This window comes from Oncorhynchus kisutch, linkage group LG3 (genome assembly GCF_002021735.2).
Source record: "Oncorhynchus kisutch isolate 150728-3 linkage group LG3, Okis_V2, whole genome shotgun sequence".
Taxonomy (NCBI): Eukaryota; Metazoa; Chordata; class Actinopteri; order Salmoniformes; family Salmonidae; genus Oncorhynchus; species Oncorhynchus kisutch.
In genome coordinates this window covers 67307317-67376205 of record NC_034176.2, presented here as the reverse complement: position 1 = coordinate 67376205, position 68889 = coordinate 67307317, and the positions used below count along the sequence as shown (strand labels likewise).

At 44.7% G+C, this 68889-nt stretch overlaps 2 protein-coding genes, 1 long non-coding RNA gene and 1 pseudogene across 3 annotated transcripts in view; all 4 read right to left on the bottom strand.

Annotated features, from left to right (window-relative positions):
* LOC109888368 (aspartate aminotransferase, mitochondrial-like) overlaps positions 1-5067 on the bottom strand; it is a 10170-nt gene extending 5103 nt beyond the window's left edge. The window contains exons 1-2 of the mRNA XM_020479535.2: positions 4876-5067; positions 947-1103 (exon numbers count right to left, since the gene is read on the bottom strand). Coding sequence (XP_020335124.1) covers positions 947-1103; positions 4876-4958 — 240 coding nt within the window. The 5' untranslated portion in view covers positions 4959-5067. The remainder of the gene's footprint in view (positions 1-946; positions 1104-4875) is intronic.
* A 19566-nt stretch (positions 5068-24633) lies between these two features.
* LOC109873050 (calretinin) lies at positions 24634-43326 on the bottom strand. Its single transcript, XM_031812101.1, has 11 exons — positions 43131-43326; positions 39054-39130; positions 38082-38171; positions 37366-37446; positions 36524-36580; positions 36290-36367; positions 36136-36191; positions 35991-36030; positions 30162-30215; positions 28052-28123; positions 24634-25330 (listed from the first exon to the last, which is right to left on the bottom strand). Exons 1-11 carry the CDS (start codon positions 43222-43224, stop codon positions 25214-25216), a joined length of 816 nt encoding a protein of 271 aa, XP_031667961.1. The 5' UTR covers positions 43225-43326; the 3' UTR covers positions 24634-25213.
* Positions 43327-46406: 3080 nt separating this feature from the next.
* LOC109873048 (uncharacterized) lies at positions 46407-52430 on the bottom strand. The gene is made up of 3 exons (XR_002252548.2): positions 52283-52430; positions 49196-49365; positions 46407-46787 (listed from the first exon to the last, which is right to left on the bottom strand). It is a non-coding gene; the product is annotated as an uncharacterized LOC109873048 (long non-coding RNA).
* A 13773-nt stretch (positions 52431-66203) lies between these two features.
* LOC109874688 (cap-specific mRNA (nucleoside-2'-O-)-methyltransferase 2-like) overlaps positions 66204-68889 on the bottom strand; it is a 5553-nt pseudogene continuing 2867 nt past the window's right edge.

Below are 68889 nucleotides of genomic sequence, written 5' to 3'. Positions count from 1 at the left end.
GCAATGAGCCAGGCGGCCCAAACTGTTGCATATACCCTGACTCTGCGTGCAATAAACGCAAGAGAAGTGACACAATTTCACCTGGTTAATATTGCCTGCTAACCTGGATTTCCTTTAGCTAAATATGCAGGTTTAAAAATATATACTTCTGTGTATTGATTTTAAGAAAGGCATTGGTGTTTATGGTTAGGTACACGTTGGAGCAACAACAGTCCTTTTTCGCAAATACGCACTGCATCGATTATATGCAACGCAGGACACGCTAGATAAACTAGTAATATCATCAACCATGTGTAGTTATAACTAGTGATTATGATTGATTAAGTTTAATGCTAGCTAGCAACTTACCTTGGCTTCTTACTGCATTCGCGTAACAGGCGGGCTCCTCGTGAGGCAGATGGTTAGAGCATTGGACTAGTTAACCGTAAGGTTGCAAGATTGTATCCCCGAGCTGACAAGGTAAAAATCTGTCGTTCTGCCCCTGAACAAGGCAGTTAAACCCACCGTTCCTAGGCCGTCATTGAAAATAAGAATGTGTTCTTAACTGACTTGCCTAGTTAAATAAAGATGAAATAAAGGTGTAAAAAACATAATAATAATATTAAATAAAATAATGTAAAAATAGGCAAATCGGCATCCAAAATTACCGATTTCCAATTGTTGTGAAAACTTGAAAAATCGGCCCTAATTAAATCGGCCATTCCGATTAATCGGTCAACCTCTATTCCATATGGTTATACATTATACGAGTTAAACTCAGGATGACAGTGCAGAAATGCACCAATCAGAAACACATAAGCCTGCAACTCCATAAAAGCTTGTATAGTGAGAATCAGCTCAAAATATGCTTGTAGAGTGAACCTCAAAATATGAATGGCTGGGTGAAACTAGGGATAGTTATCTAGTCCCTGTCTGTGTGTTACACTGGTTGTCATGGTATTCCTACCTTGCGGACACAATCGAGCACAAAGGGTTTGCCGTGGTCGTCCCTGTAGGCTCCCACCCCCAGGTTCATCTTCTTCGGGCTGGTGTCCCTCTTGAAGGCCTCCGACACCCCCAGGATGGGGTCAGGGGGACCCATCTGCACTCCACCCCACCATGAGCTACAACACAGGGGAGAGGGAGAAACAAACAGAAGCAGCTTAATTTAACATCATTTTGCAGACTTGTGTGTTTACGGACATATTCAATCAATCCTTCTCAGTCTGCTGTTCCCACATGCTTCAAGAGGGCCACCATTGTTCCTGTTCCCAAGAAAGTAAGGTAACTGAGCTAAACGACTACCGCCCCGTAACACTCACTTCCGTCATCATGAAGTGCTTTGAGAGACTAGTCAAGGACCATATCACCTCCACCCTACCTGACACCCTAGACCCACTCCAATTTGCTTACCGCCCCAATAGGTCCACAGACGACGCAATCCTCAACACTGGGGCCCCACAAGGGTGTACTCTGAGCCCTCTCCTATACTCCCTGTTCACCCATGACTGCGTGGCCATGCACGCCTCCAACTCAAATCATCAAGTTTGCGGACGACACTACAGTGGTAGGCTTGATTACCAACAATGACGAGACGGCCTACAGGGAGGAGGTGAGGGCCCTCGGAGTGTGGTGTCAGGAAAATAACCTCACACTCAACGTCAACAAAACAAAGGAGATATTGTGGACTTCAGGAAACAGCAGAGGGAGCACCCTCCTATCCACATCGACAGGACAGTAGTGGAGAGGGTAGTAAGTTTTAAGTTCCTCGGCATACATATGACAGACAAACAGAATTGGTCCACCCACACAGACAGCGTTGTGAAGAAGGTGCAGCAGCGCCTCTTCAACCTCAGGAGGCTGAAGAAATTTGGCTTGTCACCAAAAGCACACAAACTTCTACAGATGCACAATTGAGAGCATCCTGTCGGGTTGTATCACCACCTGGTACGGCAACTGCTCCGCCCACAACCGCAAGGCTCTCCAGAGGGTAGTGAGGTCTGCACAACGCATCACCGGGGGCAAACTACCTGCCCTCCAGGACACCTACACCACCCGATGTCACAGGAAGGCCATAAAGATCATCAAGGACAACAGCCACCCGAGCCACTGGCTGTTCACCCCGCTATCATCCAGAAGGCGAGGTCAGTACAGTTGCATCAAAGCAGGGACCGAGAGACTGAAAAACAGCTTCTATCTCAAGGCCATCAGACTGTTAAACAGCCACCACTAACATTGAGTGGCTGCTGCCAACACACTGACTCAACTCCAGCCACTTTAATAATGGAAATTGATGTAAAAATGTATCACTAGCCACTTTAAACAATGCCACTTAATATAATGTTTACATACCCTACATTACTCATCTCATGTATATAGTGTACTCATTTAAACTGATGCATGTGTAGGCTTATATTTCTCCAGGAAACTGATTTAAAATTTAAAAAACTCAACGGTAAACAGTACTATGCTCTGCTCAAGAAACGGTTGCCCTCACCCAACCAGAGGAGAGTAGCACCAACCACCCACAGTAGACCAACACTCTGGACTATGACCTGGTGAATGCCTGGTCATCCCCCAGTTCCTGCACAGCAAAAAGCCACACACACACACACATTACAAAATCACCACGACACACATTTAAAGTCTGTCGAGGTGAAGGGCCAGGGTTGGATGGCATTAGGGGGAGTCACTAAAAGGAAGGAGATGTACTGCACTAAATACATCTCTCTCCATCGCCACTACACTACCAGAATGACGGATCTAAGGGGCAGGGAGAGAGTGGTTGAAACAAAGGCAACGATTGGTTCTTTGAAATTCATTCATCATATATTTGGATCTGGTCATTACAGCCTGGTCTTTTTTTCCACACTGACCCCACCAAGCTGATTATCCATCCAATACTTCACACTTCCCTTTCCACAGCCACACACGCACAGATTAACAGCTCATGGAAAAGTCAGGCACTGCAAACATATGCTCTCACACATACAAATGCTCTCACACACAAAACGATTCCATCCCCCTGTATGGAATGTGTCTTAAAATTAGCAGAAAATTAGCAGGGGCCCAGTTCAGGAACTAATAGAATTACACACACGACCTTGCCCCTGACCTCTTCCACATGACCTCTGAATGAGGGGAAAGCAGGGCCTCTAATCTTACATATTCCTCTCACTGCTGTACTGGAAACTATATGCCTGCCGAGGCTGAACTAGAGATATGTTTAAAACATTGCATGGACATTTTTTTAAGTTGACAGCAAGACTCCCAACAGAGAATCGCATCTGTTTTAGACAGCCTACATTTCTATTGGAACCTTCTGTAATATTGCACTCTCTAAAACCGTGATGCTACTCACCAGTGTGTACTGGTACAGTAGTATGTTTTGATATGTCAAATGTAGGGGTGAGCCACTATGACTTGAGCAGTGATACTCCGCAGCTCATTGAGATTCAGGTTCAACGGTTGTGTTCAAACACCCTGGAACTCACAGCGATACTTCGAGCTGAAGGCTTCGCAAAGGGCAGCAAAGCCAAGACCGCAACACAAGACTATAGACAAGAATGATGACACGACACCCACCTTGAGTTTTAGGGAACACACTTAACAGTCACCGATCATAGAGCCTGTTTATGTAGCATTATAGAACATCCTTACAGAACGTCCATTGTCCAATAATAAAAAGATCTCAGGCAACAAAATTTGAACACTCTGGGACTGCACATTAAAATCAGATCCTCAATCAGTAAAACTGATCACAAATATGAATACTTGTTATCTGATTCTGACAAATCTGTTATCAGAGTGAGAAGAACCTGAGTATATTATCAGCCTACCCACTGGTTCATATTGCTACTACTATCAGCAGTTTGTGCGATCTACATACACACAGAAACTTTGTACATTTTAACTTGTGAGATGTCGAGCAAACATAAATATGCTTGGTATACAGTTCATAGGCCCAGGGAGTACACTGACTGAGTCCTATTTATGCCAGCACCAATGAGGGTCCATCCAATGTGGAGTCACAGACTTGAATATACCCTGCTAATGGACTAAAATGCACTTGAATGTAGACCGAAATTATTTTTGAATGAGAATGTAACACTCGGCGCACGGTGTTCTAACAAAAACCGACAGTGACGCAGAGTGTATTTGCAGATGCTTTTCGAATACATAGCCTGTTTTCCAGATATGTGGAGCGGTATCTTATAAGCGAGCAGAGTTTGTCCTCCAAAAGAAAAGAGAAAGGACACCGGTTAGTGTCGTCACAGAAACCGGGACATCCCTTGGCCAATCAGCGACCAGGGGCCTGCACACGATAACCAATGATCACGCTAGAATTAGGGAGCTACGGTATGCGAGGGAGATCAAAGCGAGAAAATACGTCGAATCTCAAAGGCTAAATGTCTCTGCGACCCTAAAATATAAAAATGTTTGAATAATTGACCTTTCACAGGATGAACTGAATGATCACTATGACAACATACCACTGACATCTGAATAATATTTTTACAGAGCCACCAAATAACAGTATCAGTATCCATAGCTGGAAAATAACCTTGCCAAGTCAGATTGTAAGTGAACTGGTTGAGCCTTGAAGTCTACAAGTATGACTTGACTAAAGCCAAAGATACGAACGGGAAATTTCAGTCACGACGGGCGGCGGATGGATGAATGCGAGTTTCAATCAGCTAGCAAATCAAATGTAATTTAAATATTAGGTAGGTAGATAGCTAGCTAAACAGCAATGAGAGACGTAAATGCATGACCACTTCGGACCCCCACTCAGTAAACTTGAAGTTAGGCAACTTGAGTCATTGCGGACATGGCTAGCTAGCTATTAATTCAAAGTCAAATATGACAGTGCAGAGATTGCATGTCTGGTATTACCTGTTACGGGTAGACAAAACTCCCAGGGATGGGGAGAAAGTCCCAATACTGGAGATGACCTTGCTGGACTTCAACAGAGCCATGGTCGAGCAGGTGGCCGAGGCGCAGAATGACAAAAAATGCAAAGGGTGAGGATATAAATCCGTGGGACAACAGATGCACTCAAGCTTCTTTCTTCTTTGATGAGGTTTAACGGTGGTTGGCATCTAATAAATGTTGAATTACCGCCACCTACTAGACTGGAGTATAACTCCCGTATACTTGCTTAAAAATAAATACAAATATTCAACAAATACCTTACCATCTAACACTACACTCACAAAAAGTATAAATAAATACCACACTCCACTATTTAAATATATTTAGTCCTACTTCAGGCCAACAGCCTGAAAGGATGGGACACCACCACTTAACACACCCTGTAATTCTTCTGATGTCATATTCTTCTGATGTCAAATACCTCTCTACAGCTGCCACCACACCCTCTATTTTTTGCGACGTACGTTCTATCTCTGCAGTACAGTTGATAACCATTACTATAAATGCCAAAAATCCAATCTTACTGAAACATATATCATTGATGGTTTATCCCCCTGTACTGGTACACATCTACTACTCACACCACTCCCCTCAGGATCCCTCCCCCTTGACCCATCTTCATCTACTTTCTTTACTGCCTCAGCATATGACAACTTCTGCACTACTCTAACCCTGGAAACCTCAACCTGCCTCTCTCACATGGGACAATTTTGATCCACAGCCCCATGGGCACCCTACCAACTAACACATAGCACTACTTTCCCCAATGCTACACATTCCTTTGTCTCATGCCCTTCTGTACTATTCTCACACCTAGAACCTCCCTCCTACACACTGCTGCACATGCCCATAAGTTTGACACCTGTAACAACGTAATGTAGTCGGCACAAAAGCTCGTACAGGATAACTTATATATCCTAACATCACTTTGTTGGGCAAAGACTCAATATCAATACTCAAAAGTACAGACAATGACTCACTCGCGCCACCCTGTTTGTGTCACACCAAACAACAAGCATCACATACACTGGGAATCTTCCCCTTCAGTTGGTCAGCTTTCACATTTACCGCTACCCAATTAATCACTCCTTTCAATGTCACCCTTTTCTTGAGAGAAAAACAATTCACATATCTTCCCCCAATTCGTTTAACATGGAGCGCCTGCTCCCTCTGACCAGCAGAAACACATACAATTATTAAAATACTACTTCTGGTTACCCTCACCGATTCCACAGCACCCAACTCTGCATTCAACTACCCTGAAACCTCAAATGGATCAGCCATAAAGCAAGGGTCCACTTTTTCCCAAAACTTCACTCCTACTGTCACAGACTAATCTTTATCCTGACCCCCGGGCTCCAAGAACTTCACCACACCTACCACCTCCAATACTTCACCTTCATTCACTTCCATTTCTCCTCCTGTCTTCAACCCACTCTGCTTACACTTTCTACCATTCTTATTTGACAAACCATCTCCCTTTTGTCCGCCCTTCCTCCTCTGTATTCCAGGTACAACTCTCCTTATGATAATACTGCACTTCTCCTGACATACATCTCGTTACTGCCTTGTCAAGTGATGCCATTTAACCGGCTGTCACAATCTCCATACAATCAGCACGTACTCCTCAGGATGTAACAGTGCATCCCATTCGTAAAGCCGGGTGAGGGGCAAGCGCTCAGGTCTTCTTCTTCTATGGTATTATGGTGGTCCGCAAACAATCGTTAGAGTTGTATGCCCCCACCAACTGGGAGGGGGTAAAAAATATAAATCGCCACTGTAGAAGAGTAGTGTGTTTGAAGTGGATGGAGTACATGGCTTAGTATGTCTCTTGAGGAGGCTAAAAATAGATTTTGGCTTGAAAAAGTTTAATATTTTCAGAAGGAGTTGGGTAATTGGTTAAGGGAGGAGGATTGGAGGTAAAGAGAGAGGAGGTATAAAAGACTGAGGTTGGAGCAGAGGATGGGCTTGAATCTGTTGAGGCTAGCAATAACAAGGGATGGTATGTAGAGGAAGATTGGTGAAAAGTTCAAACAGAGTGAGCCGGATGCCAGTTCTAGCTCTGGAGGTGAAATGGTAGGGGTAGAAGGTCTTGTGAGAAGCTCGGCGGCCTGCATTAATGGTTATGCTAAAGATACGTTTCGTCCAGTGGGAGTGAGATTTTTGAAGAGGGTGGAACCAGGCCTTTTGGCTGATCCATGGGTGGTTTCAGGTTGGGTGGAAAAGGTGATGGGTGCTGTTGAGCCGGTGAAGGTAACCCAAAGTTGACTTGTGATGTTTGTTTGTGTTTCATCAGAGGGAACAAGCGCTCCGTGCGAGGCAACTTGGGTAAATACCTGTTTTTTGCTTTGCTCTTAGAAACAGGGCATCATTGACAGGAGTGATTTCTGGGGTAGCGTTAAGTGTGGAGGTGGAGCAATTGAAGTTGAAGATTCCTGGTATTTGTGATGCCCGCCGTTTGGTGCGATGCAGACCCCGTGGTAAGCGTGGCAAAATAGAGAAGTTTATGCAAAAAGGTCAGGAAATATCAGTTATCCTGTTAGAGTGTTTGTGCAGAAACCACTACGCTGTTTCAGGGGCAACATTTATGGTCATGTCACAGTAGTGTGTAGAAGGGAGAGTCCAAGATGTGGGAAGTGTGCAGGAGGGCATGGAAAATAGGATTGTGTAGTTTCGGTGGATAAAGTTGTGTGGGTCAACTGTAGGGGTGTACATGTTGCTGGGGATCAGAAGTGTGCGGTTCGAGAGAGGCAGGATGAGGTGGCTAGTGTCAGAGTAGTGCAGAAGGTGTCTTATGCTGAGGCAGTGAAGAAAGTAGAGGACGATGGGTCAAGACTGAGGGATTCTGAGAGGATTCCTGTGAATTGTAGATCTGTACAAGTATAGAGGAATAGACCAATGAGTGATACAGTGCCTTTGGAAAGTATTCAGACCCCTTGACTTTTTCCACACTTTGTCACGTTACAGCCTTACTCTAAAATGGATTACTTCGTTTTTTTCCCATCACCAATCTACACACAATACCCCATAATGACAAAGAAAAAACTGGTTTGTAGAGTTGTTTTTGGCAAATGTATTACAAATAAAAAAACTGAAATATCACATTTACATAAGTATTCAGACCTGTAGGCTAGGGTCTATTTTTCTCCACTTCCTGTCTGACTAATGTGCCCAAAATAAACTGCCTGTTACTCAGGCCCAGAAGCCAGGATATGCATATAATTGGTACCATTGGACAGAGAACACTTTGAAGTTTGTAGAAATGTTAAAATAATGTATGAGACTTTAACACAATTGATATGGTAGTAGAAAATCCAAAGAAAAACCATCCGGGATCTCTTTTTTTTTGAGAGCCCATGCTCTTTCAATGGAAAGCTATGGGTCCTATGCAATTCCAGCTCCCAGATTGCAATTCCTATGGCTTCCACTAGATGTCAACAGTCTTTTTCAAGGTTTCAGGCTTGTTTCTTCCCAAACGAGGAAGAATGTTGAGTTTTGGTACTGGGAGTCAGTGTTGGAAATCAGTCTGTGCTCGTGTGACGAAGACGACGCGCACTTGCTACTTTTACTTTTCTATTGAACATACTTCTTTCCATATGAAATATTATAGTTTAATTACATTTTAGGGTACCTGAGGATTAAATAGAAATGTAATTTGACTTGTTTTAACAAAGTTTAGCTGTAGCTTTTTGGATTCCTTTCTCGGCATGTGGATTACTCAAATCGATGACGCCAACTAAACTGACTTTTTGGGATATAAAGAAGGATTTTATCTAACAAAACGACCATGCATGTTGTAGCTGGGACCCTTGGGATTGCAAATCAGAGGAATATTTTCAAAAAGTAAGTGAATATTTAATTGCTAATTGTGATTTTATGAAGCCTGTGCTGGTTGAAAAATATTTTGATGTGGGGCGCCATCCTCAAACAATCGCATGACATGCTATTGTTGTAAAGACTATTGTAAATTGGACAATGCAGTTAGATTAACAAGAATTGAAGCTTTTAACCGATATAAGGCACTTGTATGTACCTAGATGTTTAATATCCATAATGTTAAATAAATTATTTATTTGAATTGCGCGCCCTCCAATTTCACCGGAAGTTCCAAGAAGTTTTCAGAACATTGTTGAAGCACCGTTAGCAGTAATTATAGCCTCGAGTCTTCTTGAGTATGACGCTATAAGCTTGGCACACCTGTATTTGGGAAATTTCTGGGCCACTCAAGGACATTGAGACCTGTCCCGAAGCCATTCCTGCATTGTCTTGGCTGTGTGCTTAGGGTCGTTGTCCTGTTGGAAGGTGAACCTTCGCCCCAGTCTGAGGTCCTGAGCGCTCTGTAGCAGGTTTTCATCAAGAATCCCTCTGTACTTTGCTTCGTTCATCTTTCTCTCATTCCTGAATAGTCTCTCAGTCCCTGTCACTGAAAAACATTCCCAATCATGATTCTGCCACCACCATGCTTCACTGTAGGGATGGTGCCAGATTTCCTCCAGATGTGACGCTTGACATTCAGGCCAAAAAGTTCAATCTTGGTTTCATCAGACCAGATAATCTTGTTTGTCATGGTCCGAGAGTCTGTTCGGTGCCTTTGGCAAACTCCAAGCAGGGTGTCATGTGTCTTTTACTGAGGAGTGACTTCCGTCTGGCCGATCTACCATAAAGGCCTGATTGGTGGAGTGCTGCAGAGATGGTTGTCTTCTGGAAGGTTCTCCATTCATCACAGAGGAACTCTGGAGCTCTAGCAGACTAACCATCGAGTTCTTGGTCACCTCTCTGACCAAGGCCCTTCTACCCCGATATCTTAATTTTACCAGGCAGAAGAGTCTTGGTGATTCCAAACTTCTTCCATTTAAGAATGAAGGAGGCCACTTTGTTCTTGGGGACCTTCCCCCGATCTGTGCCTCAACACAATCCTGTCTCGGAGCTCTACGGACAATTCCTTCGACCTCATGGCTTGGTTTTTGCTCTGACATGCACTGTCAACTGTGGAATCTTATATAGACAGCTGTGTGCCTTTCCAAATCATGTCCAATCAATTGAATTTACCACAGGTGGACTCCAATCAAGTTGTAGAAACATCTCAAGGACGATCAATGGAAAAGGGATGCACTTTCAATTTCAAGTCTCATAGCAAAGGGTCAGAAAATAAGGTTTTTTAGTTTTTTATTTGTAATACATTTGAAAACATTTCTAAAAACCTGTTTTCAATTGTCATTGTGTGTAGATTGATGAGGAAAAATATGTACAGTGGGGCAAAAAAGTATTTAGTCAGCCACCAATTGTGCAAATTCTCCCACTTAAAAAGATGAGAGAGGCCTGTAATTTTCATCATAGGTACACTTCAACTATGACAGACAAAATGAGAAAAAAAAATCCAGAAAATCACATTGTAGGATTTTTAATGAATTTATTTGCAAATTATGGTGGAAAATAAGTATTTGGTCACCTACAAACAAGCAAGATTTCTGTCTCTCACAGACCTGTAACTTCTTCTTTAAGAGGCTCCTCTGTCCTCCACTCATTACCTGTATTAATGGCACCCGTTTGAACTTGTTATCAGTATAAAAGACACCTGTCCACAACCTCAAACAGTCACACTCCAAACTCCACTATGGCCAAGACCAAAGAGCTGTCAAAGGACACCAGAAACATGAAAGCAGGTTCACACTGAGCACGTGACAGACGTGACAGTCTGGAGACGCAGTGGAGAACGTTCTGCTGCCTGCAACATCCTCCAGCATGACTGGTTTGGCGGTGCGTCAGTCATGGTGTGGGGTGGCATTTCTTTGGGGGGCCGCACAGCCCTCCATGTGCTCGCCAGAGGTAGCCTGACTGCCATTAGGTACCGAGATGAGATCCTCAGGCCCCTTGTGAGACCATATAATGGTGCGGTTGGCCCTGGGTTCCTCCTAATGCAAGACAATGCTAGACCTCATGTGGCTGGAGTGTGTCAGCAGTTCCTGCAAGAGGAAGGCATTGATGCTATGGACTGGCCCGCCTGTTCCCCAGACCTGAATCCAATTGAGCACATCTGGGACATCATGTCTCGCTCCATCCACCAACGCCACGTTGCACCACAGACTGTCCAGGAGTTGGCGGATGCTTTAGTGCAGGTCTGGGAGGAGATCCCTCAGGAGACCATCCGCCACCTCATCAGGAGCATGCCCAGGCGTTGTAGGGAGGTCATACAGGCATGTGGAGGCCACACACACTACTGAGCCTCATTTTGACTTGTTTTAAGGACATTACATCAAAGTTGGATCAGCCTGTAGTGTGGTTTTCCACTTTAATTTTGAGTGTGACTCCAAATCCAGACCTCCATGGGTTGATAAATTTGATTTCCATTGATCATTTTTGTGATTTTGTTGTCCGCACATTCAACTATGTAAAGAAAAAAGTATTTAATATGAATATTTCATTCATTCAGATCTAGGATGTGTTATTTTAGTGTTCCCTTTATTTTTTTGAGCAGTGTATATGATATTTTTACATTAGATTTTTTCCGGTTCCCCTTTCCCACTTTGGATCACAAAGTATAATGGATCTATATTATAGTTCAGTTTGGGGTGACAATGGAACATATTGGATGCCAACCGCCGTTAAACCTCACTGAATAAGAATTCACAAAAGAAAAGTAAATTCCATTACTGGAAGGGAAAAAGTAACATAAATCCACAAAAACTACAACAAATATACAGTTGAAGTTGGAAGTTTACATACACTTGTTGGAGTCATTAAAACTCGTTTTTCAACCACTCCACAAATTTGTTGTTAACAACTATAGTTTTGGCAAGTCAGTTAGGACATCTACTTTGTGCATGACACAAGGAATTTTTCCAACAATTGTTTACAGACAGATTCTTTCACTTGTAATTCACTGTATTACAATTCCAGTGGGTCCGAAGTTTACATACTGTACACAAAGTTCACTGTGCCTTTAAACAGCTTGGAAAATTCCAGAAAATGACATCATGGCTTTAGAAGCTTCTCATTGACTAATTGACATAATTTGAGCCAATTGGAGGAGTACCTGCGGATGTATTTCAAGGCCTACCTTCAAACTCAGTGCCTCTTTGCTTGACATCATAGGAAAATCAAAGGAAATCAGCCAAGACCTCAGAAAACCAATTGTACACCTCCACAAGTCTGGTTCATCCTTGGGAGCAATTTCCAAATGTCTGAAGGTACCACGTTAATCTGTACAAACAAAAGTATGCAAGTATAAACACCATGGGACCACTCAGCCGTCATACCCCTCAGGAAGGAGACGCGTTCTGTGTCCTAGAGGTGAACGTACTTTGGTGCAAAAACTGCAAATCAATCCCAGAACAACAGCAAAGGACCATGTGAAGATGCTGGAGGAAACAGGTACAAAAGTATCTATATCCACAGTAAAACGAGTCCCATATCGACATAACCTGAAAGGACGCTCAGCAAGGAAGAAGCCACTGCTCCAAAACTGCCATAAAAAAGCCAGACTACGGTTTGCAACTGCACATGGGGACAAAGATCATACCTTTTGGAGAAATGTTCTATGGTCTGATGAAACAAAAACAAAACTGTTTGGCCATAATGTCCATTGTTATGTTTGGAGGAAAAAAGGGGAGGCTTGCAAGTCGAAGAACACCATCCCAATCGTGAAGCACCGGGGTGGCAGCATCATGTTGTGGGGGTGCTTTGCTGCAGGAGGGACTGGTGCACTTCACAAAATAGATGGTTTCATGAGAAGGAAAATTATGTGGATATATTGAAGCAACATCTCAAGACATCAGTCAGGAAGTTAAAGCTTGGTCGCAAATGGGTCTTCCAAATGGACAATGACCCCAAGCATACTTCCACAGTTGTGGCAAAATGGCTTAAGGACAACAAAGTCAAGGTATTGGAGTGGCCATCACAAAGCCCTGAACTCAATACTATGGAAAATGTGTGGGCAGAACTGGAAAAGTGTGTGTGAGCAAGAAGGCCTACAAACCTGATTCAGTTACACCAGCTCTGTCAGGAGGAATGGGCCAAAATTCACCCAACTTATTGTGGGAAGCTTGTGGAAGTCTACCCAAAACGTTTGACCCAAGTTAAACATTTTATTATAGGCAATGCTACCAAATACTAATTGAGTGTATGCAAACTTCTGACCCACTGGGAATGTGATGAAAGAAATAAAAGCTGAAATTAATCATTCTCTCTACTGTTATTCTGACATTTCACATTCTTAAAACAAAGTGGAGATCCGAACTGATCGAAAACAGGGATTTTGTACGAGGATCAAATGTCAGGAAATGTGAAAAACTTGGTTTAAATGTATTTGGCTAAGGTGCATGTAAACTTCCGACTTCAACTGTAATTATCAACAGAAATGTTCCCACACCTTCAGTAATTTGCAGGCTCTGGGGCCTGAGAGGCAGGGAACGCTCCAGATTGTAGGCGTACTACATGTAGCTCTTCGGATGTGAAATATTTTAATCCCAGATATTGTTCAGCTGCAGAAACAATAATGTTTCTTTCGTGACTTATTTTCAACTTGAGAAGTGCCGTTTATCACCATTGTTTATAAAAAAGACTAAAACCACCTTCACATGAACCATTTCTGGATCCTGTTGATTTCAGGCTGCAGTGTAGGCCTACAGGTATTCACTACCATGGGAAAGCGCTCATGTCAAACGAGATCTCGTGCTTTGAGTGTGTGCAGTAATATATATAACCACTAGGGGGTGCAGTTGTCCTACCAGTGTTAAACAGTTGCTCGCATGATCCTGCAGGGTCTGTGCAATCTGGGTTCCTTGGGACATCCCTACCTTAAACTCTAATCTTAACACCTACCCTTACCCAAACCATTTTACATTTTCAACCTCAAAGGGGTAGGGACATCCAAAGTCGGTAGCTCTGCCGTTCCTGCAGTGTATTTGATCTGCGCATTAGCTATCTCGAGAAGCGCAGACTCCCTCGTTGGCGTAACTGAGAGTTTTCAAATGTATATTCTCTTTGGCTAGAGTAGACCAAACATATTGGCTAAACCTCCAACTTCAAGTCACTTTTTTGCATCTTTGACAAAATTCCAGGTAAAAAGATATAGGACGAGTATACAAAATGTACATGCGTTTATTATGGTCTCTTAGTGTTGGCTTCCAGCCTGCGGCAGAGGCACACTCTCTCCATATAGTCCCTATTCCTCTTTCTTCTTCTTTGGCATTTATTTAATCTAGCTATTTAGCCCTATTCCCCTTTCCTCTTCCATGCTTGTAAACTACAACGGGAGAGAGGGTGTAGATGGATATTCCTCCATTTAATTATTTGCTTAGTCCCAGTTGCTTCTTTACCCCAAGTAGCAGAAATTGGATCTTGTTGTTGTGTTGTTTTGTAGGTTGTGGAGAGAATGGTTCTGTATCAATTCCTGAAAGAGAGTAGGCCTAACTGGAGCAGCCCTCACAATGAGTGACCTCTGATCCATTCACAGTCCGACATAAATTTAATTCATGTCATTGATATATTAGTAGATAAACTGTAGCCTATTTACTCAATGTGTTTTCTGTAAGTCTCTGTACACATTGACGCATTCTGCATTTCTTTTCTGCATGTTCTGATTATACTTTCATCCTATTCCCCAAGGACCAGCTGAGGAACCTCCACAGACAGAACTTGGAAGTCCATGAAACATCCTCCTTCTGGCAGATGACAACAGCTTCCACTGGCACAAGAATAGAGTGTGTGTGTGTGTTTGTGGGTGTGTAGTGTGTGTAACAGTATAGCTTTCGTCCATCCCTCGCCCCGACCCGGGCTCCTCTGCACACATCAACAACAGTAACCCACGAAGCATCGTTACCCATCGCTCCACAAAAGCCACGACCCTTGCAGAGCAAGGGGAACAACTACTTCAGGTCTCAGAGCGAGTGACGTCAACGATTGAAACACTATTAGCGCACACCACCGCTAACTAGCTAGACATTTCACATCGGTTACATTTGTACATGCATGTGGTCATGTGTACGTGCATGATTCATATTTATGCACAATTTTACTGTCCTGTTTACATTACATATGTCTCGGCTCAGACATGAGAAGTATGTGTCAGGGACTCCAGACAATCACAGATTATAAAGAGAAAACCAGCCACGTCGCCGACGCCTTGCTCCCAGACAAGCTAAACACCTTCTTCGCCCACTTTGAGGACGACACAAGGACTGTGAACTCACGTACCAGGCAAGCAGGGCATTAATCAGAGAGGCAACAAAGAGACTTACGATAACCCTGAAGGAGCTGCAAAGCTCCACAGAGGAGATTGGAGTATCTGTCCATAGGACCACTAAGCTATACACTCCACAGAGCTGGGCTTTACGGAAGAGTGGCCAGAAAAAGAAAAAGAAGAAAAGAAAAAAATAATCAAGAATTGAAGGAATGATGGATGGTGCTAAATACAAGGACATTCTTGAGGGAAACCTGTTTCAGTCTTCCAGAGATTTGAGACTGGGACGGAGGATCAGCATCCACCAGGACAATGACCCTAAGTATACTGCTAAAGCAACACTTGAGTGGTTTACGGGGAGACATTTAAATGTCTTGGAATGGCCGAGTCAAAGCCCAGACCTCGATCTAATTGAGAATCTGTGGTATGACTTAAAGATTGCTGTAAACCAGCGGAACCCATCAAACTTGAAGGAGCTGGAGCAGTTTTAACTTGAAGAATGGGCAAAAATCCCAGTGGCAAGATGTGCCAAGCTTATAGAGACATACACCAAGAAACTTGCAGCTGCAATTGCTGCAAAAGGTGGCTCTACAAAGTTTTGGCTTTGGGGGGTGAATAGTTATGCACGCTCAAGTTTTCCGTTATTTTTTCACCCCAAAAATATTTTGCATCTTCAAAGTGGTAGGCATGTTGTGTAAATCAAATGATACAACCCCCCCCCCAAAAAAATCAATTTTAATTCTAGGTTGTAAGGCAACAAAATAGGAAAAATGTGAAGGGAGGTGAATACTTTTGCAAGCCACTGTATATCCAGGCCATCAGACTGTTAAACTAGCCGGCATCCGCCCAGTACCCTGCCTTGAACTTTAGTCACTGTTACTAGCCGGCTACCACCCGGTACTCAACCCTGCACCTTACAGACTGCTGCCTTACGTATTTAGTCATGGAACACTGGTCACTTTAATAATGTTCACATACTGTTTTACCCACTTCATATGTACAGTACATATTGTATTCTAGTCAAGCCTCATCCTATTTAACTACTGCTGTAAACAGATTTTTTATTGATATACTTTCCATAATGTATACTGTATACTTACCATCATATACATATATACAGTATTTATAATCCGGACTCTGGCATTGCTCGTTCTAATTTATTTAAAACATTTTGATTTGCATATATTGTTTTGTATTGTTAGGTATTACTGTACTGTTGGAACTAGGAACATAAGCATTTCGCTACACCCCCAATAACATCTACTAACTATGTTTACACAACCAATACAATTTGATTTGATTTAAGCTCATTTTTGCATAGTGTATTTATGCATGTAACATCAATGACTTAGAAGCAGTGGTGGAAAGTACCCAATTGTCATACTTGAGTAAATGTAAAGATACGTTAATAGAAAATGACTCAAGTAAAAGTGAAAGTCACCCTGTGTAATGTAGTCTGTGTGCAGCTGGTGTAGAGGAGTCAGGCGCAGGAAAGCAGATATGAGTAAATAAACGTATTTTACTCAAAATAGACAAATACGATACAAAATAAGCGAGCCCACATAAACGGACCGTATTACATAAAAACAATCACTCACAAACAAACATGGGGGAGCAGAGGGTTAAATAATGAACAAGTAATTGGGGAATTGAAACCAGGTGTGTAAGACAAAGACAAAACAAATGGAAAATGAAAAGTGGATCGGCGATGGCTAGAAGGCCGGGGATGTCGACCGCCGAACGCCACCTGAACAAGGAGAGGGACCGACTTCGGCAGAAGTCGTGACAGTCCACCCCCCCTTGATGCGCGGCTCCAGCAGCGCGCCGACACCGACCTCGGGGACGACCCGGAGGACGAGGCGCAGGGCGATCTGGATGGAGACGGCGGAACTCCCGGCAGCAACAAAGGGTCCAAGACGTCCTCCACCGGCACCCAGCATCTCTCCACCGGACCGTACCCCTCCCACTCCACGAGATACTGAAGGCCCCTCGCCGATGCCTCGAGTCCAGGATGCACATGGGCGGCGTCCCAGGTCTCCTCTGAGCGCTTAAACCCTTCGTCCACCGCAGGAGCTTCGATCTGGCTCTGATGCCAAGGTGCCAGAAACAGCTGATACCCCAGTAAGCACTGGAAAGGAGAGAGGTTAGTGGAGGAGTGGCGGAGTGAGTTTTGGGCCAACTCTGCCCAGGGGATGAACGCCGCCCACTCCCCCGGCCGGTCCTGGCAATATGACCGCAGAAACCTGCCCACATCCTGGTTTATTCTCTCCACCTACCTGTTACTCTCGGGGTGAAAACCTGAGGTGAGGCTGCCTGAGACCCCCAGACGTTCCATGAACGCTCTCCAGACCCTGGACGTGAACTGGGGACCCCGATCAGAGACTATATCCTCAGGCACCCCGTAGTGCCGGAAGATGTGAGTGAACAGGGCCTCCGCAGTCTGTAGGGCTGTAGGGAGGAGACGGCAGGACTTAGAAAACCAATCCACAACGACCGGGATCGTGGTGTTGCCCTGTGAGGGAGGAAGATCTGTCAGGAAGTCCACCGACAGGTGCGACCACGGCCGTTGTGGAACGGGTAGGGGTTGTAACTTCCCTCTGGGTAGGTGCCTGGGAGCCTTGCACTGGGTGGAAACATAAACACTCACGTCCTTGGCCAAGGTGGACCACTAGTACTTCCCACTAAGGCAACGCACCGTCCGACCAATGCCAGGGTGAACAGAGTGTGACGTGTGGGCCCAATAGATCAAACGGTTGTGGACAGCAGACGGAACATACAGGGGCCCAGCTGGACACTGGGGGGAGTGGGCTCTGTGCGTAAAGCCCGCTCTATGTCCGCGTCCAGCTCCCACACCACAGGTGCCACCAGGCAAGAGGCTGAAAGTATGGGAGTGTGATCCATGGACCGCTCCTCTGTGTCATACATCCGGGACAGTGCATCTGCCTTAGCGTTCTGGGAACCTGGTCTGTATAGGACAGAGTGAAAACAAAACGGGTAAAGAACATGGCCCACCTTGCCTGGCGAGGGTTCGGTCTCCTCGCCGCCCGGATGTACTCCAGATTGCGGTTGTCAGTCCAGATGAGGAAAGGGTGTTTAGCCCCCTCAAGCCAATGTCTCCACGCCTTCAGAGTCTTGACAACAGCCAACAGCTCCCGGTCCCCCACGTCATAGTGGCGTGCCCCAGCGCTGAGAGAGCACGGCTCCTATCCCAGCCTCGGATGCGTCCACCTCCACAATGAATGCCAAAGAGGGATCCGGATGAGCCAGCACAGGAGCCAATGTAAACAGAGCCTTCAGGTGACCAAAAGCCCTTTCTGCCTCAGCTGACCACTGCAGCCGCACCGGTCCCCCATCAGCAGTGAGGTAATGGGAGCTGCTATCTGACCAAAACCCCGGATAAACCTCCAAGAGTAGTTGGCAAACCCTAGAAACCACTGCACTTCCTTTACCGTGGTGGGAGTCGGCCAATTATGCACGGCTGAAATGCGGTCACTCTCCATCTCCACCACTGAAGTGGAAATGCAGTACCCTAGGAAGGAGACGATCAAGCACCCTTCGCACCAGGGACACATGCTCGGTGCGTGTAGCGGAGTATATCAGAATGTCATCGATATACACCACTACACCCTGCCCGTGCAGGTCCCATAAAATCTCGTCAACAAAGGCCTGGAAGATTCATCAACCCGTACAGCATGACGAGGTACTCATAGTGCCCTGAGGTGGTACTAAATGCCGTCTTCCACTCATCCCCCCTCCTGGATACGCACCAGGTTGTAAGCGCTCCTGAGATCCAATTTTGTGAAGAAGTGCGCCCCATGCATTGACTCGATCGCACTGGCGATGAGAGGCAGCGGGTAGATGTATCTCACAGTGATCTGATTGATACCCTGATAGTCAATACACGGGCGCAGACCCCCATCCTTCTTCTTCACAAAAAGAATTTGAGGAGGCAGGTGGAGGGCCGAATGTATCCCTGCCCCAGGGATTCGGAGACATATGTTTCCATAGCCACCGTCTCCTCCTGTGACAGAGGATACACGTGACTCCTGGGAAGTGCTGCGTCTACCAGGAGATTTATCACACAATCCCCCCGTCGATGAGGTGGTAATGTATTCGCCCTCTTCTTACAGAAGGCAAGAACCAAATTGGCATATTCTGAGGGGATGAGCACGGTGGAGACCTGGTCTGGACATTCCACCATAGTCGCACCAATGGAAACGCCCACACACCTCCCTGAGCACTCTCGTGACCACCCCTTGAGAGCCCTCTGTTGCCACGAAATAGTGGGGTCATGACAGGCCAACCAGGGTAGGCCCAGCACCACGGGAAACACAAGAGAATCAATAAGGAAGAGACTGATTCTCTCCTTATGACCCTCCTGCATAACCATGTCTAGTGGAGTGGTGGCCTCCCTAATCAGCCCTGACCCTAATGGTCGTCTATATAGGGCGTGCACACGGAAGGGCATATCCACAGGAACAAAGGGGATCCCTAAACTATGGGTAAATGAACGATCAATACAATTCCCAGCTGCACCTGAAGGCGGGGAAAACTCAGGAAATGAAATAAACACATACATGTGAGCAACAGGGGGCTCTGGGTGAGTCTGGTGCCGACTCACCTGGGGTGACACGATAGTGCCCTGCCTGCTGCCTCGACTCCCTGAAGAACCCCCCAGCACTGACCAGCAGTGTGCCCTCTGCAGCCACAGATGGTGCAGGGAATGGCCCCTCCTCCGGTCGCCCTAAGTGCAGCACCTCCCAGCTCCATGGGCGTCGGAGCGGAGGTGCTGGGGGATGGAACTGACAGGCCCCAATCCGGACGTCCGCGGGCAGCAGGTTGTCCAGCCGGATGGACAGGTCCACCAGCTGGTCCAATGTGAAGGTGGTGTCTTGGCAGGCCAACTCCCGACAGACGTCCTCGCTCAGACTGCACCGGTAGTGATCGATCAGGGCACTGTTGTTCCGTCCCGCGTTGGGGGACAGGGTCTGGAAGTCCAATGCAAAATCCTGCGCACTCCTCGGGCTTTGCCTGAGAGGCAGGAGAAGAGGGTGGACACGCTCTCACGTCCCGAAGGAGCCGGGTGGACGGTCGCCAGGTAGAGCTCAAGCTGGAGTAGGAACCCCTGGCATCCGGCAGCCGTCCCATCATACTCCCTCGGGAGCGCGAGCCGAATCCCGCTGGAAACGGGTGAAGGAGGGGTGGACAGTGGGACCTGCTGTTTTGGGCCTGGTGGAAGCGTTGCACGACCTCCTCCTCTCTCCGAACGATCCATCTTCTGCAGCATGCGATCTATGGCGGTGCCCAGATGTTGCAATATGGTCGCGTGCTGCTGAACGCACTCCTCTATCTCCACAGGGAGGGCGTCTGCTCCTGCTGACTCCATTCTAAAGGTGAGTGATTCTGTGATGTAGGCTGTGTGTAGCTGGTGTAGAGGAGTCAGGAGCAGGACAGCAGATATGAGTAAATAAACATATTTTACTCAAAATAGACAAATACGATACAAAATAAGCGAGCCCACATAAACGGACCGTATTACATAAAAACAATCACTCACAAACAAACATGGGGGAACAGAGGGTTAAATAATTAACAAGCAATTGAGGGATTGAAACCAGGTGTGTAAGACAAAGACATAACAAATGGAAAATGAAAAGTGGATGGCTAGAAGGCCGGTGATGCCGACCGCCAAACGCCGCCCGAGAGGGACCGACATCGGCGGAAGTCGTGACACCATGTAAAATTCTACTTGAGTAAAAGTCCAAAAGTATTTGGTTGTAAATATACTTTAGTATCAAAAGTAAAAGTATACATCTTTTCAAATTCCTTATATTAAGCAAACCAGACGGCACCATTTTCTTGTGTTTTTTAAATGTACGGATAGCCAGGGGCATGCTCCAACACTCAGGCATTATTTACAAACTAAGCATGTGAGTCCGACCAGATTAGAGGCAGTAGGAATGACCAGGGATGTTCTGTTGATAATTGCAGGAATTGGACCATTTTCCAGTCCTGCTAAGCATTCAAATTGTAACGAGTACTTTTGGGTGTCTGGGAAAATGTATGGAGTAAAAAGTACATTATTTTCTTTAGGAATGTAGTGAAGTAAAAGTAAAAGTAGTCAAAAATATAAATAGTAAAGTAAAATACAGATACCCCCAAAAAACGACTTAAGTAGTACTTTAAAGTATGTTTACTTAAGTACTCTACACCACTGCTTAGAAGCATGTTGTGGCTGTGTGTATTTGCTCTGGGATTAAAGACACAGTCTTTACAGGAATGGAGGTCTGCTGTAGCAGTTCCTCAGGGGAGAAGCTGATGACAGGACAGGGCGGAGAGAGGGAGAAGAAAGAAGAATTGAAGAGGGAGGGACAGAGAGTGACAGAGAAATAGAAGGAGGAAATGAGAGGAAGAGAGGAAGAAACAATAAATGAAGAGACAGTGGAGGAGGAGTGACAGAGACAGAGAGAGGGGATAGAAGCAGGAGGAAATGTTTAGAGAGAGGTGTTACTGACTGTAATGCTGAGTGACATTTGAAAGCCTCCCCGCTTTCATAAAACCCACAGTATGTGTGTGTGTGTGTGTGTGTGTGTGTATGTATGTGTGTGTGTGTGTGTCTCTCTCTCTGTGTGTGTGTGCGTGTGTGCGTGTAACTCTCTATGTGTATGTAGCTGTGCATGTATATTTGGGGGGATAAAGAGAAGGAGAGATGAAGATGAAGAGATTGTGTATGTCACTGTCTCACCCTCTATCTGCGTGTCTTCATTCCTCTCTCTTTCTCTGTGATGATGACCCTTGCTGTTTTGTAGAATAGTAGTGAGATAACATGGTGCAGAATGAATTCTAGAGCTCTATAATAGATTGTGACACTCACTTATGGGGAGTTAAACATATTTTATAACATCGTTGAATGTCAGTCATTGATGACTGAGTAAACAACAATGTAAAGCCAATTGCTTTCAGGGAATGCAGCTGTAAAAAAGGGGAAAGGTAATTATAGGGAACAATAACAGATCATGTTTTGCCCCCATCCGACACACCCACACACAGACAAACAGTTCCCCAATGTTCCTCCACAGCCACAGGTTGTTTCCCAGGGAGAGATTCAGGCCAGTTTAATTACACTGTAATAAGTTGCTGTGGAAATACGTTACCGCGGGAAATAAGAAGTTGTTGCATCGCAATTAACGCTCAAAGGACAGCCATATGTAAGCACACAAACACAGAAATGGGCCAGGGAGAGTGGGACACTCTTTTGCAGGAAGTCTTGTGTGTGACAAAGAGTTAATTGAGAGACTGTGGCTACAGTATATACATTTTTATGGGTGTGTTTCTGTCAGTGTATCCTTGCTAGTGGGGGATTTAAACACATACATGTATATTCAAAGAGGAAGCACAGCCAATGACAAGCATTTAAGACTCCAAAGAATAATTGATTAGCAAAGCAACAAAAGAAGACAACGTATTACTACTACTGGTACTGACAGTTGTGATAATTCATGCATCCGTGTGTGTGTGTGTGTGTGTGTGTGTGTGTGTGTTAGTATCTTTGACTCTCTTCGTCTCACTCATTTTCAGAAATGGAGATGAATTTCTCTGCTGAATAAATGGATTAGAGACAGAAACAATGGAGGGAAAATCCAACGAGTGTTTTTTCTTTTGCCACCATTTCAGAAATCAGGGATTAGTGGCACATTGGGACTGTGCTGAGCAGGAGAGGCCGGTGTTCCAAAACCCATCAGGGATTTGACAGCATCTGTTCCCCTCTCTGCTCCGGCCATGTCCATGACTCACCGAGAAGATTCCTGAAAAGCTTTACAACTGTTTGCCTTATCCAGCCAGCGCAGAGCTGTACAACAACACTCAGTGATGTGTGTGTGTGTGTGTGTGTGTGTGTGTATGCATGCGTGGCTGTGTCTGTGTCTGTACTGGACCAAAAAGACAGCAGACTTTATAAACCCAAACTAATTTCTAAAAAGACCCAACTTTTCTACTCGGTGTGCCGATAACTCTTAAATGTGTTTGTGCACCGAGGCTGCAACCTTGCCTCATCCTCTGACTCAGCTGAAGCTGTTTTGTGTGTTTGAGACAGAGGAGCATTGGACGTTTTCTGTTATTAACATCTGTTTGTTTGTGCCTAATATTGTTTCTAGCTGCATGCACCTCTCCACGTGTGTGTGTGTGTGTGTGTGTGTGTGTGTGTGTGTGTGTGTGTGTGTGTGTGTGTGTGTGTGTGCACCTGTCCTTTTTGTTTGAAGCTATAGCAAATCTTCTCAGGGGAGAATAGCTAAATATGGAGCCCAATCTTAGCAGCTTGTCTTTTTCCCCATCTCTCGCTTCCCTCTCTTCCCTTTTTCTTTCTGAGTGAGGAACCATTGTGGGGGAGGGAATCAGAGCAGACTCTATTCCTCCTGTACTGTTGTCAGCAGTTGGCTGCTTTGGGATCAAAGTAGTGTGTGTGTGTGTGTGTGTGTGTGTGTGTGTGTGTGTGTGTGTGTGTGTGTGTGTGTGTGTGTGTGTGTGTGTGTGTGTGTGTGTGTGTGTGTGGTTTGGTGTGTTTTTGTGCTTAAAAAAAACTAGAGTGAGTTTAATTAAATATGAAAGTGCGGATGATTAATTGATGGAAGTCAGACTATTCCATTTGGTACTAAACCAGGGGTGTCCAGACTTCTCCATACAGTGAAAAATGTGGACAGCTCCAAAACATTATACATAAAATGAGATGTATTACCCAAGAAACTGAAGGCTTTCACAAAAATATATATTTAAAATAAATGTGTAACAATGTAATGATTACTGTGTTGTGTGGTGTTGTCCTTTTAAACCTTTAAAGACTAAAAACAAGCCTGGTGCATATTTGTCATTGTCTTTTAGGACTCTGGACATTCCCAAATATATATATATGCCCTAAATTGCTCTGTCTGCAAATTCGGGACGTGTGTGTAAATAGTGAGGCTCAAAGGCTCAGATGGAGCTGCTGAGGCAAAAAAACATCAAGAGTTTTTCTTGTAGTGATACAGTAAGTAAACTTTCAATTAATTTGTGATCTCAAAGGTGTGTTAGGCTGTTATGGTAGGACTAGTCTACTAGCATGAGGTGCTGGAGAATGGCTGTTTAACTCCACTCATATCCCTCCCCTCGGTCACTCATCTCACTCATTGACCCACTCAGTGTTCCTAGTGTGCCATAGAGACAGATGAGTACCTCTGAAAGTTCTCATCTATGAAAAATGGAGTGTGCAGGCTCCATCAAGCTGCCTTTCAACGGGAGATTAGAATAGCGAGAGTGGAGTGCTCAGGGAGATAACGCGCCTGCTCACAACATCTGTATTGAAACCGTTATCTTCATAGGAAACACATTATGCTGGCAAAGAAAAATAGCCCTCCCTTGCATGGCCAAGATAAAGTCTTCATAGAAACATATTTAACTAGGCGTTTATAGAGATCTATAGGCTAATATAGAAGTTAAGCAGACTGAGATCCCATGGTTTGGATAGAGACAGTTTGGCCCTGTGGTTGTGAGTAAGGCAAAGACACAAGTGATCATCAACTATATTTACTGATGCTCTCAATAATTTCTCCATTAAAACAGTATGAGCCTAAACCCAATTCAGAAACAAGGCAACAGACTGAAACGAATAGTGCGGGAGGGGGCATTGAGATTGGAGGTAAATAGAAAAAGAGACAGAGATTTACAGGCAAACTGTAAAAAAACAAAGAGTAGGCTAAGGGAGTACAGTATAAAGGACATTCAGGCAAAATGTATATGCATTCAAATAAATAGTCATATCATATATTCCTTCTATTATTTCCATACGTAATGGTTAACTCACTATAGAATTGCATGTAAAAAAAAATTTAAAAAAAAAGCTGCAAACGCTGATGACATCATCAGGTAGCGCCACGCTGCGATAAGGGGTGGAGGGGAGGTTTGGTGGGGCAAAGTAATGGACAGGTAGTTAAACAGAGTCGGGCAGTTGGGCTGAGGGTCTTGCTTATGCCTTCAAGTGGACATTCACTTCCACTCTACAGATATTGGAGTGGAGGAGGGGGTCATACATGCACCTGGTTATGCCAGGAGGGGGACAGTGGGGGGTTGTCAGGGGTCATAGGTGAAAGATCACAGTGTGGAGTCGCGGCAGAGGACGATCTCCAGCTCGGTGCGGTAGAGCTTCCCCGCGTCGGACAGAGCCATGATGCTCTTCTTATAGCCCACCAGACCGGTCGAGTCCAACTCCTACAGCAAACAGGGAGAGAAACAGACGTGAGTGCTAGTGCCTCAGCCAATGATGTCATTAACTATGGTGTCTACCCTGTAAACAATCATGAGTCGTTAGGACGTCCCCAGGACTTCACAAAATGGTCGCCTGAAGTCATCAGGACTTTGTGTCATGGTACCCTGGTAGGTTTTGTCTAGTTCCCAGTTGGTCTTGGGGAACGTCCGAAGGACTTTTTTTTAGGACTTTCTTGGGATGTTGGGTCATGGTCCCATGAAGATTTTTGCCTAGTTACCAGTCGCAAAGAAACATTTCCTCCCCCCAAAAAAAATCTACCTTGGGCACACACACCCTAGTTTCATTACACATCACCTCTTGTTACTGTTGCCAAGACTATCAAGGTGTCACGCCATGACCGTAGTTATCTTTGCTTTCTTTATTATTTTGGTTAGTTCAGGGTGTGACGGGGTGGTATGTTTGTTTTTGTCTTTTCTAGGGTTTTTGTATATCTATGGGGTTTTGGTAAGTCTAGGTAAATGTAGGTCTATGGTGGCCTGAACTGGTTCCCAATCAGAGGCAGCTGTTTATCGTTGTCTCTGATTGGGGATCCTATTTAGGTTGCCATTTTCCATTTTGGTTTTGTGGGTTGTTGTCTAGTGCCTGTCAGCACTCGGTTTATATAGCGTCTCGTTCGTTTTGTTATTTTGTTAGTTTGTTTAGTGTTCTTTCTTTATTAAAAGAAGTATGTATTCATATCACGCTGCGCCTTGGTCTCATCGTTATGACGAACGTGACAGAATAACCCACCAAACCAGGACCAAGCAGCGTGAAAGGGAGGAACGGCGCTTTGTGGAAAAATGGACCTGGCATGAAATACTGGATGGTAAAGGATCCTGGACGTGGGAGGAGATTTTGGCAGGAGAGGATCGCCTACCATGGAGGCAGGTGGAAACTGCGCAGGAGGAACGGCGAAGTAAGAGAGGACAGCAACGACGTCGGGGAGGTAGGCCACAGAAACCCCAATATTTTTTGGGGGGTGGGCACATGGAGCAGTCAGCGAAGTTGAAGGGGTGAGTCTGAGATTGTCGAGGAGTTTTTGGACAGATTGGAGGAGAGTGAACGGAGGGGAGATTATGAGACATTCAAGGAGTTGTTGATGAAATTGGAGGAGAGTGAAGAGAGAGAGAGCTGTTGGGTTGGCGTAGTATGCACGGCATTCGCCCTGAGGAGCGTGTTAGCTGTCCGATGCCACCTGTGTCAGTTCCTCGTACTCATCCTGAAACATGTTAAAGTTCAGGAACAATTGATGCCGGCTATACACACCAGGTCTCCAGTGTACCTTCACAACCCGGTGTGTCCTGTTCCTACTCCTCGCACTCTTCCTCCAGTACGCCTCCAGGGTCCAGTACGCCCTTTTCCTCCTCCTTGCACTTGCCCTGAGGTGCGAGTCCCCAGCCCGGTACCACCAGTGCCGGCACCACACACCAGGCCTACAGTGCGCCTCAGCAGTCCAGTACGCCCTGTTCCTCCTCCCCAGCGATGATCCACGCAGTGAGGGTCCCCAGCCCGGGGCCTACGGCGAGGATCCGCAGTCCAGAGCCTCCGACGATGATCCACGGGTCAATGCTACAAGAGGAGATTCAGTGTAAAGAAGGGGGGCGGCGTCCAGAACCAGAGCCGCCACCGAGGTTAGATGCCCACCCAGACCATCCCATATAGGTTTAGGTTTGCGGCCGGGAGTCCGCACCTTTGGGGGGGTACTGTCACGCCCTGACCTTAGTTATCTTTGTTTTCTTTATTATTTTGGTTAGTTCAGGGTGTGACGGGGTGGTATGTGTGTTTTTGCCTTGTCTAGGGTTTTTGTATATCTATGGGGTTTTGGTATGTCTAGGTAAATGTAGGTCTATGGTGGCCTGAATTGGTTCCCAATCAGAGGCAGCTGTTTATCGTTGTCTCTGATTGGGGACCTTATTTAGGTTGCCATTTTCCATTTTGGTTTTGTGGGTTATTGTCTATGTGTAGTTGCCTGTCAGCACTCAGTTGATATAGCGTCACGGTCATTTTGTTAGTTTGTTTAGTGTTCTTTCTTTATTAAAAGAAGTATGTATTCATATCACGCTGCGCCTTGGTCTCATCAATATGACGAACGTGACACAAGGCCCTGATTGGTGAACCACTGATCCAGGCACAGCTGTTTATATTTTGGCAATGCTAGGGATTTACTTATTTCCTGACACAATGTCCCAAGAACATGTTAAAAACATCCTTGGGGACATCCCCAGAACAAACCTGGAACTAGACAAAACTTCCAGGGGGCCATGACACGACGTCCCAAGAACGTTCAGGTGACCTTCAGGGGACCATGACACAACGTGCCAAGAACATCCTAAGGACTAGCAAAATGAAAGTCCTGAAAATGTACTAAAAGGGTCCTGACATGGTCCTCAGTGACATTCAGGAAACTATAACATTCTCAGAACGTCAGTGGGATAACCTCACGCAAAAACCTTTAAGGGGCCTAATGGGAAAGTCACCAAATATCCTCAGGACGTCCCGTTTGCTGGGTATGGCCCTAACAGTCAATGCAACACCACATCCTGATCCAACAAAAACTCAAAAGACCATAAATGTTCTGCCAATCGTTCTGATCTTGTAAACACTCCAGGTGCAGTACGGCATAATAAACCAATCAACTAATCAAAAGATGAGTCAGTAAATAAGTGAAGTCTATTGTTCTTTACTATTTTGTTCTTGTCATGTAGGTCCTTCAGCAGTGCGTCCAGCTCCTGCTCATCGATGTAACCGTTTCCATCCTAGTGAAACAGTGAAAAACAGTGAAACAGCAGACAGGGGCCGGGCATCTTATATCATATTCTCATTAAAAGAACAATCAAACACTCAGATATCCTCCCACTCAGAGTATACACAGGTAAGCTCAATCATTCACAGACCAACTGCCAATTCAGTCATTACAAAGGCATTAGTATGAGACTCCTGTACTGTACACCTGTCTTTCCTACTGTACTGTTTTCTTTGTGGAAGGTTCAGTGGCGTGTATTCATGGATGCCAAGGGAAGCCAGGCTTCCCTCCCAAAATTATATTTTGTCATTCTATGTTTCATAAATTTCCTTCAATCGCAAGAGGCTGAAAAGAATGTATCTCAACGGAGAAAGCATCTGACCAAACAAAACAGCTCCCCTCTGTCTCAATATGTGTAGCGTATCTATCTGATGCTCTCTGGTCAGAAAGAGTATGACATTATTGCCGCCCATAGCATTGAATTCAAGGGAAGCCAGCGAGCATTTGACCTCCCTTAATAAAAAATTAATAAAATAAAAGTCAATCAGCTAAACTGAGTGAGCTCAGCAGTGAATGGTCCTGGCGCACCAAAAATAAAAGTGTCAATGGAAGCCAGTTTGAATTTGGCTTCAGACCAATCACATCACAAGGTAAATGTCATTATTGACAGAATAAACTTTAATTTTTGCATCTTGTGGTGTTCGGCCATTTCATAAATTAGGGATTTGGACTCGTGGTTTTACTTAATTCTCTGTACTGGCCAATGACTATAACAGCGATTCTGATCCAAACATAAATTCATACATTGTGCCCCTGGCCTGATAGGATGGCATTTAAACACACAGCTAGATGTGCGCTCTTAGAAAAAAGGGTTCCAGAAGGGTTCTTCGGCTGTCCCCACAGGAGAACCCTTTTTGGTTCCAGGTAGAACCCTTTTGGGTTCTATATAGAACCCTCAGTGGAAAGGGTTCTACATGAAACCCAAAAGGGTTCTACCTGGAACCAAATAAGTTCTTACCTGGAACCAAAAATGGTTCTTCAAAGGGTTCTCCTATGGGGATAGCCGAAGAACCCTTTTAGGTTCTAGATAGCACCTTTTTTTCAAAGAGTGTAGTATGCTAATGTTAACTAGCTGGCCTGGTGTATCGTTGCGTATGAAAGGAAGCTAGCGAGCAAGTATTTTACCAAGATAGCCTAGGACAACAAAAAATAAAAGTATGTACTGTATGACAGAGTCATAGACCGTTTAGGCAAAATGAAAGAGGATGGCATTGGCGTTTCTCTACAAGTAGGTTGAGTCAACATGTTTTTTCTACTTACACACACACACAAACAAACAAACAAACAAACAAACAAACAAAAACACACGCGCGTGCACACAAATCAGTGACATAAATCAGTAGCCACATATTTAGCTTACGTTGATTGGACTAAATCGTTTTTAGTATCTTTTAGTTGTCACTGTATTAGACTAAGAATAGGTTATTAGATGATGTATAAGTTGAAATGGTGCTAGAGGAGTGGAGGCAGCTCCTGTTTTTTTTGTAACTTGCATTAACTCTCTGTGGTTCTAAATCAATAGTTGTTTAGTAGTACGAAAATGTCGGAAACATTACCTTGTAACTGTTACATGCAATATGTTTCTGGACTTCACTGGACAGATGTTGCTCTCCGGTTTTGTAATGAAACAAATGTGTGGTTGAATTTATTCTGCCACTGTGTCTTCTTATTGTCTCGGCATTAGGCCTATATATCACGGTGTCAAGGCATATGAACAAACAGGTTATAGAGCAAACAGAGGTTGTAATATGGCATTTTTCTGGATTGGCTTCCCCCCTGATTTTACCCACGCACCGCTACTGGGAAGGTTACCAAGGTAACACTAACAAAATAATTGATACAGGCGCAGGTGTGTCTCTGGAGTACTTACCTGTGCAAGAGACCATTTGCATGGAGCTAGTAGCTTGAGTGACAAGGATACAAGCAATCTCTCTCACACACTCTTCCACCTATACACCCTCCCTACAAATATGTATATTGTGCTCATTTACCTTGTCATAGAAGGTGAAGATTACATTGAACTGCTCTGCTGAAAGCTTGCATCCCTGGAGAGATGGAAAAGACAGGGAAGGGAAAGGAAATATCTAATATATATTGTATATGATATACAGTTGAAGTTGGAAGTTTACATGCACCTTAGCCAAATACATTTAAACACAGTTTTTCACAATTCCTGACATTTAAAAATAAAAAATTCCCTGTCTTAGGTCAGTTAGGATCACCACTTTATTGTAAGAATGTGAAATGTCAGAATAATAATAGAGAGAATGATTTATTTCAGCTTTAATTTCTTTCATCACATTCCCAGTGGGTCAGAAGTTTACATACACTCAAATAGTTTTTGGTAGCATTGCCTTGAAATTGTTTAGCTTGGGTCAAATGTTTCGGGTAGCCTTCCACAATAAGTTGGCTGAATTTTGGCCCATTCCTCCTGACAGAGCTGGTGTAACTGAGTCAGGTTTGTAGGCCTCCTTGCTCGCACACACTTTTTCAGTTCTGCCCACAAATTTTCCATGGGATTGAGGTCAGGGCTTTGAGATGGCCACTGCAATACCTTGACTTTGTTGTCCTTAAGCCATTTTGCCACAATATTGTCCATTTGGAACACCCATTTGCGACCAAGCTTTAACTTCCTGACTGATGTCTTGAGATGTTGCTTCAATATATCCACATAATTTTCCTACCTCATGATGCCATCTATTTTGTGAAGTGCACCAGTCTCTCCTGCAGCAAAGCACCCCCACAACATGATGCTGCCACCCCCGTGCTTCACGGTTGGGATGGTGTTCTTTGGCTTGCAGGCCTCCCCCTTTTTCCTCCAAACACAATGATGGTCATTATGGCCAAACAGTTCGACTTTTGTTTCATCAGACCAGAGGACATTTCTTCAAAAAGTACTATCTTTGTCCCCATGTGCAGTTGCAAACCGTAGTCTGGATCTTTTAATGATGGTTTTGGAGCAGTGGCTTCTTCCTTGCTGAGTGGCCTTTCAGGTTATGTCGATATAGGACTCGTTTTACTGTGGATATAGATACTTTTGTACCTGTTTCCTTCAGCATCTTCCCAAGGTCCTTTGCTGTTGTTCTGGGATTGATTTGCACTTTTCGCACCAAAGTACGTTCAACTCTAGGAAACAGAAGGTGTCTCATTCCTGATCAGTATGACAGCTGTGTTGTCCCATGGTGTTTATACTTGCATGCTATTGTTTGTACAGATCAACGTGGTACTTTCAGGCGTTTGGAAATTACTCCCAAAGATGAACCAGACTTGTGGAGGTCTACAATTTCTTTCTGAGGTCTTGGCTGATTTCTTTTGATTTGTCCATGATGTCAAGCAAAGAGGCACTGAGTTTGAAGGTAGGCCTTGAAATACATCCAGAGGTACACCTCCAATTTCCTCAAATGATGTCAATTAGCCTATCAGAAACTTCTAAAGCCATGACATAATTTTCTGGACTTTTCCAAGCCCTTTAAAAGGCATAGTAAACTCATCACAAAGCCCTGACCACAATCCCATCGAACATTCGTGGGCAGAACTGAAAAAGTGTGTGCGAGTAAGGAGGGCTACAAACCTGACTCAGTTACACCAGCTCTGTCAGGAGGAATGGGCCAAAATTCACCCAATTTATTGTGGGAAGCTTGTGGAAGGCTACCCGAAACGTTTGATCCAAGTTAAACAATTTAAAGGCAATGCTACCAAATACTAATTGATTGTATGTAAACTTCTGACCCACTGGGAATGTGATGAAAGAAATAAAAGCTGAAATAAATCATTCTCTCTACTATTATCCTGACATTTCACATTCTTAAAATAAAGTGGTGATCCTAACTGACCTAAGACAGGGAATTTAGACTACGATTAAATGTCAGGAATGGTGAAAAACTGAGTTTAAAATGTATTTGGCTAAGGTGTATGTAAACGTCCGACTTCAACTGTATACACTGAGTATACCAAACATTAGGAACACCTTCCCAATATTGACTTGCAGCACCATGGGAATGCCTGCATCTGTTCCTCACAAACTGGAGTCTAACTGATTTAATTAATGAGCCTGCAGGACTGACTGACAGACAGACGTGTGTGTGTGTGTGTGTGTGTGTGTGTGTGTGTGTGTGTGTGTGTGTGTGTGTGAACATGCGTGCTTGAGTGCGTGTGCAAGAATGTTGCAAGGACTTTTAAGTGTCACGCCCTGGTCAAAGTATTTTGTGTTTATCTTTATGTATTTGGTCAGGCCAGGGTGTGGCATGGGGTTTTTGTTATTGTGGTGTGTTTGTCTTGGGGTTTTGGTGGTGGTATTGGGATTGTTGCTTAGTGGGTTATCTAGCAAAGTCTATGGCTGTCTGGAGTGGTTCTCAATCAGAGGCAGGTGCTTATCGTTGTCTCTGATTGGGAACCATATTTAGGCAGCCATATTCTTTGAGTTTGTCGTGGGTGATTGTCCTTAGTGTCCTATGTGTACTCTCGGTTAGTTTGCACCAGATAGGCTGTTTCGGTTTCGTTTATTGTTTTTGTAGTGTTCGTGTTTCTTTGTTTCATTAAATATGAATCTCAATCAACACGCTGCGTTTTGGTCCGATCCTTGTTCTACCTCTTCGTCAGAGGAGGATATAGAAGAAAACCGTAACAGAATCACCCACCACCAACGGACCAAGCGGCGTGTCAACAGGCAGGAGCAGCCGAAAAAGGAGATGCTCAACAAGGATTTCTGGTCATGGGAGGAGATCTTCGACGGGAGAGGACCCTGGGCTAAACCAGGGGAGTGTAGCCGCCCAAAGGAGCAGCAGGAACAGAGGCAACAGAGGCAACAGAGGCAACAGCAGCAGGAGCAGCAGCTGCAGTGGGAGAGGCTGCACTACCTGGAGAAATGGACATGGGAGGACGAACTGGACGGTAAAGGACCCTGGGATCAGCCTGGAGATTATTGTCTCCCCAAAGCCGAGCTGGAGGCAGCAAAAGCAGAGAGGCGGCATTATGAGGAGCTAGCACGGCAGAGCGGATGGAAGCCCGAGAGTCAGCCCCAAAAATGTATTGGGGGGGGGGCTTACAGGGAGTATGGCTATGCCAGGTTGGAGACCTGCGCAAGCTCCCTGTGCTTACCGGGGGGCTGGAGAGACCGGGCAGGCACCGTGTTATGCTGTGGAGCGCACGGTGTCTCCAGTGCGGGTACACAGCCCGGTTCGGTATATTCCAGCTCCGCGTATCGGCCGGGCTAGATTGAGCGTCGAGCCAAATGCCATGAAGCCAGCTCTACGCATCTGGTCCCCAGTGCGTCTCCTTGGGCCGGCTTACATGGCACCAGCCTTGCGCTCGGTGTCTCCGGTTCGCCTGCATAGCCCAGTGCGGGCTATTCCACCTCGCCGCACTGGCAAGGCAACCGAGAGCATTCAACCAGGTAAGGTTGGGCAGGCTCGGTGCTCAAGAGCTCCAGTGTGCCTGCACGGCCCGGTCTATCCGTCACCACCTCCACGCACCAGTCCTCCGGTGGCAGCCCCCCGCACTAGGCTGTCTCTCCGGCCCATCCTTACGGGGGCTCCTTCTTCTCCAGCGCTGCCAGAGCCTTTCTCCTCTCCTGCGCTGCTGGATTCTCCCGCCTGTTTAGCGCAGTCAGAGCCTTCCTCCTCTCCTGTGCTGCCGGAGTCTCCCTCCTCTCCAGCGCTGTCAGAGCCTTTCTCCTCTACAGCACTGCTGGAGTCTCCTGCCTGTTCAGCGCAGCCAGAGCTGTCAGTCTGCATGGAGCAGCCAGAGCTTTCAGTCTGCATGGAGCAGCCAGAGCTGTCAGTCTACATGAAGCAGCCCGAGCTGTCAGTCTGCATGAAGCAGTCAGTCTGCATGGAGCAGCCAGAGCTGTCAGTCTACATGAAGCAGCCAGAGCTGCCAGTTTGCATGAAGCAGCCAGTCTACATGGAGCAGACAGAGCTGTCAGTCTGCATGAAGCAGTCAGGGCTGTCAGTCTGCAAGGAGCTGTCAGCCTGCACGGAGCTGTCAGTCTGCAAGGAGCTGTCAGTCTGCACGGAGCTGTCAGTCTGCACGGAGCTGTCAGTCTGCAAGGAGCTTTCAGTCTGCAAGGAGCTGTCAGTCTGTAAGGAGCTGCCAGTCTGCAAGGAGCTGCCAGTCAGCACGGAGCCGCCAGAGCTGTCAGTCTGTAAGAAGCCGCCAGAGCTGTCAGCCTATATGGAGCAGCTAGTGCCGCCAGTCTGCCCAGCGCCGCCAGTGCCCCCAGTCTGCCCAGCGTCGCCAGTCTGCCCAGCGCCGCCAGTCTGCCCAGCATCGCCAGTCTGCCCAGCATCGCCAGTCTGCCCAGCGCCGTCAGTCTGCCCAGCGCCGCCAGTCTGCCCAGCGCCGCCAGTCTGCCCAGCGCCGCCAGTCTGCCCAGCGCCGCCAGTCTGCCCAGCGCCGCCAGATCTGCCAGTCAGCCAGACTCTTCCAGATCTGCCAGTCAACCAGACTCTTCCAGATCTGCCAGTCAACCAGACTCTTCCAGATCTGCCAGTCAACCAGACTCTGCCAGTCAACCAGACTCTTCCAGATCTGCCAGTCAACCAGACTCTTCCAGATCTGCCAGTCAACCAGACTCTTCCAGATCTGCCAGTCAACCAGACTCTTCCAGATCTGCCAGTCAACCAGACTCTTCCAGATCTGCCAGTCAGCCAGGATCTTCCAGATCTGCCAGTCAGCCAGGATCTGCCAGTCAGCCAGGATCTGCCAGTCAGCCAGGATCTGCTGAAACCACCAGCCAGCCAGGATCTGGTAGATCTATCTACCTGCCTGAGCTTCCTCTCACTCCTGAGCTTTCTCTCACTCCCGAGCTTCCCCTCAGTCCCGAGCTGCCTCAGTCCCGAGCTGTCCTTCAGTCCCGAGCTGTCCTTCAGTCCCGATCTGCTCCTCAGTCCAGTGGGGTTCTGGGTGAGGACTACTAGGCCATGGTCGGCGGCGAGGGTGGACTATCCAGGGACGAAAGGAGAGGGGACTAGGACATTAACTGAGTGGGGTCCACGTCCCGCGCCGGAGCCGCCACCATGGACAGACGCCCACCCGGACCCTCCCTATTGTTTTGAGGTGCGTTCGGGAGTCCGCACCTTAGGGGGGGGGGGTTCTGTCACGCCCTGGTCAAAGTATTTTGTGTTTATCTTTATGTATTTGGTCAGGCCAGGGTGTGGCATGGGGTTTTTGTAATTGTGGTGTGTTTGTCTTGGGGTTTTGGTGGTGGTATTGGGATTGTTGCTTAGTGGGTTATCTAGCAAAGTCTATGGCTGTCTGGAGTGGTTCTCAATCAGAGGCAGGTGCTTATCGTTGTCTCTGATTGGGAACCATATTTAGGCAGCCATATTCTTTGAGTTTGTCGTGGGTGATTGTCCTTAGTGTCCTATGTGTACTCTCGGTTAGTTTGCACCAGATAGGCTGTTTCGGTTTCGTTTATTGTTTTTGTAGTGTTCGTGTAAGTTCGTGTTTCTTTGTTTCATTAAATATGAATCTCAATCAACACGCTGCGTTTTGGTCCGATCCTTGTTCTACCTCTTCGTCAGAGGAGGATATAGAAGAAAACCGTAACATTAAGGGTGTCGATGTGATAGTCTAGACAGGTGCAGACTCAGTAAACTTATCCTGTGATAAACAGTTTAATCCTCTTAAAGTGAATACAATAAAGCTGAATTGTACCATAGATCTGCCGACATACATATTGTATGACCTTTACCTTAAGGTTATAGTCAAGACTGCTTTAATTCACATAGTGACCGACTCTTTCACAAATGAATAAGTTGCCCCAATTCCTAAAGGATTTTGTGTGTGAGGTGGGGTGGGGTGTGTGGGTCAGGTCTCACCTCAAACTTGAGCAAGAAATTTTCCTGAACTGGCAGCAGCCTTAAATGAGAAAAGAACATCTTTCACATTCAGATTCTTTACTTCAAAATGGATTCAAGTATAACACAGAGAGTCTCTCAGTGAACAAGACACACATACACTCACCTGGCCATTTCAGACAGGCCCAGTTTCCCATCACCATTCAGATCAAACATCCTCAGCTGGAGAGTGAAATGCAACAGTGAGTGGCGTAACATTACTACACGGTGTTAAACCTGTGTGTTTGTGTACACATGTACAGTATGTGTGTCACACTCACGATTGTCTGTGTGTATTCGTTGAGTTTCTTGTCATCGTAGTGTCTGTTGGCCTTCTTCAGAAGATCTGACAGGAAACCCTGAGGAAGACAGATCCTCGTTACCCCACTAACTGGCTCAATGACCCAACATTAAAGTTGAAGGATGAGTGCTCAGGGGTCCTCCTCTGACAACAAGTCCTTGGAAATTGACTAATGAAGGTTGTGAATGTTTAGCAGCTTGACACATTTGTTTACCTTCAGTTCATTGGCTTCGATGTATCCACTGCGATCAGTGTCATACCTTCTCCATGCCTGTAGACAGAGCATTTTTAACATTTCATTACAACACAGTACACATGCATTTAAACACAGAGATTAAGAACTCTAAAGCCTTAAAACCCGCTTTACTTTAACAACAAGTGGAAAAGTCATAATGCTATAATCGGTAGAGAGAATGTAGCCAGACGGAGATAGAAGAGGATGAGTGTGAGACAGAAAAGTATATAATTTGTGTTTTAATCTACCAGCTGTCCCATGTCTAGAGCAGAACCTTATCAAAGATGTATGCCAAACCACATCACCCCTCCCCCCACCCCCCACTCTCCTGCAGTAAGCCTGCAACCCATCCATAATGTATGGCAGTCTGAGAATAGCTCCTGTGTGTCCCCCCCCCCCCCCCCCCTCCACTTTTAACACGGGGTAGCCAGCACACTGGACCACTGCAAAACTCCTTCCTTCTGTCTAGCCTCCCTTCTCCTGACTTTGTGTGTCTCCACCAACAGAGAACAGTTAAAAGGAACCCCCTCCCTATCTCTCTTTCTCTCTCTAGTTATTTCTAGATATAAAATGCTTTAGGCAAGGGGATGCCTGTTTCCCTGATATTTCTAAGCTCTCTGTGTATGTGGATGGATGTGTTTTTGTGTTGGCTTTTGTGTATGGGACGAAGTGATCAGACTTAGCAAAACACCAAAAATGTTATCTGTATCAGAGAGCAATGATAGCAGGAGCCATCTTTAGTGATTGATATACTGTACAGTGCAGTGGGTTTACACAGACAGACACACAGACAGACAGACACACACGCAGACACAACTTACCGCCATGAATTCTGCACTGGATCCCACAAATGTTCTGAAACAAAGCAGGAAATTCTCCTCTGTGGGCAGAATCTGAGCTAACTGGAGAGAAAGAGGGAGAGAGAGAGAAAATATATAGAGAGAGGATTAGTACACTTGGCTACTAACTCAATATTAAAGCAGATTTCAACCACAACACTGTGTACGAACATATAGAACATATATGCAGATATACAGTTGAAGTCAGAAGTTTACATACACTTAGGATGGAGTCATTAAAACTTGTTTTTCAACCACTCCACAAATGTCTTGTTAACAAACTATAGTTTTGGCAAGTTGGTTATGACATCTACTTTGTGCATGACACAAGTCATTTTTTTAAACAATTGTTTACAGACAGATTGTTTCACTTATAATTCACCGCATCACAATTATTGAGTGTATGTAAACTTCTGACCCACTGGGAATGCGATGAAAGAAATAAAAGCTGAAATAAATCATTCTCTCTACTATTATTCTGACATTTCACATTCTTAAAATAAAGTGGTGATCCTAACTGACCTAAGACAGGGAATCTTTACTCTGATTAAATGTCCGAAATTGTGAAAAACTGAGTTTAAATGTATTTGGCTAAGGTGTATTCCGACTTCATATGTAGCATCAGAGGAAAACATAAAAAGTAATCAGACATTTCAACAGAGGAGTTTGAATGTGCTTGTGTACAGTATGAGTCTTACTTCTGACATCTCGATTCTTCCGTCTGCATTCTTGTCAAATTTCATCATAAACTCCTTCATTTTCTCTCTAAACGCAGCATGTGTGGGATCCTTGAATAGACAAATACACACACACACACACACAAACACACAGAATAAATCAAAAACAGATAAAACAGAGACTTCCTAACTAACGACTCTCTATGATGATGAGTTGTTACAGCATATTATATGAAATTGTCATTATCAGCAGGTGTGTCTCACTGATCATCCCTAAAGCCAACACCTCATTTGGCCGCCTTTCGTTCCAGTTCTCTGCTGCCTGTGACTGGAACGAATTGCAAAAATCGCTGAAGTTGGGGACTTTTATCTCCCTCACCAACTTCAAACATCTGCTATCTGAGCAGCTAACCGATCGCTGCAGCTGTACATAGTCTATCGGTAAATAGCCCACCCATTTTTACCTACCTCATCCCCATACTGTTTTTATTTATTTACTTTTCTGCTCTTTTGCACACCAATATCTCTACCTGTACATGACCATCTGATCATTTATCACTCCAGTGTTAATCTGCAAAATTTGTATTATTCGCCTACCTCCTCATGCCTTTTGCACACAATGTATATAGTATATATTCTTTTTTTTCTACTGTGTTATTGACTTGTTAATTGTTTACTCCATGTGTAACTCTGTGTTGTCTGTTCACACTGCTATGCTTATCTTGGCCAGGTCGCAGTTGCAAATGAGAACTTGTTCTCAACTAGCCTACTTGATTAAATAAAGGTGAAATAAAATTTAAAAAAATAAAAATCCAGTCTATCAGCCTATCTAGAAGTCTGAATACACTGTGGAGGATAACAGTCAAGTAAAGTGGACAATTTTATCATTTAAATACAATGTTTAAGGTTGCCTCGACTAGGATGGAGTCAGTCACTCACTTTAAGGCAGGAAGGAAGGAAGGGTGCATTTTCAAAGTATTCAAACCCACTCACCACGCCTGTTCCTCTCCGCGCGGTCTCTAGCTCCCGGAAGAAGTTCTCCAGCTCCTTTCCCTCGATGTAGCCATTTCCTGTAGAACATACCCAAGGGTTAAAGGTAATTCCTGGGATCAGTGAGATTGGGATTACATTGACCTTTGAACCTGTGGAAAACATAATAGTTAATTATGTCTTAATGAATCTTTCCTTGATTCCTCGCATCCTTTCTCCTCACCTCCTTCACCAAATCCCATTGGAGAAAAAAGTCAGGGGAGGGACCTTGGACCTTCTTCTCCAATACAGTTGTGAAGGAGGTGAGGGGATAAGATGCTCTGTATATCACCAAATGTGAATTGAAATAGAACCCTGGTATGTAGTGTGTGTTCCATTACTGTAAAAAAAACAGGGTTCAATATAGAGGCATTTTTTTAAAGCCCTTTGCTCAACAAGTAGCTCATTGAAAGTCCAGAACAACGAGTCCACAAGGAATCCAGAGAGTATGACTGTTTGCATACTCTAAACCATATGGAAACCTGCTGACAAAAACACTCATTATCTAGCCTAATGCTACAGTCACACGATATTGTCCATCTGGCCAACACGACTCCCACAGGAGTACAGTAACATAACATTGAGTCACATATATACAGTATATCTAACACACACACTGCTGAGCTTCCTGGCCCTTACTAGGATTAGTCTGATATCCCAGCAAAACCATCAGGCCCAGTATCTGATGAGGATGAGATAGAGGAAGGAGGAGAGAAAGGGAGGGTAGGTCAGAGGGAGGGATTTGAAAGGGCAGGGGCTTAATGTGACTTATTGTGTCATAGCACCATAGGAATAAAATGATAACTGACCCACACGGGGAAGAAAATCATTGAAAGGGGAAAGAGAGAACTTGATAAGTGTGTGTGTGTGTGTGTGTGTGTGCACTGTGGGGGCAATCCACATGCTGTAGATATTTAAGACTGATTGAGAATATAACAAGTTCCTAATTCTCTTGGCTGATCAGATCTCTAACGGTCTGTGCTCTCTGTGTTCCCCAAGGTCTGTGCTGTGTGAGTTCCCCCAGGTCTGTGCTCTCTCTCTATATATATACTGTGTGAGAGAGAGAGAGAGAGAGAGAGAGAGAGAGAGAGAGTAGAAGAAAGGACCAGCTCTAACATCCTTGTAGTTTAGCTCAGTGTTGGGAGAAGGTGAAAATGTGTAGAATTACAGGAAATTAACTTTAAAAAATAAATAAATATCTCCGTGGTCAAGCGGGGAGCAACTCAAATATGTTGCTAGATAGGTGGCAGGCCCCCCAACCAAATCTCGTATAGGGCCCCAAAAGGCTTGGCCTGTTACATTCATTGATGAAAGGATTGGACCAAGGTGCAACGTGGTAGGCGTACATTTTAATTTATTAAATGAACACTGAAAAAATAACAAATAAAAAACTAAATGTAAAGTCTAGTAGGGCTAAACAGCACAGTACCAAAAAACAAGATCCCACAAACTACAGATGGAAAAAGGCTGCCTAAGTATGATCCCCAATCAGAGACAACAATAGACAGTTGCCTCTGATTGGGAACCATACACGGCCAACAAAGAAATAGAAAACATAGATTGCCCACCCTAGTCACACCCTGACATAATCAAATAGAGAATTAAAAGGATCTCTACATTCAGGGAGTGACATGGCCCTGTTCATACATTTTCCAGTTATGTTAGACATAGATCTTGTTTCCTTGCATGGAATAATATTTGGTGTGAAGAGTGGAATAATGCATGCGCTTCCCAAATATCATAGGCCTATTGTCCAGTCCACACACAGACACATTCTGCACAAACCATAACACACACACACACCATACAAGTCCTGTCTTAAGAGTGAAACATCTAAGGTTTTAAGTCTGAAACGCATCATTGACATTGACCCAAAAATCAAATCTATGATTCTTGAAAAGCATGCTCCACTACCCCAGCTCTAGTCCCACTTTATCATGTATGAGACTAAGGACACAGATTGGCACACGGATTCGACTTGACAGACCGACACAAACCCACTTGGCGCCTAATATGTTTCTGTTAACCACCTCTGCCTCTCACAGATGGATCACTGGCATGACATCTCTGAAAAGCCTTAAATGCATTAATGTATTCACAGCGAACAGTGAGACCTATTTTTACATTCCACAAACTATAATTTGTGGAATGAGAGAGTGTGTGTGTGTGTGTGTGTGTGTGTGTGTGTGTGTGTGTGTGTGTGTGTGTGTGTGTGTGTGTGTGTGTGTGTGTGTGTGTGTGTGTGTGTGTGTGTGTGTGTGTGTGTGTGTAATTGCACTCCATCCTCATACCTGGCTCTACTACTTCTAGGTCCAGTGCACGCCAGGGATGCGTATGGCTTAGTTGACCCGGTGGGTGGATTTAACCCTCGGCTGGGGCAGTAGAGTGCTTGAGGGGCTCGGAGAATCCCTGCGCTTGCTCAGGTGTGACCGTTTACATGCTCTAGGTGAGAGGCTGCAGAGCTCAGAGTGAGCGCTATGGGGCGGAAACATGTCAAGTCTGCACAATGTCACAGACTTTTTGGCACATCTTTACACACTTCAACAGGGCGTGTTTAGTAGAGCCCTCAGTAAGTCTAAGCGTTTTGCTGCCAAGCAGAACGTCCCCAACGGCCCTAAGGGACCACCATGGGATGGGCGAGAAGGATTCAACATGCTTTGCGCAGTGCAGAAATGAATGCATGGGTAGATTAAAGAAAGAGAACGCAGTGCTATATATACCATGCAATATATTTAAATCCAAAGACGTAAAGAAGAGGTACTGGGGGTCATGGGATTTAGCAATTCGTATAGCTGTTATAATCACTGTTAATAACCTTTCATGATCACCTTTGAGTGCTGTGTAGCGGAGACCAGCTCTAGCGCACAGTGACGCACACCATACCCGCGACTGGGCCTTCGAGCCCCCCATCCTTCCCCCAATGACTGTAAAGGCTATATGGCTATTCCCTATATTCATTCCATCGCTCTCCTTTTCCCCACTTCCCCGTTTCCCTCCTCTGTCCTCTCTCCTCATCTTCTTCACACACTGCTCCCCCTTCTCCTATCCCCCTTTCCCCCTACGCTCTCTCCATCTCCACTCCCCCCCCATTCCCCGACAGGACACGGCAAACTGCCTGTCAATACACGCGCGCCTGGCAGAAGCCCCGGTGATGACATAGGCTACTGTAAATTCATTGATAGGAGACGCGCGGATCCGGTTGCCTCGTGTGGGTCGCTACAAGCCAGAAACATATATAATTCACAGCGAACAAACAGTGTTAAAAACAGCCACTCCGTAATACACCCACGTCACCACATAATATGATCACGCAAGAACGCATGTTCAATCTCAAAGAATGGAAATGTTTTATTAGACTTTTGTGTTTTACGCACAAATGTGGTCCAAAGCAGCGCTCTTCTGTTCCATAGCTTTGCGTGGTTCTTACTGAGGCGTAATTGAGGAACAAAAAAAAAATGATTAACATGGTTATAGGGGATTATATGTAGCCTACGTGTCGACTGAAATGTCATATAATGCTCGTGTGGGAAAAATGCACAAACTGAACTATTTGAAAATGCTTTTCTACTTTGCTACTTTCCTTACCTGACAGTTCTGCAACAAATATCTACAAACCCCACAAATGCCCCTTTATACAACTTCAATATGCTAATTTTGCAATTCAAGTTAATAAACAAGTGTAAAGTTACAAATCTTTCCAGAAGTGCATGATCACGGAACAGGGCACAGGACACACTGACTGACAATCACTGCCAAGAGTCCCAAGACTCTGTCCAAATAACAACCCATATGAGTCCCGCAGCACAACACACATAACTTCCTGCCCTCATCTATCACATCTTCTCACTTCCTCTGTCCCGCAGTACCACACATGACTTTCTACCCTCATCTATCACATCTGCTCACTTCCTCTGTTCCACCAAGCACTAGTCTATCAATTTAACAACTATCCAACCATTCTGAATTTACAACCAGCCTACTCCTATGATATGCCCATAGTACAGTCCTGCCCAAGTTTAACCCCCTGGCCGCAGTACTGACCGTCTGCATCGAAATGTTTCCAGATGTCAAGAAACTGCGTTGCAGTGAGCTCTGCCAGGTGTAGATGAGGTGGCTGCTGTGCTTGAGTCGCCATCGTTCAGTCGCTACTGCTTTTTCCCTTCTTCCTGGAGCACGTGGAAATCCCGAGTTAATTTTGTCCCAGTCGGATCTAAAGCCTCTCTAAACTGTCAGCAGCTCGCGCTCAACCAGGGCTTTTAAACCCACCCGCGGCGCATGCACTTCTCACGCTGACAGAACGGGGGCGCAGCGGCTCTGAGCCTGCATGGAGTGTGAGACAGGCTGATCGGTTCTCAGTCACTCCTCTCAGAGGGATGAGAGATGCTCAATGGCACTGTCCATGCATGCTCCTCGCCCTGGAGGCAGTTCTCTGTGTTGATTGGAATTATGGAAATATAATCATTTAGAGAAAGGCCCCATATTCTTGCACTCATGAGACGAAAATTACATCAAAGCATTCCATCACATAGTCTGATCCATCAAACAGGCCAACACCTCAGGAAGACAGTAGGAATCCAACTAAGTGTGTGTGTGTGTGTGTGTGTGTGTGTGTGTGTGCATGCTCCAGTAAGGAGTATTTTGGGTATCAGAGTCAATCCAGCATCTATCTCTCTGCTCTACCAAATGCCTGCCTCACTATTGATCTTACTGTAGGTCTAAAGTATCACTTTGAAAAAAGACTGTACTATCCCCATTCTCACCTTCTTAATTTACTCCTATTTTCTCCCCCCATCCATCCATGCATCCCTCTTTCACTGCTTCATCTCCCTCGCAGTAAGCCCAGCTCTTCTATAGGGTCTGTTTAGATTTAAGTTTCTCCTTAGACTCCTTGGCCATTCAATCCCATAGCTGGCATAAATCATATCACCCAGTAGGACAACTATATTGTACTGCCACTAAAGTATGATAAAGCCTCTTTAGGCTCTGGTATGGGGGATATCCCCACTCCTCCTTTATCTATTTTCTTCTCACTTTTCTCCCATTCTTTCTATTTGGGGCTCCAGCAGCTTTGATAAAGCTTGAAGGTGTGTGTGTGTGTGTGTGTGTGTGTGTGTGTGTGTGTGTGTGTGTGTGTGTGTGTGTGTGTGTGTGTGTGTGTGTGTGTGTGTGTGTGTGTGTGTGTGTGTGTGTGTGAAAGAAAGAGAGAGAGAGAGAGAAAGAGCGAGAGAGAAAGAGAGAGCAATTTGAAGGGGGAAAGGGAGACAGAAAAGCATTTAATCTCCACATAGCAGTGATGTGTGTTGATTATGTGTGTTGATTAGATAGAAATTAAGTAAGCAATGGGAGTGGGGAATGTGTGTGTGTGTGCGTGTGTGTGTGTGTGTGTGTGTGTGTGTGTGCTGTGTGTGTGTGTGCATGTACGTGTGTTTGTATGTTTAAGAACGATTGGGTTAGGCAGTGCTCTCCCTAATGTAGAAAGAGAGTTTTTCCAAGCTAGGGGGATGAGAGAGAGAGAGAGAGAGACAGACAGAGAGAGAGTGTGTGTGTGTGCGGACCCCTGTTGTGAAATCTATACTGTATGAATAATAATTACAGACAGTGTATATAGGAGTGTTTCCCTCTGCTCTGATCTCTCTGGGGAAAGGACAGAGAGGGGGGAGAGGAGAGAGGGGGAGAGGAGAGAAAGGGGGAGAGGAGAGATAGAGAGATTAGAAGAGAGAGTAGGGTGTAGTAATTAGAGTAGATGGACCACTGATCAGCTCTCACATGAATATACATCTGAACATAAAATGTCCCCACACACATGTACAGTGGGGAGAACAAGTATTTGATACACTGCCGATTTTGCAGGTTTTCCTACTTACAAAGCATGTAGAGGTCTGTAATTTTTATCATAGGTACACTTCAACTGTGAGAGACGGAATCTAAAACAAAAATCCAGAAAATCACATTGTATGATTTTTAAGTAATTAATTTGCATTTTATTGCGTGACATAAGTATTTGATCACCTACCAACCAGTACGAATTCTGGCTCTCACAGACCTGTTCGTTTTTCTTTAAGAAGCCCTCCTGTTCTCCACTCATTACCTGTATTAACTGCACCTGTTTGAACTCGTTACCTGTATAAAAGACACCTGTCCACACACTCAATCAAACAGACTCCAACCTCTCCACAATGGCCAAGACCAGAGAGCACATGCTTTGTGAGTAGGAAAACACACACAGTGACCCAAACACACATACTGTACAGTGACCCTCAGACCTACTCCCTTTATTTAACCATCCGGTCTTCAGAAAGGCCATTACATTGAAAAGAGGACATCTGCTGATAAGAATGTGAGGGTATTATTTTAGCATGCCACTCTCACTGCACCCCCCATGGATCATTTGAAAGTAATTTTTCAATCTGGGAAATGTCATAAAAAAAAACGTAATCTGTATATTTAGCATTTAAATGCAAATTAGAGTGAGGATGAAATGGCTAGAATGTGATAGATATTAATAAAAGATCATGTGCACATTTTAACACAATAGGGGACATGGGGTAGGGAGGGGGCATAAAATATGTTGGCAGGTGTTTAAGAGGCTTTTCAGACCATTTTAATTTCATTTCTGAAATGGATAAACAAACAAAAAACACCGTAGTTAAGGTAGAGCTATGTGGGATGAGAGTATGCATAACGTGTGTGTGTCCATTAGGCATGTGTGTGTTTAGGGTGGGTGTTCAGGGAGTTCATTCTAAACCAAGAGGTTAATTTTGCTTACTGTAGATCCTGCCCCAGTCATCTCCTCTATGCAGCTGAAAAACTCTCCTTTTCTCCCTTCATCATTTCTCTCTAATCCCTTACTATCCTTCTAATTCCCTCCCTCTCTCCATTTGGTTATTGATCCCTGTTATTGAGGATGACACCTTTCTTATCTTCTGTAGTTTCACCACAACATCCAACACGTGTTTGGATTAATGAGACTTATTCTAGCATCTCTCCATCTCCCCATTCCCACTCTTCCTCCATTCCCTCTCTTTCGATGTAGCATGATCAGAGAAGCAATATTGGTTTAACTTACCAAACAAACGCACCGGGTACATCACCTGCACAACACACAGAATATACAGTATATATAAACACACACGACTTCAGCAGTCAGAGTGGCCTAAATCATTACAGTGTCTTAGAGTGACAGAGAGCATCATCACATGAATCAGCTTTACTTAGGACTCAACTATAATGTCATCTGCCAGCCCTGTGGTCAGAGTAGTCTAGGTGTAGTGAGGTGCGTACTGGCGGCAGAGAAGTCAGGCGCAGGACAGCGAAAACTGATTTACAACAGTGTTGTTTAATGAACATAAACCACCATCAACAGAACAATACAATAAATGGGTCAAACAAGGGGGAATACACAACATGTCATTGATGGAATTGGAACCAGGTGTGATGGAAGACAAGACAAAACCAATGGAAAATGAAAAGTGGATCAGCGATGGCTAGAAGGCCGGTGACTTCGACTGCTGAACGCCCTCGACCGGAACCCAGCGCCTCTCCTCCGGACCATAGCCCTCCCACTCCACGAGATACTGAAGGCCCCTCACCCGATGCCTCAAATCCAGTATGGAGCGAACGGAGTACGCCGGGGCCCCCCCGATGTCTAGAAGAACCTCCCGCACCTCAGACTCCTGGAGCAGGCCAGCCACCACCGGCCTGAGGAGAGACACATGGAACGAGGGGTTAATACGGTAATCGGGTGGAAGCTGTAACATATAACAAACCTCGTTCACTCTCCTCAGGACTTTAAATGGCCCCACAAACCGCAGACCCAGCTTCCGGCAGGGCAGGCGGAGGGGCAGGTTTCGGGTCGAGAGCCAGACCCGGTCTCACTGCGGTGGCGATCTGCATTCACTTTTTGGTGCGTCTCGGCCTGCTGAAGCTAAACACGGACAGCTTCCCATTGTCTCCTCTGAGCACCTGAACTAGTTGTCCAGAGAAGGAACCTCGGTCTGACTCTGATGTCAATGCGCCAGAACCGGCTGGTACCCCAGTACGCATTGGAAGGGAGAGAGGCTAGTGGAGGAGTGGCGAAGCGAGTTCTGTGCCATCGCGTCCCAGGGCACGAATGCCGCCCACTCCCCATGCTGGTCCTGGCAATAGGACTGCAGAAACCTGCCCACATCCTGGTTCACTCTCTCCACCTGCCCATTACTCTCAGGGTCAAACCCTGAAGTAAGGCTGATCGAGACCCCCAGACGTTCAGACCCTAGACGTGAACTGGGGACCCAGATCAGACACTATATCCTCAGGCACCCCGTAGTGCCGGAAGACGTGTGTAAACAAGGCCTCCACAGTCTGTAGGGCCGTAGGGAGACCGGGCAGAGGGAGGAGACGACAGGACTTAGGGAAATGATCCACAACGACCAGGATCGCAGTGTTAACCTGTGAGGTGGAAGATCAGTCAGAAAATCCACCGACAGGTGCGACCAAGGCCGCTGTGGAACGGGTAAGGGGTGTAGCTTACCCTGGGCGCACACCGAGCAGGAGGAAACATAAACCCTCACGTCCTTAGCCAAGGTAGGCCACCAGTACCTCCCGCTCAAACAGCGCACTGTCCGACCGATCCCAGGATGACCAGAGGAGGGTGAGGTGTGGGCCCAATAGATTAACCAGTCACGAACAGCAGACGGGACGTACAGACACCCAGCGGGACACTGGACGGGAGCGGGCTCTGCACGTAACGCTTGCTCAATGTCCATGTCCAGCTCCCACACTACCGGCGCCACCAGGCAGGAGGAGGGAGTGGGATCCATGGGCCGCTCCTCTGTGTCATACAGCCGGGACAATGCGTCTGCCTTCATGTTCTGGGAGCCTGGTCTGTAGGAAAGGAAAGGGTAAACACAAAACGGGTGAAAAACATGACCCAACTTGCCTGGCGAGTTGCCCGGATATACTCCAGATTGCGGTGGTCAGTCCAGATGAGAAAAGGACGTCTAGCCGCCTCAAGCCAATGTCTCCACGCCTTCAAGGCCTTGACGACAGCCAACAGCTCCCGGTCCCCCACATCATAGTTTCGCTCCGCCGGGCTTAGCTTCTTCGAGAAGAAGGCATGGGGCGGAGCTTCGGTGGCGTACCCGAACGCTGAGAGAGCACAGCTCCTATCCCAGCCTCAGACGCGTCCACCTCCACTATGAACACCAAAGAGGGATCCGAATGGGCCAACACGGGAGCCGAGGTAAACAGAGCCCTCAGGTGGCTAAAAGCCCTGTCCGCCTCAGCTGATCACTGCAAGCATACCGGGCCCCCCTTCAGCAGTGAGGTAATGGGAGCCGCTACCTGACCAAAACCCCGGATAAACCTCCAAGAGTAGTTGGCAAACCCTAAGAACCGCTGCACTTCCTTTACCGTGGTGGGAGTCGGCCAATTACGCACGGCTGAAATGCGGTCACTCTCCATCTCCACCCCTGAGGTGGAAATGCGATACCCTAGGAAGGAGACAGACTGTTGGAAGAACAGGCATTTCTCAGCCTTGACGTACAGGTCATGCTCCAACAGGCGACCAAGCAACCTGCGCACCAGGGACACATGCTCAGCGCGTGTAGCGGAGTATATCAAAATGTCATCAATATACACCACTACACCCTGCCCGTGCAGGTCGCTGAAAATCTTGTCTACAAAGGCTTGGAAGACTGATGGCACATTCATCAACCCGTACGGCATGACAAGGTACTCATAGTGCCCTGAGGTGGTACTGAAAGCCGTCTTCCACTCGTCTCCCTCCCAGATACGCAACAGGTTGTCGGAGGCGAAGTCAGGTGCAGGAGAGCAGAGTGTAGTGAACAGGCGCACTTTTTATTCAAAATAACATAAAATGTGCCCAAAACTCGGAACATAGACAAAAAGTAATGCACGTAACAATATCCACAATATCAAAATACACGTAACATAAACAATCCTACACAAAGACATGATGGGGAACAGAGGAATAAATACAATGTTGATGACATGGCTTTATTATGCAATGTAGTCATGTGCTTTGAGGTGAATAAGATGTTAAGCTACAGACTCACAACACAGTGTCAGAGGTAAGCAGTCCTCAATGTTATGTGTGGATACTGTACCTGTGCTCTGAGGGAAGTGAGGGATGTCTTTATAAGGGAAGGCTACACTATTCTCCAGTAAGTCTGCCAGCCCTCACAGTCCAGAACCACAGATGATGGCCACCTTGGGCATGTGCTGTGTACGCTCCAGCAGCCAATCAGCTGTCTCCTTGTACTGCTCATAGGTGTACCTGCGAGGTGGAGAGAGATAGAGAGAGTGAGTGAGTGAGTGAGTGAGTGAGTGAGTGAGTGAGTGAGTGAGTGAGAGAGTGAGAGAGTGAGAGAGTGAGAGAGAGAGAGAGAGAGAGAGAGAGAGAGAGAGAGAGAGAGAGAGAGAGAGAGAGAGAGAGAGTGCAGTGCAGGGTTAGGGGCAAAGGGAAAGATTTGGGGTGCGTGAATGCAGTTTTGTCCCACTCCTGCAGTGGAGCGTTTAGCTCAGGCCCTGGGCAGGGTAACTTGGCAGGATGGTGATGAATCACAGGCTGAGAAGCCTCCATAAGCAAATCCACTGGAGCACAGCAAGCAAGCAGTCCCTTACACACACATCAAAATGCGATACTCAACACACATGCATGGGCGGTGAAGGGTGAGTGCATGCACACACATGCACTTCCAACAAGTGGCCCCTGAAGCCTGATTGGAGGGTTAGGATGCGTAAGTAAACCCCCATCCCTCTGGCCCCGTCAGCCAGCAGGGATAAACACACTTGTGATAGCCTTGGTCAAGGAGGGTGGGAGGTGGGGGTGGAATGGCTTGAGCAATTCATCAAATTTGATTAATTCAATTCACTGGGTGAGCAAACATCGCTCACTCTGCTCTGAAGGCAGAGAGAGGCAGAGAGAGAGAGAGAGAGAGAGAGAGAGAGAGAGAGTCACTCTGCTCTGAAGGCAGAGAGAGGCAGAGAGAGAGAGAGAGAGAGAGAGAGAGAGAGAGAGAGAGAGAGAGAGAACCCCTGTAACACCAGCAATCTTACCAATGACATAATTTACATAATGGCTTTAGGCCTAGGTGTTTTGCAGGTGTGTTTTTGCCTGAATTTGCTAACATTTCTGTAGAATACATTTCTGCAGAAAATAAAAGGCTGATTGTAATTCTTTAGTATTAGTACTGAGAAACCAGAAAACAAACGATCAGCACGGAGTGCGCAACAGGGTGAAACTAGATTGCCCAACATTGCCCCATGCCTTCCCTCCCGCACAGGGCTGTCGAAGGTTCCAACGGTCGCTCTGGCAACGTTCCTGTCCCTTGCGTGATGAATACGGAAGCGGGACCGACCATAGCACTGCAGCCTCGTTCAGAGCATTTGAATACCAAACAGGCCTAGCGTAGGCTACGATGAAAAGCCCTGATATACAGTATTTCTTCTCAGGAGCAGCCTAGAGAGGCATGAACTCTGAATTCGAATCTCTCCCTAGCCTAGTCCCTCCTGTAGCTGTGCAGGAAAACAACTCCAGTGACTGATGAGTTTTCAAGTTTCAATCTTGAAATTATGCAGCGGAATCCTGCATGTTTTACCATTGTTTTTTGTAGGGTGAGCAGCTTCTGTAGTTTGTATGCTAAATAGACAGTTACACTTTAATACGGTCCATATTCAACTATTTATAAGGCATTTACAAAAACAATGCACATTATTAAGGATTAGGGTTAGGTTAGCTTAGGGTAGGGTAGGTAAGGGTTAGGGTTAAAAAGTGCTCTCTAAAGATTAGGGACTGCAAAAATACTTTACTGATGATTATTAAAGGTTTATAAATGTGGGAGTAATGATTGATAAATGATTTATTCATTAAGGAACGTTAAAATAAAGTGTTACCAAATAGACTATTCAAAACTTTCTATAAGCTACTTAAATGAAACCCATGCCTACAAAAAAGATGCTATCCAGAACCTAAAAGGGTTATTCAGCTGTCCCCATAAGAGAACCCTTGGAAGAACCCTTGTTGGTTCCAGGTAGAACCCTTTTGGTTCCAAGTAGAACCATTTTGGCTTCCAGGTAGAACCCTTTCTACAGAAGGTTCTACATGGAACCCAAAATGGTTCTACCTGGAAACAAAGGGGTTTTACCTGGAACCAGCAAGGGAGAGTGGTGGGAAAAGTACCCAATTGTCATACTTGAGTAAAAGTAAATATACCTTAATAGAAAATGACCCAGTAAAATACTACTTGAGTAAAAGTCTACAAGTATTTGGTTTTATATATACTTAAGTATCAAAAGTAAATGTAATTGCAAAAATATACGTAAGTATAAAAAGTAAAAGTATAAATGATTTCACATTCCTTATATTAGGCAAACCAGACAGCATAATTTTCTTGTTATTTTAATTTATGGATAGCCAGGGGCACACTCTAACACTCAGACATCATTTACACACGAAGCATTTGGGTTTAGTGAGTCTGCCAGATCAGAAGCAGTAGGGATGATCAGGGTGTTCTCTTGATAAGTGTGTGAATTGGACCATTTTCCTGTTCTGCTAAGCATTCGAAATGCATTGCGTACCATTGGGTGCCAGGGAAAATGTATGGAGTAAAAAGTTGCCTACATTCTTTTCTTTGAGAATGTAGCGGTGTAAAAGTTGGCAAAATATATAGTAAAGCACAGATACCACAAAAAAACACTTAAGTAGTACGTTTAAGTATTTTTACTTAGGTACTTTACACCACTGCCTATTGGGTCACCCGAAGAACACGTTTGAAACCCTTTTTCTAAGAGAATAGGTTTATAGCCTAATCATAGCCTGCAGTGTTTTGGCTGCAGCGTGGTTTTATTGTGTGCAATATAGGCAAGCTCTCATCGAATTCAAACTGGCTATCTGTAGTCTATTTCATTCCATCCACATTGAATCATATGGGAAGGACGTTTTGGCTATCTACCTGTCACTTTGAACGGGGGCGTTATCAGAAACGAGAGCTACTGCCGCCACATAACTCTTGCGCTTTCTCACTGAAATCTCAAATTCTCTACCAGGAATGATCGCCGTTGCTATGGCAATGATCTGGTTGTGCCCGAGTTAATGGTTAATTCGAATAGGCGAAACATGTTTAGGAAGTGATAGATGAAGGTTTGTTCCTTCTGACCGAGCATAATATCATCTAGTTGTTTATTTATCGTACCTGCTCTCGCTGGTGGATGACATGTCGGCGGCGGTTGAGGAAATTGTTAGATTTATTTCTCTCGCTGTCTTGATGCGAAGTGATACAGCTTTCGACTTGAAAGATGGGGGTGGAGTGATTCACTCACAGGGTGGATTGACAATAGTGCAGCACGCGGACTGGTTTGAGTGCCAGGGCCGGTTTATTGCAAGGGCTAAAGCCCCTTAGCCCAGGCCTGTGGGGGGCCCAAGAGGTCCCAAAAAATAAAATAAAGATATATATGTAGTTCATGCACTGCTCTTAGAACAGCAGTGTTCATCATTATGTTGGTATTACCTTTGTTAACTTTGACCATGCTGTTACTGGAAATGCATTATTTCATTGTAACTTGAGCTGGTACATTCCGCTTTCAGCGACGTTGTTCTCGTCTAATCTCTGCTAATTTTACAATTTAGAGATGCGTTTCTAGTTTTTTGTTTCTGCGGTTTGGAAAAATCATCCTCAACTTGATCTATATGTCATTTGGATCTACGGAAGTCCAGCTACCTCTTCCTATCACCCCGATTTGCCAATCTTTTAAGGAAATTTTTCTGTGGCAATTTAAAGAGAAGAAGTTTATTTATTTATTTTACCTTTATTTAACTAGGCACGTCAGTTAAGAACAAATTCTTATTTTCAATGACGGCCTAGGAACAGTGGGTTAACTGCCTGTTCAGGGGCAGAACGACAGATTTGTACCTTGTCAGCTCGGGGGTTTGAATTTGCAACCCTCCGGTTACTAGTCCAACGCTCTAACCACTAGGCTACCCTGCCTACACCATGGAATTTGAAGTTCCTGATCGTCGGGTGAGATATTATTGAATTGTAGATTGTTTACTTTGTATGTACATATATATTCACCCACAGTCATGCTTAATATTCTGCAGATTTCAGATAGAAAATGTACTGTCCCCGTTAAACTGCCGCCATGAAACTAAGAGCTAGCAGCTTAGCTAACAAATGAAATTCGAGGATGCTGCCCAGTTTTCCCTATGGTGATTAGTGAAGCGTTTTTTACAGTGTTGCAGATGGTGAATATGTAATAGTTATGTTATTCAGAAAACGTTGTCCAAATGAATGGACTGTTGACTGTCAAATATGAAGAAAGACAACTTTCAGGTGTTTCATCCATCAGGAGAGCTCCCCCTGTTCGGATTTCCTGCCCCTCGTTTCCGCCCCTCAATTCTGCCCCTCATTTTGGCTCAAGCCCTCATATCACATACAATCCTGTGTTGATAGTTGCATTGATATACAGTGATTTGGATGTGTGTGCTTGAAGAGAAATGTCTTCTTGTGCTGTTTTCTGACAATCAACGTTATGAAATATTTTTTAAATAAATATACAATAAAAACAAAAAGATAGTCGTAGAACTCTGTGGGGCACAGTAGTCTTCTCTTACCCTTAGTACTAAACAGACCCATTCATTGATACATTTTTTAAAATAAATTATGGGATATTTCAATTTCGCTTCAATTTCGCTCCTTCAGAAAGTATTCAAACCCCTTGACATGTTCCACATTTTGTTGTATTTAATTGTATTTTTTATTTTTTTATTCTACACACAATGCCCCATAATGACATTTATTGAAAATGAAAAACATAAATATATAATTTACATAAGTATTCATACCCCTGAGTCAATACATGTTAGAATTACCTTTGACAGCGATTACAGCTGTGAGTTTTTCTGGGTAAGTCTCTAAGAGCTTTGGACACCTGGATTGTACAATATTCACACATTATTATTTTTTCAAATCTTCAAGCTCTGTCAAGTGGGTTGTTGGTCATTGCTAGACAGCCATTTTAAAGTTTAGCTATAGTGTCACGCCCTGGCCTTAGTTATCTTTATTTTCTTGATTATTTTGGTTAGGCCAGGGGGTGACATGGGTGATTTATTGTGTTCGTCTTGTCTAGGGGTTTATTAGATTAATGGGGTTGTGTTCAGTTTAGTTGTCTAGGTAAGTCTATGGTTGCCTAGAGTGGTTCTCAATCAGAGGCAGGTGTTTATCGTTGTCTCTGATTGGGAACCATATTTAGGCAGCCATAGTCTTTGGGTATTTTGTGGGTGATTGTTTCCTGTCTTTGTGTTTTATGCACCAGTTAGGACTGTTACGGTTTTCACGGTTATTGTTTTTGTAGTTTGTAGTTTGTTCATGTTTGAGTTTTCTTATTAAAGAACCATGAACTATAACCACGCTACGTTTTGGTCCGCCTCTCCTTCACAGGAAGAAAGCCGTGACACATAGATTTACAAGATTAACTAGGTCAAAACTGTAACTAGGCCAGTCACTCCAGTGTATATTTGACCTTGTCTTTCAGGTTATTGTCCTGCTGAAAGGTAAATTTGTCTCCCAGTGTCTGCTGGAAAGCAGACTGAAACAGGTTTTCCTCTAGGATTTTGCCTGTGCTTAGTTCTATTCCGTTTGTTTTTATCCTGAAAAAGAATCCCTTCTCCTTACTGATTACAAACATATCCATAACATGATGCAGCCACCAACATGCTTGAAAATACGAAGAATGTTACTCAGTGATGTGTTGTGCTGGATTTTCCCTAAATATAACGCTTGTATTCAGGACATAAAGTTAATATTTTTGCCACATTTTTTTGTAGTTTTACTTTAGTGGCTTATTGCAAACAAGATGCATGATTTTGAATATTTTTATTCTGTACAGGCTTGCTTCTTTTCATTCTTTCAATTAGGTTAGTACTGTGGAGTAACTACAATGTTGTTGATATCAAGGCTCAGGAGAAGACCCAGATGCAGACAGTTTTGAAGTAATACATTTTTTTTTACTAAACATTAGGGCAGGCAAACGATAGGTCAAGGGCAGGCAGAGGTCAGTAATCCAGAGCAGAGTCAGAAAGGTACAGAACGGCAGGCAGGGGTCAGTAATTCAGGGTGGTGTGACAGGCAGGCTCAGGGTCAGGCAGGCTCAGGGTCAGGGCTGGCAGAACGGTCAAAACTGGGAAAACTATAAAACAGGAACTAGAGAAAAACAAGAGCACGGAAAAATGCTGGTAGGCTTAACAAAACAAAACGAACTGGCAGCAGACAAACAGAGAACACATGGGGAAGATGGGCAACACCTGGAGGAGGGTGGAGACAAGCACAAAGACAGGTGAAACAGATCAGGGTGTGAGAGTTGATCCATCCTTTGTTTTCTCCTATCCCAGCCATTAAACTCTGTAACTGTTTTAAAGTCACCATTGGCCTCATGATGAATCCCTGAGTGGTTTCCTTCCTCTTCGGCAACTGAGTTAAGAAGGACACCTGTATCTTTGTAGTGACTGGGTGTATTGATTTTGTAATTGTTTTTATTTAACCTTTATTTAACTAGGCAAGTCGGTTAAGAACAAATTCTTATATACAATGATGGCCTACCAAATGGCAAAAGGCCTCCTGCTGGGACGGGGGTTTAAAAAAAAATATATATATAAAAAATATAGGACAAAACAACACATCACGACAACACAACATAAAGAGAGACCTAAGACAACAACACAGCAAGGCAGCAACATATGACAACAACATGGTAGCAACACAACATGGTAGCAGCACTAAAACATGGTACAAACATTATTGGGCACAAACAACAGCACAAAGGGCAAGAAGGTAGAGACAACAATACAGTGCCTTGCGAAAGTATTCGGCCCCCTTGAACTTTGCGACCTTTTGCCACATTTCAGGCTTCAAACATAAAGATATAAAACTGTATTTTTTGTGAAGAATCAACAACAAGTGGGACACAATCATGAAGTGGAACGACATTTATTGGATATTTCAAACTTTTTTAACAAATCAAAAACTGAAAAATTGGGTGTGCAAAATTATTCAGCCCCCTTAAGTTAATACTTTGTAGCGCCACCTTTTGCTGCGATTACAGCTGTAAGTCGCTTGGGGTATGTCTCTATCAGTTTTGCACATCGAGAGACTGAAATTTCTTCCCATTCCTCCTTGCAAAACAGCTCGAGCTCAGTGAGGTTGGATGGAGAGCATTTGTGAACAGCAGTTTTCAGTTCTTTCCACAGATTCTCGATTGGATTCAGGTCTGGACTTTGACTTGGCCATTCTAACACCTGGATATATTTATTTTTGAACCATTCCATTGTAGATTTTGCTTTATGTTTTGGATCATTGTCTTGTTGGAAGACAAATCTCCGTCCCAGTCTCAGGTCTTTTGCAGAATCAGGTTTTCTTCCAGAATGGTCCTGTATTTGGCTCCATCCATCTTCCCATCAAATTTAACCATCTTCCCTGTCCCTGCTGAAGAAAAGCAGGCCCAAACCATGATGCTGCCACCACCATGTTTGACAGTGGGTATGGTGTGTTCAGGGTGATGAGCTGTGTTGCTTTTATGCCAAACATAACGTTTTGCATTGTTGCCAAAAAGTTCAATTTTGGTTTCATCTGACCAGAGCACCTTCTTCCACATGTTTGGTGTGTCTCCCAGGTGGCTTGTGGCAAACTTTAAACGACACTTTTTATGGATATCTTTAAGAAATGGCTTTCTTCTTGCCACTCTTCCATAAAGGCCAGATTTGTGCAATATACGACTGATTGTTGTCCTATGGACAGAGTCTCCCACCTCAGCTGTAGATCTCTGCAGTTCATCCAGAGTGATCATGGGCCTCTTGGCTGCATCTCTGATCAGTATTCTCCTTGTATGAGCTGAAAGTTTAGAGGGACGGCCAGGTCTTGGTAGATTTGCAGTGGTCTGATACTCCTTCCATTTCAATATTATTGCTTGCACAGTGCTCCTTGGGATGTTTAAAGCTTGGGAAATCTTTTTGTATCCAAATCCGGCTTTAAACTTCTTCACAACAGTATCTCGGACCTGCCTGGTGTGTTCCTTGTTCTTCATGATGCTCTCTGCGCTTTTAACAGACCTCTGAGACTATCACAGTGCAGGTGCAGTTATACGGAGAGTTGATTACACACAGGTGGATTGTATTTATCATCATTAGTCATTTAGGTCAACATTGGATCATTCAGAGATCCTCACTGAACTTCTGGAGAGAGTTTGCTGCACTGAAAGTAAAGGGGCTGAATAATCTTGCCCGCCGAATTTTTCAGTTTTTGATTTGTTAAAAAAGTTTGAAATATCCAATAAATGTCGTTCCACTTCATGATTGTGTCCCACTTGTTGTTGATTCTTCACAAAAAAATACAGTTTTATATATTTATGTTTGAAGCTTGAAATGTGGCAAAAGGTCGCAAAGTTCAAGGGGGCCGAATACTTTCGCAAGGCACTGTACATCATGCTAAGCAGCCACAACTGTCAGTAAAAGTGTCTATGATGGAGTCTATGATTGATTCCAGTCGCTAGATGCAGTGAACTGAAAAGACGAGCGGCCCAGGGATGTGTGAGCTTTGGGAACCTTTAACAGAATGTGACTGGCAGAATGGGTGTTGTATGTGGAGGATGAGGGCTGCAGTAGATATCTCAGATAGGGGGAGTGAGCCCTAAGAGGGTTTTAGAAATAAGCATCAACCAGTGGGTCTTGCGACGGGTATACATAGATGACCAGTTTACAGTATAGAGTATAGAGTCCAGTGATGTGTCCTATAAAGAGCATTGGTGGAAAATCTGATGGCCGAATGGTTAAGAACATCTAGCCGCTCGAGAGCACCCTTACCTGCCGATCTTTAAATGATGTCTCCATAACCTAGCATGGTGGTAATCACCTGTGGGGAGACGGGCATTCTTCTTACAAACCACATTACCTTTGTTTTGGAGGTGTTCAGAACAAGGTTAAGGGTAGAGAAAGCTTGTTGGCCACTTAGAAAGCTTTGTTGTAGAACATTTAACACAAAATCTAGGGAGGGGGCAGCTGAATATAAGACTGTATCATCTGCATATATATGGAGGAGAGAACTTCCTAGTGCCTGAGCTATGTTGTTGATGTAAATTGAGACGAGCGTGGGGTGTAGGATTGAGCCTTGGGGTACTCCCTTGGTGACAGGCTCTGCTGAGACAGCATATTCTTGGTGACAGGCTCTGCTGAAACAGCAGATTTTCTGACTTTATACAGTGCACTCTGAGAGAAAGCCAGTCAATTGATTATTGGCACGTTTTTCCAACACTTTTGATAAACAGGGCAAATAGAAATAGGCCTATAACAGTTAGGATCAGCTTGATCTCAACCTTTAAATGAAGGCAGAAATGTGGCTGTCTTACAAGCAATGGGAACCTCCCAAGTAAGGAGAGACAGGTTAAAAAGGTTGGAGATAGCCTTGGCGATGATAGGGGCAGCAACCTTAAAGAAGAAAGGGTCTAAACCATCTGACCCAGATGTTTTTTGGGGTCAAGTTTCGGGAGCTCCTTTAGCACCTCTGACTCAGTGACTGCCTACAGAGAGAAACGTTGTTGCGGGGCAGGGAAAAAACAGGGAGAGGCATTGGAGATAGTCACATTAGAAGGGGTGGGAGATACGGAAATGTTGGACAGGCAAGGAGGCATGGCTGAGTCAAATAGGAATCCTGACTTAATGAACTGGTTATTAAAGAGCTCAGCCTTGTGCTTCTTGTCAGGAACGACCACATCATCAACTTTAAGGGACACAGGCAGCTGTGAGGAGGAGGGTTTATTCTCCAGGTATTTAACCGTTTTCCCGAACTTCTTGGGGTTAGACCCATAGAGAAAGAACTGCTCCTTAAAGTAACTAACTTTGGCCTTCCGGATCACCTGAGTCCACTTATTTCTCATTTGCCTGAACGAGAGCCAGTCAGCATGAGTATGAGTGTGCCGAGCATTTCTCCAAATGCAATTCTTGAGGTGGAGTAACTGCAAGATCACGGTCAAACCAGGGGCTGAACCTGTTTTTAATTCTCATTTTCTTTATGGGGGCAGGTTTGTTAACAATACCACTGAAAATATCGGGGAAAAAAGAAGGTCCAAGCGTCTTTGACAGAGGGGATCATGTCACGGATCTCTCCGGAACTGTCATTACGCACACCTGGTCCCTATTCCCTTTGATTAGTAATTGTATAAGTGTGCCCTTTGTTCACCATTGTCCTGTTTGATTATTGTTCCCATGTTCGTTGGTCGTGTGAGTACCTATGCATTAGTGTAGCTGTTATGCTGTGCGCTTTATGTATTGTGTATTACGGGTATCGTCCCATGACGTTCAACGAGGTTTACCCTCGCTCTTTTGTTTGGGTACAGCCCAGTGTTTTTGAATATGTGTTTGTTTTGAGTGTATTAAAAAACCCTATTTTGTATTCCAGCGCCTGTCTCCAAATCCTTTATACCAGCGTGACAGAATAATCGACCATTAAGGGAGACAGCGGGAATGGCCCGTCCGACGATCCTGCGACTGGTCCGTCAGGCGCCGCCGCAACTTCGGCAGCTGCAACTAGCCCGTCCGCTGCAACTTCCGCAACTTCCGCAGCTGCAACTGGCCTGTCCGACAGCTGCATCGGGGTAGTGATCTCGTTCCTGTTGATCATGTTCCTGTGATCACCCTCGAGGCCGGTGTTGTTGCGCAGATAGTGCAGCGCAAGGAGGGGGGAGTACTGTCACGGATCCCTCCGGAACTGTCATTACGCACACCTGGTCCCTATTCCCTTTGATTAGTAATTGTATAAGTGTGCCCTTTGTTCACCATTGTCCTGTTTGATTATTGTTCCTGTGTTTGTTGGTCGTGTGAGTACCTATGTGTTGATGCAGCTGTTATGCTGTGCGCTTTATATATTGTGTATTATGGTATCGTCCTGTGTCCTTCAAGGTTTACCCTCGCTCTTTTGTTTGGGTACAGCCCAGTGTTTTTGTATACGTGTTTGTTTTGGGTGTATTAAAAACCCCTATTGTGTATTCCTGCGCCTGTCTCCAAATCCTTTATACCAGCGTGACATTTCAAGCTGATTCTATACCATCTTACAGAGGCCAGTTCATGAAGGAAGGCTTGCTCATTAAAGTTTTTTAGGAAGCGTCTATGTAACACTCATCATTGGGAGAGAGAGAGGAGGACCAAGGTGCAGCGTGGTAAGTATTCATATTCTCCTTTTAAGGAAAACGAATACTTGCACAAAAACAAAACATGAGAACGTAACGAAACAGTCCTGAACGGTGAAATACAAACACGGAACAGAAAATAAACACCCACGCAACACAGGTGGAAAAAGGCTACCTAAGTATGATTCTCAATCAGAGACAACTAACGACACCTGCCTCTGATTGAGAACCATACCAGGCCAAACACAAAAACACATACCAGGCCAAACGCAAAAACACAACATAGAAAACGGAACATAGACAACCCACCCACCCAACTCACACCCTGACCTTACTAAAACAAAGACAAAACAAAGGAACTAAGGTCAGAACGTGACAGTCTATGACAAATCAGGACAGGTCATTTCACTGAGCAACCATTACGAACCCAGGCTGTAAAACAGTGATCACTAAGGTCATTACAGAAAACATCAGCCTGATACCTATCAGGATTATTTGTGAGGATAACATCAAGAAGAGTAGCCTTTTCTGCATGTTTGGAGTCATACCTTGTGGAGTTGGTAATAATCTGAGAAAGATTTAGGGAGTCCCATTGATTTAGGACTTGGTCAGGTGGTTTAAGCATGTCCCAGTTTAGGTCACCTAGCAAGACAAATTCAGACTTAGTGTAAGGGGCCAGGGGAGAGTTTAGGGCAGGTAGGGTACAGGCCGGTGCTGATGGAGGACAATGGTACCTAGCAACAGTCAACAAAGAGCTATTTGAAAGTTTAATACTTAAAACCAAAAAATCTAATTGTTTGGGGACAGACTTGGTGGAGACAACCGAGCACTGAAGGTGATCCTTGGTAAAGATTGCCACTCCCCCACCTTTGGAAGATCTGTCTTGCCGAAAAAGGTTATAACCAGAAAGGTTAACATCAGTATGAAAAACACTCTTCCTTAACCATGTCTCAGTAATGATCAACACATCTGGATTGGAGCTGTGAACCCACACTTTCAATTGATCAATTTTAGCGCTAAAAGAAAGAGTTAATAAAATATTTACCAAATATACTAAATAAAAAAAATATTAAAAAGTAACACAATAAAATAACAATAACGAGGCTATATACAGTGAATGTGCGGGAGTACAGGTTAGTCGAGGTAATTTGTACATGTAGGCAGGGGTAAGGTGACTATGCATAGATAATGAGTGGGGGTCAATGTAAATAGTCAGGGTGGCCATTTTATTAATTGTTCAGCAGTCTCATTGCTTGGGGGTACAAACTGTTAAGGAGCCTTTTGGTCCTAGACTTGGTGCTCCGGTACCGCTTGCTGTGCGGTAGCAGAGAGAACAGCCTATGACTTGGGTGACTGGAGTCTTTGACAATGTTTTGGGCTTTCCAAATCATGTCCAATCAATTGAATCTACCACAGGTGGACTCCAATCGAGTTGTAGAAACATCTCAAGGATGATCAATGGAAACAGGATGCACCTGATCTCAATTTCGAGTCTCATAGCAAAGGATCTGAATACTTATGTACATTTGGTATTTCTGTTTTTTATTTTTAATACATTTGCAAACATTTGTTTTCACTTTGTCATTATAGGATATTGTGTGTAATTTAATCAATTTTAGAATTAGGCTGTAACGTAACAAAATGTGGAAAAAGTCAAGGGGTCTGAATACTTATTGGTCATATGGCTTGTGCCATTAGATTAGTCATATTCCTGTCATGAAATAACCAACTACGTTTCAGAGTGTATATTCAAGAATTTATGACAAGTGATGTGCTTATTAGTAGTCCATAAAGCATAGGCTATAGGGAACTTTACGCATAGGCCTGTTTAGCGCTTTGATCTGAGCAAGGCCTCACATCAAAGGCGATTACTCACCCCAAACCATTTTTTGGATCAGAAAATACCCTCTCTATAAATAGGTGCCTCTGCATAAATGGCGAGAAGTAAAGGAGTGGGTGTATAAATGCAAGGAAATTAAAAAGTATTGTGTCTCCATGGAAACTGAAGTAGTGTCAATTAATGGAGCCCAATTGGAGCTCTTAAAAGGATTAAAAGCATGAATAAATGACCCCTCGTATGGGGTCAATAAGCGCACTAATGACCATACTGTAATGCATGAGAGAGGCTTCATGGCATTAGTTTACACTTTACAGTGACAGGAAGAGAAAAGCCACTTGATGGTCCCAACCCACACACCCTCACTCTGAGCTGGGCTGGGGTCACGGTCGTCCTCCTCTTCATCTGAAGAGGAGAGGCGAGATGGATTGGAGGACCAAAATGCGGCGTGGTATATGTTCATCATTAATTTTAATAAAGAAAACACTGAACACTGAAACCCTATACAAAAACAATAAACGAAATAACAACCGTGAAGCTAATGCGAACTGTGCTGAAACAAGCAATCAACATAGACAATCACCCAGAAACAAACAGTGCAACCCAGGCTACCTAAGTATGATTCTCAATCAGAGACAACTAATGACACCTGCCTCTGATTGAGAACCATACTAGGCCGAAACATAGAAATCCCCAAATCATAGAAAAACAAACATAGACTGCCCACCCCAACTCACGCCCTGACCATACTAAATAATGACAAAACAAAGGAAATAAAGGTCAGAACGTGACAGCTGGGGCCTATACAATCACAACCCTTACTGCAAGGGGAGTGTAAGGCCTCCACTTACCAAGATAAATGGAAACACAGGTTTGGGAAAGGAAGATGTGGAATTTACAGACATATCATCAAAGCTGCACATTCATTCATTTATCACACACTGACACTGAGTTATGACAGTAAATTGTCATGTAAGAAGGAGGAGCGAGACTGCAATAAAACTGAGAGGGGTGTTTGCGTCAGTTTCTCCAGCTCACAGCACAGAAATCATAAATACAGAAGACTGACCTCAGACCAGTCCCACCAGTACCATTCCTCATCTAATCATATACACAAACACTAAATCATCTCCATTATGTTGATGGGTGAGAGCTTAAGAGGGATGACTGCAGTAGACCATTAGAGTGTCAGACTATGCAGGCTCCACTTGGTTGTTAAGAGTGTTTGAATTTCATTCCCAAATTTTTGGCTCTGTTCCCAAATACGACCAGTACAGAAGTTCACCTAAGGCACTGTGTGTGTTATGGGACTGCTCTGTGTACCACCATGCACGCATGCACATACCCAGTCACACATATACACACACAGTTGCACATGCACACTTTCAAGTGCACACACACACACACTCTTCCTCTCTCTCTCACAAACACTTACACACACACACAAACACAGACAGACAACTCGTCACATCAGCACAGATTAGGGGAGAAATGTTAATTAAATCAGTAAACACTTTAATCTTTAGGAAACACGAACACACACAGGCCTCATTTGCTCAATACGGCAAATGAAAGACAGAATGTAAATACATGAAGAAAGACAGCATTGCTGAAGAACACTTTAAAGAGACAAAAGCATAGATCATCTGGAGTCAGCAATACATAGACAGTCTAGCATGATGTACATACTCAATCCATAAAACCAGCCGTTTAACTGGGGGGCAGAATGAAATATTTTCAAGTAACGACAAAGATGGATATTCCAATCCAGACTAGGTGTCAGTGGTTAATTTGTTGTTGTTTATTGATGGAAAACACGTGCCATCCAGAGATTTGTGACCCCTCCATATCCTCACACCCCTTCACCTTCTCATCTGATTGGTCAGTCTTTGATTTGGCTGGAGACCCCCCCTCTCCCACTCACCCCCTATATGTTTATTAGCATAGCAACTTTTGTGAGGCTGGACAGAACTCATTCGTTGATCAATGACATAACAGGGGCACCTACTCCTCATTTACCCAACAAGCTCCTCTTGGTTAATCACATACTGGAAGGCACCCCCCCCCCCCCCCCTGTCTTGATTACCAGTCTTTGCCATTGATTTCTATTCTATTTTATTCTATTCTATATTTATTCCTATTTGCATGTTTATTGTAGAGCAAACAGTACAGTGTCCCAGCTCCTCTCACAGCTGCTCTCACAGTTCTCTTTCGGAAGGCTCTGCCTGTAGCAAGCATCTGGGGAGAAAACAGAATGGGCTCAGCAGAACAACTGCGTCTCACAAACCTCTTCACGCGCCTCCCTTTCTTCCTGCATCTCCCCTACTTTCATCTTCCTTCGTTTTCCTCTGTCTCCTTACTCCCTCTCTCTCTTTCCTCTCTCCCTTCCTATGTCTCTTCACTCTTCTCTCTCTTTTTCTACCTACTTCCTTTAAATCTATTCTCTCTCTTAACTGAGCAAGTGTAGGGACAAGGAGGGTTTGCTGAATAAATCACAGTTTGAATCACACAAACGTGTACATGCATGCATCTAGGGGAGGGTGACTGCCTCTGTCCTGTTGTTGTTGCTGCAACAGAAAACAGCTTTTCACTGTGCTTTTCTTTGGTGTTTATATCAAGTCTGTGCATTCCAATGTGTCTCAGTGTGATAGTTTGTCTCAGGGGATACCAGCCACAGAATGGAGCTGTCATCCCCACACTCCATCATTCCCAAAATCTAGACCTTCACCAATCCATCATTTTCAAACAGAAACACACTGTGGCACATGTATCATTCCAAAAACCCAAACACGCTGATACTGTTATCATTCGAAAACCCTGACACTGTAAACCATTTATGTCTGACACACTGTCACTATGCCATGTCAATGTCAGTCTGTTATTATAGCCAGGGTTGGAGACATCCCATAAAAAGTAAATACCCCCTTTCACACAATGGCTGACATCAACACACAAGTATAACCTGGGCGGCAGACGTGGGGCATGGTGGACAACATCACTGGGGCATAGGGTGGGATTTGCAGAGTGTAATTTCCCACACAAGCCCCTACATCTTCAATGGAGCACTGAAAAGGGATTACATTTACAGTAAATGTCACCCAATCACCTGACCAATCTCTATCTTTCTCACCAATTTAAGCCTATCATAACTCATTGTCATCTACCTCGCTTACCCACACACACTATTTCACTCTGTGACAAATTAATCTATAGTATATTACACAGACAGAAGTTAATCAGTAAACTCACACTGTCACACAGACATAATGTAATCAAATGGACATAGCTTTTCCATGTTCAGTTGATGCATTTGAAACTCTCCAAGCTATTGTTAGTGTGTCTGTGTGCATGCATGTACACGTTTGTGTGATTCAAACTGTGATTTATTCAGCAAAGGCAATGTGTGGGTAATGACCTTATACCAGGTCAGTGCTTAAAGTGTGAGAATGTGTGTGTGTGACCCTGTAGAACATTAGCCATCCATCATATGGTTCACCATTTAGCCTCATCCACACAGCAAGATTCTGATAAACCAGACATAGAAAAAGACTAACACTATTCTCTGTTCTGCTGTTGCCTCACTCTCTCACACGCACATTCTGATCTGAGTGAACCTGCAGAGGGGTGGCTTGTTTCCCTCTCCTTTTCTGTTCATCCAGACATCTGCTCAGTCCTTCATTAGTAGTCGCTGGCATGTGAATTTTGCCAAGGGAGATGCTAGTTGTTCAAATATTACATAAAGCTGCCGACTCGGCTACTCTCTCCCCTCTCCAAACCCCATCTCTACCCTCACTCACAGATGGTGAGTGGATTTGGTTAATCGAAGCAAAAGCAGGGATTCTACTCAGAATCATTCAATGGTTCCATTAAAACGATTCATTAGATCACACTACACTCACTGAAGCCCTCCACTCCACAGCTATTGAAATCAACAGAGATGAGTTTGTAGTGGAGGAGTGTGGGGGGAAGAGGCTGAGAAAGAGAAGGGGGGGACAGAGAGAACGTAAGAGAGAGAGGAAGAATGTGAAAATGACAAACTGAATGTGTTCAACATCTACCTATAACATGTACTGACAGAACATTGGTACTGTATAAACAAGGCTCAGGGCTGTAGCTCAGAAGTTTGCTTTATTGTGCTTTTGGATGGTTTTATAAAAACAAATTCAGAGCATAACAAAGAGAAAGAAGAATCATCTACCAGTATCTTTCTTTACCCTGATTTCAGAAGCTTGTGTTCATTACAGAGCACCCCTGGGAGTTCACACTCACTTTGGTAAGCCTTTGAAAACCCTCTTCCCGAAGTAGACACCAGGATTGTCCTGACAGCTTCTGCTAATGAAGACTTTTCACAAATGGCTATGTTCCAGGCTCTTTGTTGTGAATAGCTTGAACATAAATAATCGAACTCTACTCCGTTTCTGTTCACTAAAGTAAGGCAAAACGAGGCAAGAATTCAATTAAGTCAATATTTTTTTTGAGGGAATACCACATGCACCAAAATATTATAAATCACTTGAAATATTCAAAAGAACAAATCTAAAAAAATGTAATAGTTTTTTCAAAGGCAACCAAAACATGTACAAAACCAATACAAAAGTATATAAAAACACATTTTGTGGACACATCGACTTGCACAACATGTTCCCAAAACCCAAAGTACAACATTTTGGTCCAACCATTTTCTTCAATAAAGTATCTGACCACATAGGCTACCTGTTCTACTGGATGCATCATTCCAAAGAAAACATAGAAATGCAGGTTAGACTGGTATGAGACATTTCAAGGCCAGCTGTGCCACGGACATTATCAGATTCTACATAATCAGGTATTCATTTTTAGTTTAACACCAGGTGTAAATGGGGTCTAAATATAGATGCCGTAGAGGCAAGACTACATTTTCTTCAAACCCCTGCAGAGTGAAACAGCGTATGCACGGCTAGCCTTCACAGCAGTCCCCAGGTAAAAACACAGTCACACAATCTACTGTATTGAGTCACTTCTGGTTAGACAGTGTCAGGAAAATTACACAAAAAAGGCATTTTAACGTCTAACAAACTGCATGATAATGTTTTTATTTAAATAGTGAAACTAATATGAAATGTATTTTTTTTATTTCAAATAACTTGAATCAGCAGTACATGAGTTGTGCTGTCCTAAAAATACATTAGATCAGGGACCCAGGGAAATGTGACCAAATGTTGTCCTAATTTGAACTGTTGACAATCATTTAAAAAAATAATCACAGCACCAATCAAAAGATATCAAATAAATTTACTTCACCGCATTGCTTGCCTCTAATTTTCATCCAAACAGGGACCAAATGTGCCTTTATAAATAATGAAAGTTGTAATGTCCAAAAACAACCCCATCCCACTTCTGTGATACAGATCTGAAGGGACCAGATGGGATTAAGTTTATGGGGGGCTTCCACCCATCCACTTCCTTCACATCTGTCAACACTGATGGGGTAGGGGCTAGAAAAAATGAGCTAGTCAGTGCTTGTTTTCAGGCCAGGCTATGGTACAATCCACTCGAGACACCCAGAGCCCCTTCTGTTGACCCCAGCTAAGCCTCCATGAGCAGGTGCAGCCATTGATGGACGATGGCTGAGTTCATGGTCCACAGGAACTCTGTCAGCTCTCCTTTGAGAAGCTCCATGGGAACAAACTGGAGTACCTGTCTCTGACCAACAGGAGGCAGAATGTCAGTGTCCTCATCCCCAATGGCCAGGCAGCCCATACGCTCCTGCACGTCACCGAGGTGGGGAAGGAGTCGAGCGGCAGCTCAACAGAACCCCACACATACCAGCACCCCCCCCGCAGCACCTGGAGGAGAAGGACACCTTAAGGTGATGGAGCGGAAGGACAGGTGGAGGCAATGGATGGTTGCCGCAGTTACGCGGGTAAAGGTGCAGAGGGGCAGGAGGAGGGCGTCGCCGGGTCCCATGTAGTGCAGGGAGAGCAGGACGCAGCACAGCAGGTCTCTCTGATATTGTGGCTCCCCGTCATGCAGAGTGGTGCAGGCCGTAGGTGGTAACGAGGGCTCCGAACGGAACTCCAGCGCCAACTCCCCAGCCTACTCCTCACAATCCCCCCAACACGATGCTCTGCCAAAAACTAGGCACTTTCGGTTTCCCTTGCAGGAAGTGATGTCACATAGGGCTGCCACCTCAGAGAGGATGGAGGTGGTGGTACAAACCATTGGGCAGGAGCTACAGGGAGGGACCAGAGTCCAGGCAGGGCATGCCTGCTCCAATGCTTCATTGAGGTGGTTCAACAAACCCCAATCACAGAATGGTGAGTTCCTGACTACAGGGAGGGTCGCCCCCCACTATCACAAACCAGGTGTCCATATGACATTCTTCCAGCGGCCCTGCCAGCACACAGCATGCCCCCGTGCCCTTCCACCCAGGCAGCGTTGCGGCCCTTCCCAACACGCTCCTTCCAGCCCAGGTCCTGCAGCTCTCTCTTCTGGCCCAGGGACCTCCGACCCGTAACGCTGCAACACGCTGGGGCCACTGTTACGATACAAGCAGCAGGCCCGCGGCAGAGAACTCACCTACAGGCAGGAATATGAAGAACAGCTCAAGCCTGGTTTGGAATTTTTATTCAGAAGTTTGTATTAAACAATTCACTGATACTAAATGACAGATCCACCAAAATGAAATCCAGGATGTGGCCATCAGTCACTGAATATCTCATATTACACTCATCAAATGATTCTGAAATTGTAGATAATTATTATCCTAGCACTTTATGTCCAACTAATGGTCAAAGGGCATCAGCAAACTTTTAG

Excerpts from the sequence above, each read along its gene's own strand:
- LOC109873050 (XM_031812101.1), bottom strand. The coding sequence starts at position 43,224 with ATGGCGACTCAAGCACAGCAGCCACCTCATCTACACCTGGCAGAGCTC. Across the intron at positions 39,131-43,130 it reads GAAACATTTCGATGCAGACG|GAAATGGCTACATCGAGGGA; the intron begins GTCAGTACTGCG and ends TATGTTCTACAG. Across the intron at positions 38,172-39,053 it reads CGCGGAGAGGAACAGGCGTG|GATCCCACACATGCTGCGTT; the intron begins GTGAGTGGGTTT and ends TGTCTATTCAAG.